The following is a 60,948-nucleotide window of genomic DNA, read 5'->3' as shown; positions in this document are numbered from 1 at the left end:
TGCTTGACAGGCAGTGTATGGAGATAAGAAGCTGGGAGTGTACAATTTCATATATATCTATATTTTTTTATGAGTTCTCATCTTCTGAGAAATAAGCATTTTGGATTTTAAGTATTTAAAGATTTGTCTCTAAAACAGGTTTATATGTATATACTGTCTTTCTATTAACAAACCAGTCTCCCCTGATACAGAAACGCTGCCTCTTTCTTCTTTGACTGTTTGACAGAAAGACAGTTGCCTTTGGTTTCACAACCAAAATTCATAATAAAGCACAGACTCTTGCATCGTATTGCTTAATTATACTGTATACTAACACTGGCCTATAGGCTGGCATAAAATAGATTAATAAATGTTATTCTTAGAAAAAAAAAAAACATGAACATACATGAGGAAAAATGAGTGATTGAGTGAGTGAGTGAGAGATCTTCACAGGTCTGTTTTATGAAACAGATTTTCTCTTGTCAATCTTGCTTAGAGTAACAAGGTGCTAATTACGCCAGATAGATTTCCAGGGCGCCAAAACATATTGGATCTAAAAAGTGTAATTCCTTGTGTGGGAGGGGATGGTGTCACATTGTGCATTTGTTTCCTTGTTTCAATTTATTTATTCATTTCTTTCTTTCTTTCTTTCTTTAATCCTAATTTCATGGTGAGATAAACCTGTTCTTTTGTGCTAGAATGAATTAAACCTTTGGTTTCCCAATAAATAAATAAATGTAAAAAGTAGTCAAGCAGCTCTAAGTCCCCAGAGAAAAACATGAACATAGTTATTATCTTTATTTGCCCCTCTAACTCTAGCACTCTCTACTCTCTAATTCTGTTCTTCAAAAAAACTTGCCCATTTTATAGTTGAACTCTTCATTTATTAACTGCATGTTACAATTAACAAAAGCTAAAAAGGCCTCTTACACTGGAATGCTCTATTCTTTTTCTGTTCCATCTGTTTTCTTTTTATTTATTATATAATAAAAAACACCTTGCTACGTGTAATGCGTTAAGCTAACTGAGTCTTGTCATAGCACTTGTGTATCATTGCTCTCTTGTTGATTTAGATTTCTTCCATTGTCTTCATTTGTAATTCACTTTAAAAGCATCTACTAGATGCCTAAATGTAAATGTAAATATATATAGATTGACTGATCTGACTAGATCGCTCATTGCGTCCTAAACTACCATCAGGCCGTGAAGCCTCCAAAAGTGTTCTTTCTTTCTTATTCCCTACCGACAGACAGCCAAACACTGACCTATAATAACCCGATTTGAAGCTTATCTGTTACACAGGATAAGTTTTTAAGATGTATCTATGTAAATGAAATGCCAAAAATTTTATCAATTTTTACTTCAGATGTTATCTGCAATTTGTATGGTCTTTTTGGACAGGGTAAGCAATATATTGAAATCGTTAAGATGGATGTGTCAGCTACACACTACTGACATAGGTAAATGAACCAACACAAAAAATATTCTTATACTGCGGAAAACCTATATGGTGGTGCATTGGCTTTTATGCTCAAGTTAAAATAAGTTCAGCTTTAATAAACAAACGTGTTTTTACACCTTGCGCTTTTTCTCTCTCCTTTTATTCAGTCCCCTATCTTATGTCTTGAGTTTTTTACAAAGAAAAGACATGTTTTGTGTGAACTGCCTAAATTTAAAAAAAATATTTTTAGAAATGTGCATTCAGAGCCGGAATGTTGTGATTGGGCCTTGTGATAAAAACCCTCTCCAATATTTTGAATTTGGACTGCAATACCTAGTTCAACCACTCTGTGTCAATCCTACTGTACATTCAGCACTTTTAAGGCAAGAAGTTTCACTTCACCGACCATCTTTGAAATGCCTGTTGGGCATGCAAGTGCAGCCCCTATCTCCTTGAATGGGCTCTGACAACAACTGTCTTATTATAAGTGTTGTTTCTTTTGCTCAAGTAGCGTAAAAAATCATATTCTTAAAGCTAGAGCAGCCAGTGTTCACTTAACAGTGCGCATCTCAGAATGCCTATTGTTTCTATAGCAACTGGAACTTTTGAGAGCTGCAGTGATGCGCTTACTTTACCGATTAGCGATTGGCTCTTTTACTCAGAAGGCGGGGCTTCCTTTGATAGAGCGGCCATATTGAGTTTTGGATTTTTCCCCATTCAAAACTAGATGAGTGATGCGTTTTGGTTATTCTATTGTCTTTGACTGAACCGCAGTCAGTTGGCACACTGTACAATGCAGGGACTCGTGTCATGTGGTTTTAAAAGAGGGTTTTGTTCTGATTCACAGAAACTGGCACAGAGGTGTGTCGTTCGAAACGACTTAACTTCTCTTCACTAGGTAAAAGCAAAAATATTTAATCAAACTCTATCAGACTATCAGTGGATGTTGCCGGTAACAAAATTAGCAAAGGCACTTGATATCGATTCTTTGTTTGTAACAGTAAACCGTAAAGTAACAGCTCGAAATCAGCTATTGTAAAATTAGAAAATGAGATATTCTTTTTTTATGCTGGAATACTTGACTATAAGAACCTATATTAGTCTGGTTGTAAATTGCAAACCCTGGATTTGTCTGATCTAAACAATAAGGGTTCAAATTATGTACTTGCCCTGCCAATATTTCACTGGCACAGAATGAACAATAGGCCTTTACACTGATTGGTTTGTAGACTTGCTGCTACTGATGCTTTCAAGGCAATTACAAGTCATTTTGCATATTCAGCTAGAAACAATATTGTATATTATAACTTCATAAGGTTTTCTTTGGCAACACAATGCTGGCACTACAGGGCAAACTGAAGGTGGGCTGTTATTACTTGGGCTAGAATGAAACCAAAATACTGTAAAAACAACTTAGCAACCTTCTAGAATATTTGAGCAGGAGTTTTTCACAGGAAACACCGATGTGAGATTACAGTTAAAATCACTGTCTAAATAAAGAGTTTAAGGCAAGTCACTACAGACCATTCCATTGTTTTTCATGCATTATTTATGTGCAACTGTAGATTTCAATTTCATACATTAAAAAAAAAAAAAATCTCATGCACTGAGACCAAACTTTCCAGTTTTATTCAATTTATCCATAGCCACCTGTTTTATCGTTTTTATTCCTAATTTTATTTTTATTTTTTTTTATCTAAAACTAGCTGTTTGACTTTCTGATTTATGGTGGCTATATAATATAAAAAGATATCCAAAATTCCCTCTGTACAAACCTTTAATATGTTAAGAGTTTTGAACCTGGCTTCATCTTATGTTCACATTTTTCTTCAGGAATCATATGCAAATTAGTGCATATTTAATTAGATAATGTTTGATTTGCATATTTAAATATGACATTTCTGAAAACTTGTAATACAAAACAACTGTCTTGATGTACTTTGATTAATCAGCCGAAAGAGTGAGGTGATGTCTATTAGTCTTCTTCACCTGGGATGTCTCACCTTATGACAGGAACTGATTCCGTCCAGGGTCATTCATTTGTCGTAGAAATGTGAACCTGGTTTTATTATTTATGCATTTGAATGGCCTCTTTGTGCTTTGCAAACAAACTTATAGGCTCATGGAAGCAAGGGCATATGGTTTTAGATGCATAAAAAACCAATCACATTTGCACATAAGAGTGCCCATCCACGCATACACTCTCCAATGTTAATGTATAGGTAGTTTGATGATCGCAATGGCGGCAGTTGATCCGCTCTCGGCTCAGAGAGCTCAGATATCCTCGGGCACCGCTGCCAAGCTGCCAGTCGGTATCGTCACACCTTACTGCCTTTAAAGATTGCCCTGCAGAGACAGCAGGGAACGCTGAACAGCCGGGCAGCCCTGGAGAGTTACGAGGTGGGAGCCATGCCAAGACGTGCCCACCAGAGAGAGAGAGAAAGAGGGGGTGAGGGAGGTACCCATCCACAGCTATCATGAAGGACAGAGAGGGGGGATTTGAACAGAACCGACACGGATCCTACATGTACCTGCACAGCCAATCAATTCTCCGAATCTTTGCGACGATGCTGCATGAGATATATGCGCAAACATGCAGGTCTGCACCGGCGTAATCCACAGAAATGGCAATGGAAGACAGAATGTAAATGAGGCTGTTATTGCACAGCCGCGTTCATCAAACTGAGCTGGAGAGACTTCAATGGCCCTGATGAATATGCATGCAAATTTGTTAATTAAGTTAATTATTCTGCTGAAAATTCATTTGTCTTCCCAAGGACATTTCTGCGATGATTTTAACATGTTTCTACCATTAGTCATGCACAGTGCAGTTTAAAATCACTTTGTCCACTCTATTTATTTATTTATTTCTCCAAAAGTTTCGCTCCCAGTGGGGGGACGGTGTGCAAAACCGTCGAGGTCGGCAGAGGTTAGGCATATGTGTGTGCATGTGTTTAAGCAAAGCAAGTCGATGCTAGATTATGTCTACGAGGTCACTGGATGGCCAGTGTTATTTTAAAACACATGCCGGAAAGGAAACCTTATGTATGAACAAGAACAAGAAGAAATAACTTTAAAGGAATAGTTAACCCAGATTGAAAATTAGTTTTACATTTTTTAACCCTTGGGCCATCCTGATGTAGATGAGTGTGTTTCTTCATCAGAACAGATTTGGAGAAATTTAGCATTCCATCACTTGCTCACCATTGGATCCTCTGAAGTGAATGGGTGCCGTCAGAATGAGAGTCCAAACAGCTGATAAAAACATCACAATAATCCACAAGTAATCCACCTGAATCCAGACCATCATTTAATGTCTTGTGAAGTGAAAAGCTGCGTGTTTGGAAGAAACAAATGCATTTTTAATTTCAAAACCAGAGGAGACAGTTTAAAGACGTTAAATAATGGGCTGGAGCGGTGGATACTTTTGGATTATTGTGATGTTTTTATCAGCTGTTTGTACTCTTATTCGGATGGCACCCATTCACTGCAGAGGATCCACTGGTGAGCAAGTGATGTCATATGTCTGCTACTCAAAAATCACAAACATTTGAACGTTTAGAAAAATAAAAGCATTTGAGGTGTGGTATATTTTTTCTCTGTAGCACAAGTGGTTGAGGACGGATTTTGCGTGGCGAAGCTTCAGGGTGTGCACAAATCCCTAACTCCAAGTACACCTTAGCAAGCGCTAATAAATTAGACAGTTCTGGTTATAATGAGGAAGAGATTAGTATAAAAATCCTTCAGAGAACAGATGTCTATCAGCTCTGATCAATGCCACACCTGGTTATTAAAATGCATCGTTTCATAAGCAAGACCTTTGAGTGAGCAGAGAATAATTCCTTTGATATTTAGAAGAGAGAAGAGTTTTGTTTTAGTAAGATGAGACTCTGATTCTCTGTTCCAGGAGTTAAATTAATATCATGCAAATAAAGAGATGCTGTTGTTGTTGTGCCGAACATCACAAGGGTAAAAAACTCAACCGGACGGGAGATTGAGAATGGACGGCTGGTTTATGAACACATGAATGTAGTGTGGGACTGTATTTCATCATTCTACTCTCTAACCCTGTAGAGGAGCTGTGCAGTGTGACTCATGGTTTTGGGTTGATCCTGGATGATTTGAACACTGTGTTTCATTGCAATCTGCTCACAATTAACCCTGATGTCCTCCGAGGTTTGCCTGAGGCATATGCATCTCTTCCCCTCTCATATACAATAAGCACTCTGTATCTGCAAATACATTTTAAAATCTATTCATAATTGAGCTTTTTACATTTTTTTTGGTGAAATGTTTATTGTGTGTGTGTGTGTGTGTGTGTGTGGGTGGGTGGGTGTGTGTGTATAACTAGCCTTCTCTATTCTAATCTATCTATATCTATCATATAATTGTAACAATATAATATAATATATTAATTGCGGAGTAAAATAACAGAATAAGACTTTTAAAATGAAAGGAGAAAGCAAGTTGTCACTTTTTACTCCAGTGAACATCTCATCTAACCTAATATTGTAACATCTTGTCACCCTACATGGGGTAAGTTGTCACACTGGGACAATGCCATTAAATTGCATGCAGTGGTATTCGATCACAAGACAACAAAAATGGAAACAACAACAGCACAACCAAACTGAGGCTGTTGAATCCTTGAAAAATAATATCTACGGAGACAAGGATTTGCTTATTATCTAAACTACAGACTTCCAAAAAACTGTGACATTTAAAGGCAGCAAAATAAAATGGAAAAAAAATCACAGTACGTTAAATAAAGACAGGAGGATAGCAGGTAAGAACAGGAAGGTCTAATGAGACTCTTTTGAGCAGAAAACAACATCTGTTTGGCTCCTGGCTATAATCTGAGCACACATTTGCCAGAGAGGTACAGTATGGTAAAAGAGCGCGTCTTTCTAGAAGCTTGTAAACAGATGCTGTGGACAGGTATGTCTGTTCTCAACTTTTCCAGCGATGGACTGTTTCTGCTCAAAGCTGAGCAGATTTCCAAGGTCTTTGAAGGAATTATTTAGCTGCTGGACAAGTGAATCTCACTTTCTAAAAGACACTTTCTATTATGAGCAAGACTTCAGTCACATTGTCTCTTCTGAAACGTTGTCCGTGTTTATGTTTGATGTGGGTGAAACAGCATGAACGAGGACATTTAGCGAGGCATGTCAGTGCTATAAACAGACTGTCATTTTCACACTGCTGAAATGTCAAAGCAGACATGTCAGATTATGACAACATCCACGTCTCGTCGTATGGAGAGATTTGCTAAAAATAAAGTCATACACTAATGTCCAAAAGTTTGGGGTCGGTAAGATTTTTTAAGTGTTTTTGAAAGAAGTCTCTTTTGCTCACCAATGCTGCATTTATTCATTTAAAAAATATATATTAAAACAGTAATATTGTGAAATATTTGTAGAATCTAAAAGAACAGCTTTCTATGTGAATATATGGTAAAGTGTCATTTATTCCTGTGATGCAAAGCTGAATTTTCAGCATCATTACTCCAGTGAAACAGGATCTTCCAGAAATCATTCTAATATGCTAATTTACTGCTCAAAATACTTTTTTTATTATTATAAAATAAATGTTGAAAACAGTTCATATTCTTCCATTTTTGTGGAAACTGAGATTCTTTGATGAATAGAATCAAAATTGAAAAGAACAGCATTTATTTGAAATGCAAATTTTTATAACATGTCTTTAGTGCATCCATCCTGAATGAAAGTATTAATTGCTTTAAATAAATAAATATTACTGACCCCAAACAGTAATGCATGTTATAGTTGATGTAATTTGAAACATTAATCTTTATGCATGTTATTAAAAGCGCAGAATTATTTTTGAATGCTTTAATAACACATTTCTTCTTGATTATACATATAATATTTTGGTGCAAAATCCTCTAATCTATATTTGTGATGAATCCCACCAGAGCTGAGCTAAGTCGACGTGTTGTCTAGAAGAGAGCAATTGACTGCCGTCTGTCTGAGGTTTGTGGTTTGGGAGTTTAATGAGATCAGAACAGGACAGAGACGACGTGGGACTCTGTGCTCCACTGAGTGAGATAAATCAGCTTTTTAAGACAGATATCACACATAATTACATTAGGTGTTATATTAAAGATACCTCAGAGTGTATTTGTCAGAGGAGCATATAGTCTGATGTCTATCATGATATTCAGTAATGGTTCCATGAAGAACCTTTAACATCCATAGAATCTTTTCATTCCGCAAAAGGTGAAAAAAGGTTCTTTAAATTATTAAAATGATTTCACATGTAAAAAAAAAAAGTGGTTCTTTTAAAAACTGCTTACTTTGCGGAACCATAAATGGTTATTTCTTGCTATTTGGAGATTTTATTTTTGAGAGTGTATTTGAATGCTCATGCTTTTCAAAATCTGCTGTGACTTCTTTTATTCTATGGTACACAATGTCCAAAAACTGTGTCCAAAATGTTACATAGGCGAAGAAAAATTGTGACTATGGTGGTCAATCAGTGTTCCAAGGTGAGGTTTTCAGTAAATAACTTATGTTTGTATGAAAAACAGACAAGAATCTGTCATATGACTTCAGATTTAGTATACTAGAAGCCTAACAGGCTATTTATTATGGTGTTTTTATTTTGCTTTTTTTTTTTTTTTTGTCCAATTCTTCTAATATTTTTGCTAAATTAAATTATCAGAAGAAAAGAAAAAAAAGAATTCATGTCTAATGTCTTGTAAATCCAAATGGTCTCGGGCAAAACATCACTTTAATAATAATGTCATTTGAAGAATGTAAGTCGAAGCGCTGTGAACGTCTCACTTGTTGACCATTACTGCCACCCGCTGGACACTGGCGGAATTACACCCTCTCTGAAGCTCATTTGCATCCAAGACTGAGGCCTACTAACATTTTCTTATTATTTCTTTTTTCTTTTACTGCACAGTGGAAAATTCTTTTCCCGCATTCTTGTCACACTTGGTTTTCCCTCAGCTTTGATTATTATTATTTTTTTTTTTGTCTCTGTTCCTCTTTCATGCATTTTCGTGACGAAAATTGGACTTCTCCAAACTCAACACCCTCAAGCAAGCAAATATTACATTCAATGACGTGACACTTTTTTAAAAATCATTTTCTAGATTTATTAAGTTATTCAAATATACATCAATACATTCATACAGACAATCACTTCAAACACTTATGATAAACATGTTTTCAGTTTTTTACATCTAAGCAATTTCATATTTTGGGGGCTAAAAAACATTAATATTGAATTTAATCCTTTAGCAGACACTTTTATCCAAAGCGACTTTATTACCCCCAAAAACATTCTGATATTACTTATTGATGATATTTGTAAGAAAAATATTTGTAAACCCTTAATATTTTTTTATATACATTTTTTATAAAAATAGAATTTATTTTTATTGTAAAAATTTTTTTACATTTAGAAACAAACATTTAACCATTGTTAAACCATCAGAAATAAACATTCAGAAAACCATTGTTATTATGTGACAGGAGGAACGATAAAACCTTATGGCTTTCTCTCTCTCTCTCATTAAAAAAAAAAAAAAAAAATATATATATATATATATATATATATATATATATATATATATATATATATATATATATATATATATATATATATATATATATATATGTATATATATATATATATATATATATGTATATATATATATATATATAATAAACATATTATATATGATTAATTCATGTTTTCAGGAAAATGTATACATTTTTACTTAAAGGTTACACCACTTAAACTTTTTTTAATTTATGAAATCAACATAATATTTCTAAGAATTTGGCGCATGCTTAACATTTTTTGTCATTCTAAAATTTCTGTCCTTTCTTCTTTCACTCTTGTATGTTTTTTGGTTTTTATTGTTCATTTATAAAACTATTGTTGAAAAATCAAAACTCACTTTAAAGCCGCAACAAAAGCTTGCCCTTTGACATGATCAGAGATGAAACTGGCCCGAGAAGCTGCTCGGATTGCTGAATGTTTGCGTGCTGAACCTCTGCGAGAGCCGACGGAAACCTCTGCTCCACGGCAGGTTATTCCTGAACTTCTTCCCTCCGAAGATGTGGATGAGTGGATTCAGACAGCAGTGGGAATATGCTAGAATGTGAGTGATGCAGTAGATGATCTCCCAAACACTTTCCTTCAATGCAAAAACACCTAAAGACCTCAAGGACAAGAGGAAGAGGAAGATGTTATACGGTGCCCAGCAGATGAAGAATCCCACGGCGATGCTTAGAATGATGCATATGGCGTGATTTCTGCTTCGGATGCGACTTTGAAGGATGGCAAATCCCATCCGTGTGTGGCAGAACACAATAACCAGGAACGGCAACAGGAAAAAGAGAATTATCTGAGAGAAGTATCCAAACAACTCCATAAACATTGAGTTATAGTTGGGAACGCAAAATACACCATCAGGACCATCCACAGTCCCAGAGAAGATCATTTCAGGCAGACTGAAGCCCACAGAGATCAACCACACCACAGCGGACGAGATGTGTGTGTAAAGTCTGCTTCGGTTCCCTATAGATGAAGCGAACACCGGATACACCACCGCCACGTATCGATGGACTGTCATGACTGTGAGGAACATCATGTAGCTGTACAGGCCCAAAAAGATGCCCCAGGTGAACAGATTACAGGCCAGATTTCCAAAAATCCATCCCCAAATGTGATTAATGGTCCAGGGAACCAGCGTGAAGGAGAAGATGAGGTCGGAGACTGTCAGATGGAGGAGTAAACAGTCAGCAGAGCTGCTCAAACCCACTTTCTTCAAGACCACCCAAAGCAAAAAGCTGTTTCCAGGAAGACTGATGCAGGTGATGAGACAGTAGCAAACGGCGTTGATTATCCTAAACGCAAAATTCTCCTCCTCTAATGTAACCAAAGGATAATAATCTTCATATGTGTAGTCATATTCATAGCTGATATTGGAGGCCTCGTGTAAAATCTCTCCATGCATCATATCGTCTGTAGAAAGACAGATTGAATAATGTTAAAAATCATGCATAAAGATCATATTAGAAAAACATCATATAAAAATGTTAGCAATTAGTCAAGTCCACATTTAAAGTTCACCCAACAATATATATTCAATACTCTCTTTAAAAACAAGGGTTTCAAAATAGTGGGATTTCAAAGTGATGCAATAGAAGAATTATTTTTGGAAGCTTTCAGTGAATAGTTAGTTCTCTCTTTTTTTTTTTTACATTTAAATAATTTAAAGAACAATTTTCCAATGTATAAAAAAAGAACTTTTGTAAAATGTAAATGTTCCATGGATATTAAAGTTTCTTCATGGAACCATAGATGCCAATAAATCACCTTTATTTTAATATATGTAAATATATTATGTAAATAAATGTAAAATAATATAAACATATATATGTATATATTGTTTTTAAAAAATGAAAATGTTTACATAATTGTTTCATTGCAATGATTATACACAATGAATGAAAGCACTATAAACTGACCTTTATGATGAAATTCCAAATCTTCTGAAGTTTTGTGTGACAAACGGAATTAGTAAACACAGATTTTAGGGAACTTATTCTTTATATAAAGGTTCCTTTTGACTTCAGATGATTTGGAAATTGACACATGATTCATATAGAGAAATGATATGCCGCTACCGTAAATAATGACCTTTAAATGTTTTTGAATGATTAGAAATCAGAAAGCATGCATTCATTCCCAGAGATATGCGAAAGAAACAGAAAGAGATATGAAAGAAAAAATGTAATACAAGAAATACCTTGGTTGCTGTGGTGGCTTGTTCCTTGAAATATCGCTGTTGTCTCTCATAGAGACACTGAAGAAATCATGCATGTTTCTTCCTTCAGACATACGAACGTCCAGCCCACTTATTAACACCAAACACTTTAACACATATCTCCTTTCACATACACATTCATCCTAAAGTAAATCGTTGAACAAAATAGAAAAAACTATCTCCAATAATTTCCACTATATCTTCTTAAACTTGTTATAAATAAAAGGCAAAGCTGGTGTTTTACTTCAAATATTCAAAAATATATATACGTGTGTGTGTGTGTGTGTGTGTGTGTGTGTGTGTGTGTGTGTTACAGTTTTTTTGGTGGTTATACCAATTAAAAAAATGAAGTCTTATTATTAACATAATTGACCATTTTATAGTAAAATGTTTTTTTTTGTTTTTGTTTTTTCAGAATAAATAAATGTATCATGTTTATGGTCTCCATTATTGCTACAGTGTTTTCAGTGTGTTCAGCTCTAGAGAGTTTGTTTGTTGTGCCGCACAATTTTCTCGAGCTCCTTCGGTGGTGTACGGATGAATCCTGGAGTCGCTGGGATCCGTTGTTCTTCTGTAGAGCCCCGGATGTCTGAGTTCAGGAGAGCAGAACAAGAAGCTGGACAAGAGGTTTCTGTACTTCCCTCTGAGAATATACAGCGCTGGATTTATGCAGCAATGAGAAAACGCCAGAATCCTGCAGATGATAAAGGTAACATGCAGCTGATAACTTTCACAGGGGTCAGGTTCATAGATGGACATCAGCACCATGATGATATGATACGGCCCCCAGCATATGAAGAAACCTATAACAATGCACAGCACCAGTATCACAGTCCTGTATTTATGCCTGGCTGACGTTGACATGAGAGTCATGAGGATTTTGGTGTAACAGAAAGCAATGACTGCAAATGGTATGAGGAACAGCATAATAAGCTGTGCATAATATCCAGCCTTTTCGTCATGCATACTGTTGCTTTCACAAGAGTATGTCTTGATATGCACTTTTTGTGCATTTGCAGCTATTGAATCTCTCAGACAAGCAATCAAACTTATGATCCAGGCACCAGCACAGGCAACTTTTGAACATTTGAGCCTTCGTCTCCCTGTTAGCCAGTTGCTTCTGACCACAACCACAACAAAACGGTCGAGGGTCATGGCCGTGAGGAGGATAAGGCTTCCGTAGATGCCTACAAAATAGGCCCCGGTCATGATCTTGCAGGCGAAGTCACCAAAAACCCAATGATGAAGAAGCTCCACACACCAGAAAGGCAACGTCAGCGTGAACAGAAGGTCAAAAAGAGCCAAACAGAACATAAAAAGGTTGGTAACCCTTTTCAGGTCTTCGTAGCAGGTGAGCGCACACACGAGAAAGCCATTTCCGAGGATGCTGAGGCAGAAGATTATGGCGTAGCACACACCAGTGGTCATTTTATAGTCATCGGCCTCACACATTGAGATTAGGTCTTCATATGGATATGAGTAATTATCATCATGGCTGTTGGTAAAATTTAACGCCATCATCTAGCATAAAAATAAATGCATTTTACCACAATGGAATTTCTGATACTTGCATGATGTAGAAAATGTAAAAAGCAAGCAATCACAGTCAAAAAGCCATGCAGCTGTTGCATCTTGGATCTTTGGTAGTATACACAGGATAGTAAGAATGAAAGAACGTGAAATGCCTACCTCAAGGTCTTGGTTGACTCGGTTGTATAACTGCTTAAGGAAAATAGTCTAAGTGACAATTGAAATCACACTTCTGTTACTGTTGTCATTTCCTTTTTGCTAATGCATGCAGTTTCACAATGAATAAATCGAGAGTGGCTTGGCATGGCAGCATGTGTTTTCTGAGAAATTTAAATCCTTTTGTCAAGCCGCCAAATATATTTATAGTTAGATATTTATTGCAAATTTGAGCAATTCCAGTTCCTCAGTGATTTGCAATAAATATTTGCGGGAAATGCAATTGCATTAGGCCAACTTCTTCTTCCATTTAAATAAAATATTAATTTTAATCAGTTCCTTCAAAAGTAAAGACTTTTAATTAAGTTGTCGGTCTTTTTAGAGGCAGTAAAAACAATCCATAACAGGCCTTCATTTTGCTCTAAAAGTCTATATCAAACAACAATACTAAACACATAAAAGTGAAAGTGTATTAAATTCATTCATGTTTTAAAAATGAAACCTGAACGCATTGTCATATGAAGAATTAACTCGATCATCTACATTTGAAAACTATGTGTTTGATTCACTAAAAAAGAGGTGGCTCATGACATTACATTATCTTACAGTATCACAACGGCCATTATTTTGTGATTTTGTTTGATGTTCATTGAATAGCACAGATAAACACCTTTAGTATGCAGATGGAAGACAATTTATTAACAATACTGCACTATATGAAAGCAAAATAAGTCACATGATTAAACTTTACTCGCATCCTGAGCTATTTCCAGAGCATTTGATGAACCAAAAACACATAGCAGAAGATCACACTGAATCAGCCAACCACAGACTGTTTGACTATGACTGAAGTGCCAAAGTGATGTGGTCAGTTGATCCATAGAACAGCTGCAAGTTTGAGAAATTAACAGAAGTGCTGCTGGTAAAATGTATTTTCATTTTTTTTTGTGACTCATCAAAGTATTGTCAGAACCAAATCTCAGGACCATTAGTCACCGAATAGTTCATGCACATGATTTAAAAGAATTCAAGTCACCAAGTCTGTAAATATATCAGTCAATGATCTTTGGCAAATATGATTAGTGATTATTTAATTATAAACAATTTATTATTGTTATTATGTAAAAAAAATCTTATTGGAAAAATATTTCACTTCAAGTATAGCAATGTGAAATGCATAGATGCAAAGATGTTTTGTTGATCAAAGTTTCTTGCAGGAAGCACTCATAGAAACCTCAATAAGAACATGCCAGAGCAAACAAAGAGGCATTTTATATTGTATTTATAGTTACAAAACAGAACTCATTTACTGGCATCATTTTAAGATTATGGTTGGTGTATTAAGTATCCTGACAGATGTTTCCTGAATAGATTTTTTTTACATTGTTTTTTACATTTTAAAAAAATATTTTTATCATGGTTGTACATATTGACAGGTTTTTCTCATGCAGTGTCCTTATTTTATTATAATTATTATTATTTGTTTGCTTGTATATTTAAAATTCCTGAAGTCAAAAGTCAAAAGTAAAAAGTAAAAAAAAAAAAAAGGTGAAAAACTGTCAACAGTTTAACCCCTTCAAGTGAAGACACACCTGGAGCAGTGGGCAGCTGTACCCTTTCAAAAGGTATTAATAAGGACAACTAGATAACATGTACTTGTAAATGTGACAGCGTTGTGTCTTATTTATGAGAGTGAATAAAGTTAAAGGTAAAAGCTAAGAAAGGAGAAGTTGAGACCCCAGTTGTAGATCAAAGAACCACAGTATATCAGGAAACCAGCAGCAATGTGGTTAGGTGCAATTTCTTTTTATTGTTAGTGACTCAAAAGTTACATTAATGACAGATGCTACAGGCCTAGTTTTGCAGTGCAATACTAAATGTACATGCTTTCTAAAACATTCATAAATCACTTATTGATCAATTATTAATCTATCAATAAATTGAAGGATTAACGATAATGATTCATTCAGTTTAAGTTTCACACATAAACTGCGAGATAATGTCAAATTTCATACACGCACACGCACACACACACACACACACACACACACACACACACACACACACACACACACGCACACACACGCACGCACACACACACACACACACACACATACACACACACACATTAAATATTGCATGTGTTATGCATTTTCATTTTACATTTATATATTTAAATTTTTTTTATTAAAGCTGCTATTCTAAAATAAATTAAAAATTGCTAAAAAAATGCAAAAGAAAATAGAAAAATAATGTTAAAGACATGTATACAAGCCATTATGTTGTTTAAAGTTAACAAATGCAGTAAAGAGCTTACATGTTCACCACTGTATATAAACATCAATTTATTTGTTCATTTTTTGTAGCTTCAATTATTTATGTATAAAAGAAATCAAATATATAATGCAAATAATTTGAACAGACTAAATGTATATAACAGGGGTATTCAATTAAAGTTCCAAGAGGTCTGGTCTCATTATTTCCTTTCCAGAGGACACCAGTAATGAAGTCAAAAATATCATTGGGTTGGGTCCTCAGAGCCACAGGGCAGTTACTTCTGAGAATGTTTATATATATATATATATATATATATATATATATATAAACATCAGTTGAGCCTAATATGAATATTAAAATATAAGATCAGATTTTTTTATCAAGCTATTATTATGTTTAATGTTTAGATACTGTACAAATTTAAGACAGAAGACCATGTGACAGAAAAGATACATAATTTCTCCCTTATAGTCTGGATCATTTTAATATTTTGCTTTAAACAAACATAATCAAAACACTCTCATCATGTGCAGGAAACAGTTAACCAGTCATTTTAATGTTTATGATGTTTTCCCTTGTCATCTACAAATAATTTTCCCAATTTCAATAATTCTATGTTTATTTTAACATACTGATTAATAATACATAATGTAGATGTCACGTTTTGAAAGGTCATATACTTATATATGATAGGTAAAATAACTGTATTTGCACTACTGTTGTTTTCTGCAGTGCTTTAGCAAAAGTATCGATATATATTTGCTGCTCACTGTGTTTCTGTTTCTGTTAATGTCGCTTGAGTGTCTTAATAGAGAAGCAATGCACACGGAAAGGGCTTGAATGAATCACAACTGGCTCTGGGTAAAAATTTTTATAAAAAGGTGAAAGTTCATTACAATAAATGGCCCTGAGAGCTGCGGTGTGAACAGCTTTGTTGTTTTGATGCACTGCTCACTTAATTTAGAAATGGTAAAATGGTGGTGCATGCCATTGCAATTATGTCTTTCGGTCCGATTAGAACACATCTGAGCAAGCAATATGAATATGCCTGGAATATAACAACTTCTTGTAAGATTGAATCACAGATTTTTTTTTTTAGCTTTTTACATGCAATTGTAGTATTCGAATCAGTTTATTGTACAGACACTTTAAATTGCATTCATTTTGTTGCCGGAAATCAGTACATGCATTGTTCAAACCCACTGAGAGTTTGTTTAAGCATAGAAAGCTAAAACATAGATATTTCTTCACCATTGGAGAAATCAAGCATGCTGTGTCGATTCTGAACCTCTGTGTTGTTCTTACAGAAAATAGTTAAGATTTTCTTCAAGCGGTTTCTGAATTTTGTCCCCATAAAAACATAAAACACAGGATTCAGGCAGCAGTGGGAGAAAGCCATCACCTGAGAGATGTGCTTCTAATAGTCTATAGATTTAATCAGCTCACAATCACTAAAAGGAGAGATATTCCATGAAATCAGAGAGTCCAGAAATATGGCCATGTTGTACAGCCCCCATCCCAAGAAAAAAAAACACCACTATGAAGAGGATGAGCTGCACTGTCTTTCTACGAGTGTGAGATGTTGGTCGAAGTAGCCGTCCCAAGATCACAGTGTAGCAAAAAGCAATGATCACAAAAGCGATAACGAAAAAACACAAACACAAAGTTAACTGCTTTGCAAGCAGGGTCTCCAAGAGTCCAGCCATACATGTAGTAGTGGGCTCAGAAGGGCAGGCCAAAGGTGAAAATGAGATCAGAGAGAGCCAGATTTAACAGAAGCGTGTTGGTGAGGGATTTCAGATTTTCATACTTCACAAGGACCCACAAAAACCACTGTGTTTCCCACACAGCTGAACAGACCGACGATGAGGAAAATGACTAGGGTGATGGCTTTCCCAAACTGGATAACATTTGTCTTGATACAAATGTCAAAAGGATAGTAACAGTAATACATGTAAGATGTTTCATACAGATTTTCAGTCACTGATTGGGCTGTCATCTCGATGCATAAATATACACTGAAAAAATAATTGGGGACAAATTCGCTCAGAAATTCCTGATACATTTCACAAATGATTTAAAAAAATCTATCTATCTATCTATCTATCTATCTATCTATCTATCTATCTATCTATCTATCTATCTATCTATCTATCTGTCTGTCTGTCTGTCTGTCTGTCTGTCTGTCTGTCTGTCTGTCTGTCTGTCTGTCTGTCTGTCTATCTGTCTATTTGATCTTACTAACTCAAATATTAAATATTAACCAACTGGAGAAATAACCAGTGATTGCATTGATAATTGCACATATTTTTTTTTTCACATGCACTTCAGAGATATTGAGAACATAATATTAATGCAAATCTAATATTTCTAATATTATTTAAAAAAAAATGTATCTCAGTGGAATTCATTCTGCATGCTGAGCTATCTCTTACCTTTATGAAATTATCCAAAGAATATATTAATAGTTGATTGCAGACTGAATGAGAGTTAAATCTAAAAAGGATGAAACTTTCAAGATGACTGTTCCTATTAGAGTATCAGTGTAAACAGTACAACCCACAATAATGATGCCAGAGCTCCCATTCTTCAAAATAAAGAACCAATATCCCCATGTCCTATTTTCTGTTCCTTTATACTGTAGCATGCATTTATTTTGAAGATCTGGAGGGACCTTGCCCTTAGTCAAAAAGGACTTGAATAAAGAAATATTAATAAAATCACATTGAATTGACGTACGTAGCCTATATTTTAAATATGGATTGGGATAAATTCATTATTAAAATAAAACTTAAAATAAGACTGTATGCATCAGCCCTGATTTGATCTCTTTTTGAAAGCACATGCTTCGTAAAATGACTCTACAGAAGCAATTGATAAAACTAATTATTGATCGTTACTGGTTTTGATCTTCTTTTAAGTTATACAGTAACACTTATAGCACGTTAAATCATAACATATATATGTGAACACCTGAAATGTGTTTGTGTTAGTAGTGATGCGGCACTTGATCATCACATGACATATTTACTGCGTTTCTTTTGCTTTCGTGCAACCAAACTTGGTGCGCTCCGAAAGAATCTGCTCCTTCGCTTTCCTCTGATTGGATGAGCTTGCTGTCAGTCCATCTTAGTACTGCCCCCTCTAATGACAGCATGGTTGTATCTGCAGTAAATAATCGATGAGGAAGATCGTCTTTCTGTATGAAGTATGTCTTCATTTACATCTATTTATCATTATTTACATATGTTTATCAAATATACATATATTTATACTGACGATAGTTTGAAGTTCTGTCAGAAATGTTACTGAAGCGCTAAACGCAAAAGTTGCAAAGTTCAGCAGGTGCCTGCCTAGCCTCATTTTAATATTTAAATATATGAAAAATATGAATTATAATTTTAATCTATAACCATGGAAATCACAATATATATTTTTTAAAGGAATTGTAATTTCCGGCCTTACGTTTAAAAACAAAAGTAAAACTGTACATCAAGATTACATCAGTACATTATTCTGTTTTTTGTTTATTATTATTATTTTTTTAATGATACAAATAAGTTCAGTAATAAAATGGTAAAATTATGGGATGTTTTATTTTGTCACATTGTTAAACCTTTTAAAGTTTACTGTTTTATTGTTGTTTTAATTATTTTAGTACCAGCCTTTTTCTTTTCCCTTTGATTTTACAGGCACTTTATAAACTATCCACACTAACAGATTCAACCTACCATGAGTACAGTGGGAGAGAATCAGCTGCAGAGAATAATCAGAGATTTGCATGGTAAAATCACGCATGTTTAGCTTTTTCTAGAGACACTGCAAAATTTCAGTACATTTTCTGTATCTCTGAAATATAGTCATAGCTTAGTGTTCAGCAAACTTGTACAGTGTTACTTGTTGTAATCATCTACACAGTATTTTCACAACTGTCATGTGCATTTAATTGCGCAAGTTCCCTCTGTCAGAGAAAACTTGAATTTGTGATTTCCAGACCTGTTTAAGTCTTTGAAATCCCTAGATGTTATAAAAATTAGCAGAATTGCTGTTCCTTGCTTTAAAATGTTCACGCAACCTCCTATGAAATTAAATGAGGCGAGCTGTTTTAAAGGAGATTAAAACAAATAACTTCACATTTTCAGTCTATATTCTGCTAAAACCCAACTGTTTCTGCAGAAGCAGTTTCTGAGTTGAGCAAAGAACATTATGATTCTGGAGAGCCCATTACAGATGACAGCTCCAGCCTTCACAAGTTCTGTTATAAGCTGGAGTACCTCCTGCAGGTACGGCACAGTCTTTAAACTCGTTTGACATTTAATGCTTGAGTTTTCTTTCATCATCAGGAGCTCTTTCTTGAAGTTATTGTATCCAGCGTGAAATCTGCAACTACAGTATTCAGCAGAAATTTCCACAGAATTCAGACAAAGTTATACATCCTTGCCTTTTGTGTCTTCTCTGATTTCATTTTAATATTATCTATCAATAAAAGTGAAGTATTTAGTGCAAATTTGACCATGATTTCATAAGGGTCCAATTATTTGCGGGAAAAAAACAAAACAAAACAAATTCTACTTATTATGAGCCCGGAGACATAATTAATTTAGTTCTTCTTATTATTATTTTTTAAAATAATTGGTTAAGTACATATTCATTTCATCTTAATTTGACATTTAATTTGACTTAAGTTTAATTTTAGTATTATTTATATGCTGTTGTAGTATTTATTAATATTTTAAATACGCTTTTTTATATTTTCTGTTTTCATTTTAATTTTAGTTGAAGTTTTAGAAATGTTTATATTTGCATATCATTTAATCGTATAGCGCTAATTAATTTTTTTTTCAGTTTTAGTTTAATAAACTTCATTTATTTAATTTAGTTCTGTTTCAGAGTTAGTTTACCTAACTACGTTTAGTAGTTACCAAAATTAGTTATAGTACAACTGCTGTATATATCAATTCTGTAGATTTTTTTGCCAACAATAAAAAAAAAAAGATACGTTGAAAAAGTTTCTGGTGGAACTAGTTGTAACTTTACAAAAAGTAGAATATCCTGTGAAATTCAGTTGTTACCAGTGAACTAGTTTCTTGTTTTTTGATATAAAATTGATGGTGACCTGGATGACTGGGGATCTCCACATTCATATTTAACAAAACATCATGTTAAGAGTGATTGCATTGAGATTAACCTGTTGAACGCTGTGTCCAGTTTGACCAGAAAGAGAGGACCACATTTCTGGGCAGCAGGAAAGACTACTGGGACTATTTCTGTGACTGCTTGTCCAAGAATAAAGGAGCTAATGATGGCATTCGCTTCGTCAAATCAATCCCTGAGGTAATTTACTGCACGAGCCCAAAACTGTCTTCAGCAAGTGTGTGTTTGGCAGCAACCTGCCTTTTCACTTCTCTTTCACACTTTCATATTGCTTGTGTTCTGACATTTTTTACATCCGTTTTTTATTTGCACCTCTCTGGAGGGTTCAAAGCAACAAGCAGTGACATTCAGCTTCAGGTTGGTCATGTGATTTATAGGTATTCGACTGGCAGTAGTGACTCAAGGATCATTGTAAAGTTCACAGACAAAAGAACTGTACATTATACTGTACACCCAGGCATTTTATTCCTTTACCAAAACAGGTGGTTTTAATGATCATATTGTGGGAGACGAACCTCTATGTTAAAATAAACTTTTTAAACTACAAAGTATTAAATATACGTACTATGCTTAAGTATTAAACTTTAAATATATATATTTTTTTACATTTAGCATGCATTCCATCCCACATCATTTGTGCCACTGACAAATTGTGTAGCTTGTTGAAAGTAGGTGTGTGCGATTACTTTTTTAAGTGACAAGACTCATAGACGGAGGGACCTGAGCCTTATTAGGACTAGAATATTATAGAGGAGAGCCGTTTTGACTTCTTTTTGGATTTTAGTCAGTAAGAAACCACCTGAACCACCCTAAAAACCACCTAGGCATCACCCACAACATGCTGATTTATCTCAGACCAACCTACCTGTAAATAGATTAAAGCTGATCATTCTTTTTGTGTACTGTTCCCAACACAATCAGTTTTAGACATTAACTGGTATTACTCACGGATTATATTTTAATTAATTATTAGGGCATCCTTTTTTCCTTATTTAAAGAACAACTGTTAATGCATACAAAAATTCTTCAGAATTCATTTGTCACTAAAATGCAGTTTTCGAATCCAGAACAGATGCAGATCTAGTGTAACGTTTCCACCTGGTGCTCTTTGGTCACCCACTGTAATCTTCCATCTACAGACAGAGGACATTGTTTGTTTAGTTTGGCATATTACCATGCTACCTTTTCTGTATGCACTGTGTACAACACTAGTTGCAGTATTCAAATTTAGTGTGCACATTGAATGCAGAAATGTCCTATTTTTGCATTTGCCAAAATGTGCAGCATAAAACCAGATCACACTGCACTGAATACTGTATCCCACTATCAGTTCTGGGAAGTTTACTTTGGAAATTTAATAGGTTGCAGGTTACAAGTTACTCTATTTAAAATGTAGTAGTAGTGTCACTTTTTCAATTACTTTATTTAAGTTTTTTTTATTACTAAAGTTAACACCATGCAGGGTTAACCGTACAGTAGTGCTCAACACTGTCAGACTTTCACAACCCTTCATCACATGATTTAAGATGATCAAAGTTGAACACATCCACCACAAAATCAGACTTTAGTACCGCCTTTTACTTTGACATCGATCTGAAGTTCAGTGCAGATTTAAAATCATAAGAAATTGTTTACTGATGCTGTTTTTGAAACCAAATCTTTGCATAACTACAGGAAACACTGCATCTAACAATGGTTTGGGGAAAAAAATTTAAATTAAAAAATCATAATAAATGAAAGCATATAAATCAGCTCAAATATGGTTATCTAATAAGCATACGTTCAAATCTGTCTCTTTGTATATGATATGACGATAGTTTTCTCAAAACAAGTAAACTGAAGTGACTCAGAGCAGTTCTAGAGATTATGTTTATGTGTTCATGTACTCATATATTGAACACACCGCAAGCTTCAGTAGGCCTATGTGAGTAAAAGAAACTGCATGTCTGCGCCGTTAATTTCCACGAGTGGCGGACTGGGAAAAAAAAAAAAATCAGAAGGAGAAATCTCATACAAACAAATTGTGCAACATGTACAACTCTATTTTTTGTATGGACCTGACATATAAAAGGTTTAAATCTTTAGGTTGGAGACATGCAAAATAATTCAAAGTTCTGTCTTGAACTGCATCTTCACTTCCATTTTTCTTTTCAGTCTCTTTATTTTGGCCTGATATCTCTCTCTCGTAATTTTAATACTTAAGATCGAACAAAACTATACTTTCTATTGCCTACATGTCAAAATTAGTACATCACTACAATATCTTTATAGAAAAATCCTAGTCAAGGTTTTCCCCTTATACAAATTAACCATGCTTTTATTATAGTAAAAGTATAGTAACCATATTATTATTTTATTTTATTTTTTGACAAAGGGATTACCATTTGTTTTTATTTTGAAATAAATTGATTTGTATATAATTCTTTAATTTGTGGCTAGCATGGGTAATACAATAACCATTGTCTTTGGATTTATAGTAAAATCATGTTCATTTTCGCAAGGGTTGTGTTGTTGTCTGCCCTAGCTCCTCCTAACCCTATTATAAAATAGGATTATCTTTCTGCCAAATTACTACATTAACATTAAAATAGATAAAAATTATGTGCTTTATACATTATGCTGAGTTATGACTGATGAGCAATGTGCTGCTGCTCATTGACTAAGTTAAGAAAGACAAAACTACAATAGCATCTTTACAGATGAAACTGAGCTGCACTTGAAACCCTGAACAGTAGTTTTGCTTCACCTGTCCGCTTCCACAGTCCACTCCGGTCTCTCTTTCACATTGATAACTCTGATAAGTGGAAATAATCGCTTTAGTACATTCGGCAGGCAATTATACAACAATAATATTAAAATAGCGGGCCAAATCAGCTGCCAGGCCACTGTTGTCCCGATGTCCAGTCCACGCATGATTTCCACAGACACGCAGAACGTGCAGGATTTATATATTGTATTTTTTATGAATACGGCTTAGTATTCACAGACACTAGTCCATATCATGTTTTGATTCAAGTGTACTGACCTGCTTTTGATTTATTCGACTGTGTTTCTACATTGTGGAAATTATACGGCCGTACTGCACTTTGGGAAAGAAATCAATTACATTTGTATGTGGATGTGTGTGTAAATATTAAAATGTAATCCCCTTTGTAATATTTAACATTTTCTTAAGTAACTTTAATTTAATTACACATTTTTTCCGTTACATGTAACTAGTTACTCCCCAACACTGCCCACTATGCAGTGCACTCAGCTTGACCTTTCATTTCCAGGTGTGCCTGGATCAACAGAACAGAATCAATATCTTTTTCTTGATTCATTATTTGCTTGAAATGGCCAAAGTTTGATGTGTCTTATACTAAAAAGGAATAAAAGTGCAAAATAAGGAATTGTATATTTTAAGCATGAACTGTTTATGTTTAAGCAGATTATCTGCACATTGACCTTTGAATCAAGTTAGTGCTTCCTTTCAAAACTAAAAAAACAATTGTCAGTTGTTGTTAGCTCTATTATGATGTTCACAATGTGCATTGTTATTGTTTCTCATTCCATTACCATAAGAATCTTGTGGGTTTTTTGGATGTGATCAACAGATAAGAAGCTGTTGTGTTGTGGTCAGACAGAAACTTGTGTAATTTATAAGAGTGTAAGTTATCCAGAACATATTTCATGCTCAGGTCTCATTTCAAAACATACATATATTCCGTATTTAATGCATGGCCTTTGTGTTTACCCTGTGTGATTTAGTTGAAGACTTCATTAGGGAAAGGACGGGCTTTCATCCGCTACTGTCTGGTGCACCAAAGGCTGGCAGACACTCTTCAGCAATGTCTTATCAATTACAAAACCACATGGTAATGTATTCAACAAAAATGTAAACTTTACTTAGTGGGAACTTGTACAGGATGATTGATTGATTACTCCAAATGCATACTGTAGCTTTATTAAAGTAAACAAATCATTTGTATTTCCACTAAATGTCTAGTAAAATGTGTATTATTTGATATGAACAAAAAATTAACATGAGAAGTTATAATGATGATAGAATGTAGAAGTATGATATTCTAGTATAAACAATAGCAGTAGTACATCATGTGACCCAGGTTAATAAAAACATACAAAAAGCATAAAAAAGCATTAGTTACTTGCAATAAACGTTAAAATATATATATGTAAAATATAGCAAATCACAAACATATTTTATTTCAGCTAGTTGCCAAGGCAACATTTCTTATTTTGATGTTCCAAAACAAAGAAAACTGAAAGCAAAAAATTTATAAAAACTACAGTATGTAGTCATGTTTTAAAAAGCAGAACTAAACAAATAAAAATGAAAAAAACTGCAAACGAATGAAAATATGAATAAAAACTATGATAGTATCTCCATTATAGTAAAATAACACTGATGTGATGCACATATGCCTGAGACTTAGAATAAAACATGTAAACAACCATTTTGGTGGAAAGTGCAACCACATTTGGCTTTAAAGTGTGGTCAAAATATTCACACGAAAACAAAGTGCTTGCACGAAAAGAGTTGCATGCTCTGCTACCAATCTTTAGCAGGTTAGAAGATTTCAGCAAATAAGTCTACAGTAAATTGCCAATAATTATTTTTTTTTAATTTTTTTTTTTTGCACATGGCACAACATAGTCATTTGAATAGAGAATGTTAATGCATTAGTGCAAAGCTGCTCTTTATTTAAAAGACCTGAAAATGTTTATTCAGAACAAACTCATTCACACATTAATTTCTCTTCCTTCACCCACTTTCACTTCTCTGAAACAAGAAACTTCTTGTCTCAAAGTAGCATAGATACATGTCAGCTATTTTAATTGTAATACTGACAACACAGTTGTCCAAATTCCTGTGTTTTTTTTTATGGTACAAAAGGAAAGCTAAATTTGCGGAGCTGCCCAGGGTGTAACATCTCTGAGAAACAAGCATTCTGAGAACTCCACTCTTGTTTACGAGTGGTAATGATTTTTGTGTGTCATTCACAGTGAGTGGTATTATGAACGCAGTCCCTTCCTGAAGTCCCATCTGAACACTGATATCATTAACCACCTTTATGAACTTAATGAGGTCCAGTTTGATGTAGCGTCCCGAGGTCAGGACCTTGACTCTGACTGGCCCACTTTTGCAAGGTAATTCATGAGGATTTATCACATGCATTTCACAATAATAAAGTCACTATTTCAACACATTAAGACTCTAAGAAATTACATGATTTTTATGTGCATTTCACACATACAGAAAGACTGTGGGATCAGCTATCTCAGCCGCCCATGTGTGGAAACCACCCAGTCGCTGCTCTAGTGTGAACAGTCTGGTTAGCAGTTACTCACAGGTTTCATAACATTAGAAACACCTTTGACTTTAGAAAATTCATTGTGATCACTTCATATACTCATAATCTCTGGTCTCTGTACCTAATATTTAATATCCATAAATAGAGATTGGCAGTATCAATTCATTTATACATTTTGTGTTAATATGTATTTATTATTATTTATTTTTTTACTTTTTTATTTATTTATATGATTTTAATTACTAGAAATAAAAACAAGTTGTACTTTAAGTTGTAGTATATTTAACGATAACAACACTGTTGCATATTCACATTGTTGGCATACATGCCTACAATATGGGAAAGGGTTAGATTTTCAAGTGTGTCTTTCAGAAGTAAAAAAAAAAAAGAAAAGAAAAAAGGCAATTATTATAAAGTATTATAAGTACCTTGGCTATTATGGTATAAACTCAGTACTTTTAAAAAGTATTTAATCTTATGTAAATCTTATCGCATAAAACATGGCATTCTGAATGCTTTTTATATTAAATTGATTTGTGTTTATTTTTCTTTGTTTGTACAACCAATTTAATTTAGATTTAATACCACATTAACAATATTTTTATATCTCTCAGTATCAACAATAGACCAATGTGAGTGAAAGCATTTTGTTTTCTTTTATGGTTTAGATTTTGTTTTCCTAATGGAATGCAGTCACATATTCACTTTCGATTCATTTCAACCATTTTTCTCTCATGCAGCAAGCTCAGGAGTTTCTTCCAGGCCAAAATATCGGCTCCAGTCTTCTAGGTGATCTGGGGGAATTAGGTGAGTTGTCCTGTAGTGCTTCTGAGGACCTGCGTATTGAGCTTGACCAGTCAGAGTTAAAACAACAAGAGCTCCAAGAGAAGATCAAGCAACTCACTAGTGAAGCAGCTGATCTGAGGGCCGTGGTCAAAGACCAGCAGGAACTCTTGGCTAAAGGTCCTAATCAAGAGAAAGAAGAAGAGCAGCAGGTGGTGAAAGCTGTTAGAGAGTGCACAGATCGCCTCCATACCACCACACAGGGGCTGGAGGCTCTACAGAATTCAGAACGCAACCTAGAAGCCAAACTGAGCATTGCAGAGAACAGGAACATGGAGTTGTTGTCAAAGCTTGATGGAGCTCTGAACGAAAAAGGACAGCAGGCTTCCAACTACTGCGACTCGGCCTTGAAGATCCAAGAGCTCCTGACTAAGCTAAAGGAGGCAGAGGAAGAAAGGATTGAGTGTAAACGAGAAAGCGAAGACCGGGCAAGACTAGCTGAGAGACTTGCCCGGGAGCTGAAGCTTCAGGAGGAGAAACTTAAGGAGATGGAAGGAAAGCTAGACACATGTAGAGTGTCTGCCGACAAAGAACGAACAACTGCAATGCAGCAGGCTGATGAGCTGCAGATGAACATCAACCGCCTTCAGGGAGCACTATCTCTAAAGGAGCGGGAAACAGGGAACCTACGGACTCAGCTGCAGGATGTACAGAGAGCTCTGGAGGCCAAGGAAGGTCAACTGGAGGAGCACAAGAAAAGGATAGAAGAGGAGCTACAACACAAAAGTGTACTTGAGGAACAACTGAATGGAAAGATGACTGAGTTGTCCAGCGTAAACCAGAAGATCCTGCAACTGGAGAATCTCAACCAGCGGTTGACTGCGGAGAGTCAGTGCCTCCAAAAGCAAGCCAAGACACTGGAAGAGTACAAGAACCAGTGCACAAGTTTGATGGAGATCAATGGCAAGCTGATCCAGACTGTGAAAAGAAATGAGGAGAGCGGCAAGGAGTTGGTGCAAACCAAAAACGCCCTAGAGAGGGAACTGATTGCCACACAGGCCTCTGAGAGACAATTAAGAACCAGATTGGAGTTGTCTGGACTGACAATGGAGAACCAAAATCTTGAGGAGTGCATCCAGAATGGCCAGATGAACAGCGAGGAAACTGAAATTGAACAACTTGGGGAGAAGAGTATATCTATGTTGGAAAAATTCAATGAGAGTGGCAAGACAACAACTTCTAGACACCTACAAGAAGACAGTAAATCATCAAGATCTGATAATGGAGAATCCACTTCCAGGTTGGCTCTGGCTGAGGCCCAACTTCAGCTCAACATGAAGGAAGTTTCCAGACTCCAGGAAGAAGTCAAGGAGCTCCGGGCGCAGCTATTGGTGAGCTCGGAGGAGAGGATGAAGATCCAGGCTCTGCAGGAAGTGACAGAAGCCTCCAGAGAGGATCTCCAGGCTCAGACGGAGCAACTAAAGTCCCAGGTGGAACAGCTAAACCATAGGCATGTGGAGGAACTGCTTCGTTGTCGGGAAAGAGAGGACGCTCTGGTAAAGGAGAGGGATATGGAGGCTCTTGTGCAGATAGATATCCAAACAAACCTGACTGAAATGAGGGAAGAGCTTCACGAGTTGAAGAAGCAGAACAGCACGCTTGCGCTTGAGAATGGAGAGCCTAATGAGGTCTTACCCAGTACCAACACTGAGACCGCCGAGCTTGGAGTTCACGTTTGCATGCTGACGGGGCAGAACCAGGAGGCTCAGTTGAGACGGGAAGAGCTTTCTACCAAACTGCCGGAGCTACAGATGGAGGCACAGGAGGAGGTGGAAACTCTAAGTGATATGATGGAGGCCTTGAGAAAAGATAATTTAAGACTCCAAGAGCAGCTGAAGCAGACTGATGGGCTCCCAGAAGCCATGCAGAAGTTGCAGGGGAGGCTTGAACAGGTGGAAGAGGAAGCCAAAAGCGTCCAAGGGACACGACAGAGAGAAGTGGACACACTGAGGTCCCAGTTGAGCGATGAGGCTGCGCACCATCAAAATCAAGTGCAGGTAATTAAAGTAAAAATTCTCAAAGATGTAGATTTTTTTTCTGTTTTGTTCAGGCTGTTTTTAAATGTCTTTCTGAAGAGTCTGAATGAGCAACTTGATGCATTACGGAAGAGGCTGGACAACGAAGTCGAGAAAGTCTCAAGTCTTGATTCCAAAGTTTTGGAGCTTGAGGTTGGTATCTGTATCGTATTATCGTTCACATTACTTGCTGTTTCATTACCTTACTGTTTTCACTTTCCACTGCAGTGCTTTTTAATTGTTTTTCTATGTAAATATGATATTGACATTGTTCTATATCAAGTATTTGGCATGTTGAGGTAGCTAAATATTTCCAACCCTAATTATTGAGATTAGAAGTCTTTTAAATGCAAGAAAAATGTTTTGTTTAAAAGTCTGCCAACAGCAATTACAGTCAGCTGATTGAACAGAAAGATGCCCTCATTGGTGATTCTGAAATTATTATAAATCAGAAAGAGGAACAGATAAAATTTCTCAGAGTGGACTTAACAAGGTAAGAGATTTCTGTACTGCTTTTGAGGTAGTCAATACATTAAAATATATATATGAAGAAAAATAGCCTATAACACTTTCTACTAGTTGTTTTGAATGTCTGCTGGCCGGATTCTTTTTTTTTTTTTTTTGTCAGAGCGGAGGAGGAACTGGCTCTTGCAAAGCAGTCTTGTAATGAACTGGGCGTGAACTTAAGCAGAAGTGCGATGGAGAAGCAAGCCATTGAACTGAAGTTGTCTGCTGAGATAGATGACCTTTATCGTACCAAAAAGAATCTGGAGGAGAGGCTCATTGAGCTCATAAGGTGACCTATATACTGTAGTTACCTACCATATTTTTTTCCACTTAAATGTTTATCTAGAACATCAGGATAGATGTTCCCTACAAGCCAAAGAAATGCATTTGAAAATTCCTTTACTGTATCTGCTGAGTTGTTGCAAGCTGTTCTTCATAGAACTCTGCCACCCCCTGTAGGGACAAAGATGCTTTATGGCAGAAGTCTGATGCACTGGAGTTTGAACAGAAACAGAGGACTGAGGAACAAACCGACAGAGATGTCACATACTGTCTGAGCTGCCACAACCACTTCAGCTGGATGCTGCGCAAACATAGTTGCAGGTCAGGGGTAAAGCTTTAAGGGGAAATGGCATTTTTGGCAAATGTTGTTCTTCTGGCTTTCAGTTGCTAGATGCATTGAAATACAATTTTGGCATATTGAGACCTTATTTTAACCTAGAAATTGCCAGTGACAGCCAGGTAATTCTGTGCAAGCTGTGTTTGACACAGAATGTCACAGTTTCTTATATAAGAGAGATAAGAGTGTCCTCTGATTTTGTAGTTGCTATTGTAAACCTTCATTATACTTGTACAACCCCTTACTTGCTATGACTGGTAAATCATCAACTTGTTTTTAATTGCGAAACATTTCATGTAACATAATATTTAAAATGTAATATAATATTTTTGAATGATTTTTGTTCAAATTACAATATTTCCTTTAATTGTTGTAGTATGTAGGCATTAAACCATAATAATCGTCATTGTATCATTAAAAAATTGTATCTACAGTATCCAAATGTGAAAGTGAAAGTAACATGGCATGTGGCCAAGTATGGTGACCGATACTCAGAATTAGTGCCTTTGCATTTTTCTCATCCAAAGTGCACAGACACAGCAGTGAACACACACTGATTAGGCCATGACTTCCCTAGTTTGGGGTTATTAAGAAGATTTTGAAAGAAGACTGCATTTATTTAGTCAGAAATACAGTAAATACTGTAATAAATGTTTTTATTGAGTTTTCAGCATCATTACTCCAGTCTTCAGTGTCACATGATTCTTCAGAAATCATTCTTGCTGCTCAAGAAACATTTCTGATTATTATCAGTGTTGGAAACAGTTTGTATTTTTTGTGAAAACGGTGCTGTTTTCTTTGATGAATAGAAAGTTCAAAATAATAACTTTTGTATTTTCCATATTTTTGAACAGGTCCTGTGGTCGCCCTTTCTGTTACAACTGCCTCAGTCATGATGCAGGTGTCCACCAGGGCAGTAGCAGTGTGCGCTGTTGTAAGGACTGCTTCGGTCAGCGCCGTCCTGGACATGCGGATCTGGGTAGTCCTGTTCGTTCAGCCCAAAGCCCAAAATCAAGCCCTACACGGACCAGCACGCCTGGTGTCCCAGGTAAGATGGTATCCATCAAGGAGTTTTTAGGTGATTTGATATGTGCTGTGAATTGATTGTTTAATGCCTTAAATGTAAAAGTGCGATCTTTCTTTCTTATAATGGGTTGTAATTCTGTATGTAATATGAATGTTGTCCTCACAGGGGCACTGAAGTCCCCTCGACCAGATGACACAGCATATGACATCATCACAGAAGAGGAGGTGAACTGTGTCCAGGACAGCCACACCACTGTGCTGCCCACAGAGACACAACAGCTGTGAGACACACACATACACACACACACAACTGTCTTGTTAGCCCAGATTCTCTGCACTAAACACAATGCATTGAATTCGTGCAAAATTGAATTTGCTCCTGCTGAGCTGAACTCAGTTTCATTATTGGATTTATTTCATTCATCAGAGCAAATTTGACAGGAACACATGGTGCCTGCCAGTGTGTCTTAATGTACCACTAAGTAAACATAATAGTGAAACTTGCTAGTTTTGTTCCAGTTTCATTTTATCACTTGCAATGAAGTGTGCTATTTTTTAGATGGTGGTTAGATAAGTTTATCACAGGAAATGACATGTACGTGCATATACTCTATGTCTCGCAGAAGCAGCAGTGACATCACCAGCACAGAAGATTCAGATGAGCTGATTGGCTCAGTTCAGGACGCTGAGATTTGTCTGCTGAAATCTGGAGAGATGATGTGAGTCAGATACACATCGCTTATGATGGGTCCTGATTCCGTTTTGATCTTTGCACAATTATTGTCATTATATATTATTATTTAAATTCAATTCAAGTTTATTTGTATAGCGCTTTTTACAAAATAAATCGTTACAAAGCAACTTTACAGAAAATTATGTTTCTACAATATTTAGTAGTAGCTAGTAGTTTGTGCACATTTGACAGGATTTTAGAAAAAATAATAAAAATAATACAAGACGTAGTCAGCTAGACGATGAACTATCAATATTATTAATTAAGTTATTATATGATTCAGTCACACATTTAGCAATAATTGTTAGTTCTGTTTGTTGATTCAAGGTTAGCATCATCTGGGGTCCTCTGAGGGTCAGCATCATCTCTTCTCAGGTGTTCTGGATCTGGACTGGACTGGAGCTTGTTTAAATCCTAGTTACCACGGGATGTAAATCCCGTGGCGAAAAATAGAAACAAAATACAGACATCATTAGCATAGCTGCTGATCCAACAAAGTAAAATTAGTTTAACCCAAGCTAATGAATAAAAATGCAACTTTGAACAGATGCAACTACACTCACAATTAAAAAGATACATTATTTGAATGCTTGGCGAAAGAGATGTGTTTTTAATCTAGATTTAAACAGAGAGAGTGTGTCTGAACCCCGAACATTATCAGGAAGGCTATTCCAGAGTTTGGGAGCCAAATGTGAGAAAGCTCTACCTCCTTTAGTGGACTTTGCTATCCTAGGAACGACCAAAAGTCCAGCGTTTTGTGACCTTAGGGTGCGTGATGGATTGTAACGTGGTAGAAGGCTAGTTAGGTACGCTGGAGCTAAATCATTTAGGGCCTTATAGGTAAGTAATGATAATTTGTAACTGATACGGAACTTAATAGGTAGCCAGTGCAGAGACTTTAAAATTGGGGTAATATGATCATATTTTCTTGACCTCATAAGGACTCTAGCTGCTGCATTTTGGACTACCTGTAGCTTGTTTATTGAAGAAGCAGGACAACCACCTAGAAGTGCATTACAATAGTCCAGTCTAGAGGTCATGAATGCATGAACTAGCTTTTCTGCATCAGAAACAGATAACATGTTTCGTAGCTTGGCAATGTTTCTAAGATGGAAGAATGCAGTTTTTGTAACATTGGAAATATGATTTTCAAAAGACAAATTGCTGTCTAATATAACACCCAGATTTCTGACTGTAGAGGAAGTAACAGTACATCCGTCTAGTTGCAGATTGTAATCTACAAGATTCTGTGTAGTGTTTTTTAGTCCAATAATTAGTATCTCTGTCTTATCCGAATTTAATTGGAGAAAATTGTGTGTCATCCAATCTTTTACATTTTTAACACACTCTGTTAGCTTAGATAATTGGGAAGTTTCATCTGGTCTCGTTGAGATATATAGCTGAGTATCATCAGCATAACAGTGGAAGCTAATTCCGTATTTTCTAATAATATTACCAAGGGGCAACATATATATTGAAAATAGAAGGGGACCTAGGACGGATCCTTGTGGCACTCCATATTTTACTGATGATAAATGAGATGACTCCCCATTTAAGTAAACAAAATGGTAGCAATCGGACAGGTAGGATCTAAACCATCTTAGAGCCTGCCCTTGAATACCTGTATAGTTTTGTAATCGATCTATGAGTATGTCATGATCTATGGTGTCGAACGCAGCACTAAGATCAAGTAAGACTAGAAATGAGATGCAGCCTTGGTCTGACGCAAGGAGCAGGTCATTTGTAATTTTAACAAGTGCAGTTTTCTATGCTATGGTGGGGCCTAAAACCTGACTGAAATTCTTCATACATATCATTTTTATGCAGGAAGGTGCTCAATTGAGCAGACACAACTTTCTCAAAAATTTTAGACATAAATGGAAGATTTGAGATAGGCCTATAATTTGCCAGTACACTAGGATCTAGTTTTGGTTTCTTAATAAGAGGCTTGATAACCGCCAGCTTGAATGGTTTTGGGACGTGTCCTAAAGTTAACGACGAGTTTATGATATTGAGAAGCGTTTCTTCTGCTACAGGTAACAGCTCTTTCAGTAATTTTGAGGGTACAGGATCTAATAAACATGTTGTTGGTTTAGATACAGTGATAAGTTTATTTAGCTCTTCCTGTCCTATGGTTGTAAAGCACTGCAGTTTATCTTTGGGTGCGATGGATGAAACTGAAGTGTTAGACGCTGTAGAATCTACATTCGCTATTGTATTTCTAATGTTATCTATTTTATCAGTGAAGAAATTCATAAAGTCATTACTATTTAACGTTGGTGGAATATTTGAATCAGGTGGCATCTGGTAATTTGTTAACTTAGCCACTGTGCTAAATAAAAACCTAGGATTGTTTTGGTTATTTTCAATGAGTTTGTGTATATGCTCTGCCCTAGCAGTTTTTAGAGCCTGTCTATAGCTGGACATACTGTTTTTCCATGCAATTCTAAAAACTTCTTAGTTAGTTTTTCTCCATTTGCGTTCAAGACTACAAGTTAATTTCTTGAGAGAGTGAGTATTACTGTTATACCATGGTACAGTACGTTTTTCTCTAACTTTTTTCAATTTGATTGGGGCAACAGCTTCTAATGTATTAGAGAAAATAGTGCCCATGTTGTCAGTAATTTCGTCTAATTCGTGTGTATTTTTGGGTACAATTAGCAGTTGAGATAGATCAGGCAGGTTATTTGCGAATCTTTCTTTGGTGGCTGGAACAATAGTTCTGCCCAGACGGTAACGCTGCGACATATAGTTAATATCAGTTATACGCAGCATGCACGATACAAGGAAATGGTCTGTAATATCATCACTTTGAGGTACAATATCTATAGCAGTAAGATCGATTCCATGCGATATAATTAAATCTAGTGTATGATTAAAACGATGAGTGGGCCCGGTGACATTTTGCTTGACTCCAAAGGAGTTTATTAGGTCAGTAAACGCAAGTCCTAATGTATCATTTGCATTATCAACGTGAATATTAAAATCTCCCATGATTAGCGCCTTATCAACTGTAACTAGAAGGTCTGAGAGGAAATCTGCAAATTCTTTCAGGAATTCTGTATACGGCCCTGGTGGTCTATACACAGTAGCCAGAGCAAGAGATACATTAGATTTCTTTTGCATGTCTGACAGAGTAACATTTAGCAGAAGTATTTCAAAAGAGTTAAACCTGTATCCTGTTTTCTGGGTAACATTGAGAATATCACTATATATTGTTGCAACACCCCCGCCACGACCAGTCTGACGGGGCTCATGCTTATAACAGTAGTTTGGTGGAGTAGACTCATTTAGACCAAAATAATCATTTGGTTTTAGCCAGGTTTCAGTCAAGCAGAGTAAATCAAAACTATTATCTGTGATCATTTCATTTACAATAACTGCTTTTGGTGCGAGTGATCTAATATTTATGAGCCCAAACTTTAAAAATTGTTTTTGTTCATTTACTTTAAATTTTTCTGGTTTAATTACGATAAGATTTTTTCTAGATCCTACATTATATTTATATTTTGACCTCACTATTCGGGGAACAGACACAGTCTTAATAGGTTTTATTATATGTATATAATAACACCTATTAAGACACAGTCTTAATAGGTTTTACAGCGCAAGTACCTTTAGCATTTAAGCGGTTAGAACAAAACTCATCATAATGGTTATTTGAGAATTGTCAATATGATTAGTATTGGTGCAAAATTAATAAATCTAGTGTTTTTATTCATTCCCATGACAGTGAGTGAAACACATAATGCATATATTCATATATACACTCATGTACATGTAATTATTATTATTAGTAGTAGTATTAATGTTAGTGTTCCTGTGGCTCAATTGGTAGAGCATTGCATTATCAAGCGCAAGGTTGTGGGTTCGATTCCCCAGGAACACATGATAGGTAAAAATTTATAGCCTGAATGCACTGTAAGTCACTTTGGATAAAAGCGTCTGCTAAATGCATAAATTTAATTTAATGTTGCTGTTGTTAAAAATAAATAAATCTAGTATTGCAATATCATTCAAATGATTGTGCATGAAAAAAAAACACTCTTGATTGATCCTGATGTGCTAATGATTTTTGATTATAATAATAAGCATTAGTATTGCTGCAAAATAAATTAAAATAAATTCAGGTTTTACAATATTTATTAATTCCCATGACTATTAGTTAGACACACAACGCTCATGATGGATCCTGACGGCCTTAAGATTTTTTTTGTATAAACTGTTATTATTTATAATAATAAAAATAATAATTATGGTTGTTGTTAATAATATTGTTGAATGGTAATATTTATTCATGTCCATGACCAGCTCTGTGTTTTGTTTCACAGGCTGTCTGTGCCGTTCAGTGTGGAGGACTTGGTTCAGTTTGGCGATAAGTCCAGAGAACTCTTCATCAGGTCCAGCTGCTACAGTCTCATTCTCATAACCGCTGCACATCCGGGTCCTACGATCAGCTGGGTCTTCTCTTCTGAGCCCAAGAGCATTGCCTTCAGTGTGGTGTTCAGAGAGAACCTAGATACTCCTCTAGAACAGGCCAAGGTAACATACGCATGACATGTGGTGCTGTCACGCTTGCAGCTTTTGCCATAAATTCATCAGCATTTCTCAGTTTATTGGCCCATGTGCCAGAGTGCCAGCTTATGTCATACCGCTGCTATCCAGCCAATTTAAACCTGCTTACATTTAAATTGACTATGCTAGCTCTCTATTAGTAGTATTCTAATCAAATATTTAGTTTGTTGATGTTTTAACTATGTATATTTATACAAATATAATGCATAAATAGTGTGATGTCTGCGAGGACACAGGTCCGGTAATTCTGCAAACAGCAGCGTACTCGATAACTTCAGTCAGCTCGCCTTGACTACTGCAATTTTCCTCACTGTATATTTACAATAAAACAAAAAAGGATATGAAATACCACTGCCTCCTTTCATTTTTCATTTAGACATAATAATAGCAGCAGAAATGTACTTAGTTCAGGGAAATATGTATATATACAGTCATTACAAATGAAACTAAATATTATATTTCCGTCGACTGTGAGTGACGTCACTTCCCAATGCAAACATGCCCAATAAAATGGCCCCACCCCTGTCACTTGATTGACAGGTTTCCGTGTAGACGTTGGAAATTCAAATGCAAAAGGAATTGCGATTCCATTTGAGTTTTGGCAGTTTACATGCACAGTGCAGAGAGAGTGAAAAGGCAATGTGGTAATTAATATTGCTATTTAAATATGACAGGCTCATAGCTCGTAAGATATGGGAAACACAATTGCAAACGGACTTTGCATTTCCATTTTAAATTTGGCAGACACTGTGCGTTCGCTTAAACGAAAATGCAAACGGTAATTCGCGATTTGCATTTGCGTTTGGATTATGTCACATTGTATGCGTCCACAAATTGAAAACGCAATTGCAAATACAACGTGCAATTCCTTTTGAATAATGTCCGGAATATCATTCCATACTTTGCGTCACAGGAATAAATTACAATTTAAAATATTCAAATAGAAAACACTTACTTTTTCAATTATTATATTTCAGAATTTTAAGTTTTCTTTTTTTCTGTCATTTCATGTTTCACACACGAAACAAAATTTGTCCTCAGGACCAGCAGTGTGTTAGGTTTCTGTACGCTGCTGGTCCTGAGGATAAATTTGGTTTCATGTGTGAAACATGAAATGACAATAAAGGACCTTGAACTTTGAAACTTGACCCTTGAAATGAATGCAGCTCTTGCTATATAACCTGTTAACGTGTTTAGAAGATGGTGATGATGTCTGGACAGCTTTAGTGTAATAACGAATGGATCCTCAAACCTGGTTCTTCTTTTTCATTCAGGTTGTGATCCCTCTGACGAGATGTAACTCACATAAGGAAACAATTCAGGGTCAGTTGAAGATCAGAAACCCTGGAGAATATACTCTCATATTTGACAACTCCTTCTCCAGGTTGGTATTGAGATCTGTTAATTCCTCCAGCAGATCCTCTGTCGATCTCTCTTAAACTCGGTTCATGTTTTACTGTTCTTCCTGTTTGTAGGTTCCTCTCAAAGAAAGTGCTGTACAAGCTGAATATAGAGAAGCCAGAGGTCAGCAGTGGAAGTGATTGTTCTTCTTAGGAAAACGAATCATGCAAAATTCTGTCTCAGCCAAAAAAAAAAAGACTTAATGCTCCCAAGCTAAAAATGTTTTATGCAAAATAATAACTCTCTTTTGAATTTGGGGTGAAATACAACCTGGACATATTGTGAGATTCACCCTCTATGTAATTCATAATTTTAACACCCTCTTGGCAAACTAATAGCCAGAATGGTACAATAACTCTGACATACTTATCAAAGGAATGGACGGCAGAAAAAAACTCAATGAAATTTGACGTGATCAGTAGTAAAACAGATGAAAAAAGATGGTTTTTATAACAGATTATGCACTACAGAATGTGTTTTGAAATGGAATTATTGATGTAGAAATGAAAGAAATGCTTATTCGTCAGATTACTCACATACAGGGACGATCAGTTTCTTGAACGTTTTAGTTATTGCATATATATATATAATATCCATAAAAGTCTAAAAGATGCAAAAAATCTAAAAACTGATATAAATGGATAATAATTATAATATGGGCATTATAATATGGGCATCGTAGGTCTTTTTCAAAGCTTTATAAGTCAACTATGACTTCTATGCAGACATATAATCTGTATTCTGAAGGGACGAGTGCACAGTAATAAGAGGAAACTCCATTTCCTGGCCATCTTATTTTCAACCAAAAAATTAAATGAAATGCATTTTCATTCAGCTGACGCCAGGGAAAAATTTTAAAGCAATAACTCAGTGACTGTGTTTTTTGCATAAATGAGATTGGTGCAGTAACAGATAACTCCAGCCTGAAGAAGGTGGACATTGTAAGTTACACTTTTTGTAATGGCTGAACTTTAATAATAATCTTTGATTCTTCACTGTTGCACTTTCTGAATGTGTTTCCGAGGCTGTTGGCAGAACTGGATCAGAGTACTGTAAGCATATCAGAGTGAATAGCAGTAATTTTTATGTTCAGTTACTGTAAAGAGTTGTGATACAACAGTTATATTAAATTACAGCTAGTTTGAAAAGGAGCGGAATTAAAAGTGGCTCTACTTTGGACCCCCCCCCCCCCCCACACACACACACACACACACACACTCTGTACTGTATATATATCCACGAATGTTACATACATAATTGTTACTTACATTCATATACACACGCATATATATTTCTATTTAGCCGTATTTTACTTAACATTATATTTTTTTATTTAGTTGCCAATAAGCGTTAACTCTATAGAATTATTGTGTCATTGAGCTACTATAGTAATTTATTCATATTTTGAATTAGTTTTTATTTTTCTGTTTACATTTTAATTTGAGTTCAAGTCTTAGTAATTTTTTTTTTTTTTTTTTTTATAAGTTTTAATATAATTTTACTTTTTGTAAAAAATTAATTTAATTAACATTTTTTAGTTTAAAGTTTTGAAATAGATAAATGTTATTTTGGAGTTTATCTGAAATAAGCTTTATATACTGTATAAATACATACATATATATATATATATATATATATATATATATATATATGTGTGTGTGTGTGTGTGTGTGTGTGTGTGTGTGTGTGTAATTATATATAAACATATTAAGATTTTTTTTTTTTGATAATGTTTTATGGTTTTAGTTAAGTGTTTCATCTAATATTTACATTTTATTTTCTTTAAACTTTATTCTAACGGAAAAAAAAAAACAGTTGTAAATTTAGTTCACATTAACAATGCTCATTTTGTGTAATATTTTAGAACAAAGCACTGAAGCCACAGACCACCAGCACCCCTTAAGCATAGTAAAATAACACTCTCTCGTGGCATTGCCATCTGCTCCAGGAACTGTGATGAGCTCGGTCTCTGTGCATGCGTCCACTAAGGATATTGATTATTCCCTGCCAGGGCTGCATGCAGTCATGCTCAGATGCCGGTTGCCCGTGGTTACGGCTGCGCTGCAGAGGGCGAGCGCCGCTGAGATCACCGTGAAGTCCATCTGAGCACAGCGTGTTTGTGCTGCAGAGTCCAGACCGTTTCCCAAGGTTAATGAACCCATTGTAAATCAGATCACATCCTGTGACCGGCCTGAAATGATCAGAGATTTACTCACATACAGAGAGAGCGAGAGAGAGAGAGAGAGAGAGAGAGAGAGAGCTGGGGGAGGGGGTGTACAGAAATGTGAGTGGAATATAAAATCCTAGATCACACACACATACACCCACCAGCCTGCAATTACACATTCAGGGTTCGGGGGAAACAGATGTGATTATTTAAGAAACTACCTTTAAGAAAATGCATATTGGTTTACAACAAGTAATCTGAATCAGTGGCAGTGTTCATAATGAATTTTTGCCATCCTACTCACACTATTGCTGCAGTATTTAGTAGCTATGTATATTACATATCCCAGCTGGCATTTCAGCATTTATTCATGGATAAATCACTGTGGAACTGTTTCAGCTTTGCTAATTGATTCAATTTTGATCTATTTTTTATTGTTGGTAGAGTTGGGTTTAAAATGCTGATTTCTTGGTTTTAATCGATTCTCATTTTGATAAACCAATTTTGATTCTTAAATCCGAAAAATCAATCCTTTAGTTCATGCTGTTTTTAGTTCACTTGACTTTATTTGCAGCATGCATCCCATTCAATTAATCGCAGTTATGCTTTGTACTTTGCTAATTTTGATGTAAAATTATGCAAAGAATGCATTTTAAACTAAGCCGGCTGCTAGCCGCATTATCGAATTGCATAGACATTGGTATCAAATCACAAGCTTATGAATCAAAATAACCATAATCAGCCCAAGCTGTTTCTATATTTTTCATAGTAATCTTCTTAAAATGTCAATGTTAATTCTTAAGTCTTCTGTTAACTTTCATACAAGCATTTGGCATTAAACTACGTTCAGGATCAGTCAGGTGCCTACTGGGATAATATGCAAATGTTCTGCATGCAGAGAGATGACTGGCAACATTTGCAAAAATGTTGTACTGTTTTACCATTTCCCACAATGCAATGCATGTAATTTATTAAATGGTTCCTAAATGATCGCTATACATTTGGGCACATCTTGTGTAGGCCTACTTCAAGTCCTGTCCATCCAGTGTTTCCTGGAATGGAATACTGCACATTATGAATATTATACATTTAGTAGTAGGCCTATGCAATGTTGTCACGTGACCTCCATTCAACTCTGATGTACATTTTTATTTTTATTTTTTGTCAAATCTGGAAGTCCAATCAAATGAGTCAAGAAAGATTTCCGCCAGAGCAGAGTTCATTATGGGATATATGCTATTTATTTCAAGTTAGCTAATGTGTTCCCAGTCATATTGGTCTTATATTCAGTGGACGGCATTCTTGTGCACTCGTTGTTGGCTGACTGAAGTGGCTCACACTCCTCAAGCGTGTCCACAATGGCTCTGAAATATAAATAACATTATATCTTACATTTTAAGATTTATCGTTTGTTTACAGTATTTTTGGGGTTAATACAAGTTCAGCTCTTGCAAACCCCATATGCATTTAAAACTGCACGGAATGAGCGTTGTTTTGAAAGCGTAATGTTTCTCGAAAATTGCTTCCTGCAGTTCCTGTGACGCATGAACATGACGCAAAATGCAGAACATATGTTTAATGTGTGATTTGTCAGAGTGGTTTGGGCAAAGGACATTCTCTATTAGTTAGACTGTGTACTGCACGCACGTTTATGAGCACTAGGTGGCAGTCTCAGATTCACTTTTACTATTAAAATCACACCCATGAAGGGCACTGATGTGATTTATTATATCCGATTCTTGTAACTGCATTCATAAAAAGTCAAACGCTGACGAAGCATGACTTGAAAGACAATACATTGGCGATTTTTCTCTGAAAGCTGACTGTAAGAAAACAGATGAAACAGCACGTAAGTATCCAGACACCAGAATCTTTTTCCTATATTTGTTCACATTCTGTATCATATTTCTATTTAAGGTATATTTATACAGTTACATTACCCATCAGATTCACCCTCAGCTTCATTTAGCCAACTGTTAATAGTGGCATTTCACTTTAGCAAGTTGAACAAAAAATGGGATACACAAATCACTATTTCTCTCAGAAAAAGGTAAAAAAATAAAGTACATTATTAAAGCTAGTGTCCTGTGTCATGATTTCCTTCAGACATTGCTAACAATGTTCTTAATAACCTCTGCAAAAGGACAGATGACGAGCAACAGGCATTATTCATAATATGTAAATAAGGGCCACAGTTACTGCTGGCCTCTGAATCTGTTTACGTTTCAGTGTGTGAATTTTATTAGCATAATGAACAACCGCAGAAAGCTTTTATTCTCCTGAGCACTGTCTGTAAACTTATTCAGATTCTCTCCTGCTAATATGCCAGTGTTGCTAATCAATATCAAAGTGAATTTATGTGTGTGTGTGTGTGTTGTGTGTGTGTGTGAAAGAGAGAGAGAGAGCTGAAGACTAACAGCATTTGTGTCCCGTTTCTCACAGTGTTTGTTGATGTCAAGCACAGTTTCATCAGAGCGGTTTCTTTTCGTCCTCAGAGGCCGTTCATCACCATCAGGTAGCAACCGAGACCTATTTGTTTATTTCAGCTCCCTGCGACTCATCTCATTTCACTTCACTCTTACCTAATTTTCTGTTTTCTTCACCACCATGAATGTGAACATTCATGTCTCTAGATATTTCTTGGTTCCCTTCTTCAGAGTAAGTCTGTAAGATTTTTTCAGCTGTTTTAACAACACCCTGGAAAGCCGAAAAACCCTATAGCAACAGCATAGAAATGTATTAAAACCCACTCAGATTACAACCACATGACAACACCTGGGCAACCGATTGTCTCCTGTTAAAATCTGTACAAATATTATTTCATTAATTGATTGCAAAAAAAAATTTCCATTCCCTTTCCCCCCTTTCCTAGCTCATTTAGCTTTCCAATTGATAGCCTTTTTATCCGTTGTTTCCATGACAACATTTGCTGTAGCTCAAAACCTCTCAATAAAATGTCTTAATATGAGCAGAGTTTGAGAGACAGCCCTGTCGGTTCATCTGGGTTGAGATAACAGGCAGCCAACATCATGAATCAGAATATATTTTTAGTGATATAAAATTGATAATAATAGTTAGTGGTGCTTGCTTTGAATAAACACATACCCAGCCAAAAGAAGTAAACATATGTGTGCAGTCCATCCCATCATGCAGCTCATTGAGGAGAGGTGTGCTGTTACAATTGCACTTTTTGCTTTACTACCAGTAAGTAATGTCTCAGCAAGCAATTACTCAGAAAATACATCATACTGTTGCAATTGGCTAGTATCGATCAGTATGATGTATTCGGTTGCACTTGGAAGAGGTTCGACACATGAAATACCAGAGGAAGACACTGAGTGTTCATGGCCGAAGACAAAGCGATAAATTAGATTTGCTTACACACAGAGGTTGCGGCCCACCACATGTACTGCCATGTAGCAGGTTATTCTGACAAGTCCGCATGACGGCACACATGATATCACGTGTCACTTCACAGACAAGATGTTCTCACAGGCCAGAAGGACTTGATTTAGTTGGAATTTTAATCAGGTCATGCGTAGGCTGCCGTACTTACACGCGGATCCTTCAGACGGCCGTGATTACGACCATCACTGAGGGCTTTTTTTTTTCAGGAGCAGAATAAATGGCTCTGTAATTACAATATATCGCTGCAGGCACTGGGACGGACATGCTCTCCAGCGCAGGTTCCCATGGATACTCTGTCTGTTCTGGAACCTTTCTAATGCGAGTCATTGACTTCCATTAGACAGCCGAGCGTCAGCCAGCGAGAGCATGCTTCAGCAGAGCTGCTGCTGCACCCAGCGTACCTCTCTGCATCCTCCTTACTTACAGAAATGGAAATCCAAATATACGTCACTAGCTTTAAATTAGTGGCAAAAATGTAGCGTATAGTGATCAACACCCTGCAGTGAGCAGCTAATTGAATGTCATTTTTAAAAGGAAGTAGATCTTTGAATGCTTGATGAGAAGAAGATCAAAGAGTTCAATGGTTGTATATCATGATTAACAGTTAGCACAAGCCATCTTATTTTCTAAAACACTGTATCTGCATTGCTGGCATTAGTGTTAGTTTATGTGGGCATGTTCAGAATAACAATTGACTGTAATGCAAGTACAAATTCTGCAGTATGTATACTGTGGGCAGATTTAGCATTTTATGCATATAATACTCAATGGCTTGCTACAGTGTTTTCAAATGTTATTTATTCCTGATAATAATTTATTCCTGTTTTGTTTTTTGTTTTTTTTTTGTAGCAGGCCTGATTTGCAATAAATAATGCGTCCCAAAATGCTTGACTTGACTCCTATTTTCCAATGTGAAGAATGAACCAGAAGCTGAACAATCTCATTAATAGTGTTTACATGCATGCAAACATGCCGAAGAAAGTAATTTCTAAAAGACTGATAATGCAAGAAAACCTCAAATTTGAAATTATTTAAATTAAAAAAAAAATTCTCTCTGCTGCCAGAATGCTGCCAAGAGTGTTTGCAGGCAAAAAGAAATCTGGGTAATTTGGACTTTTTAATTTTTAACTTTCACCTAACATGATAACATTTTAAGATTGTGCATGCAAACATTCTTTTATTGGACAACAAAAATGCCTTTATTACTAAATCAGATTAAAAAAATATTTAAATAACAGTTTTCTATTTGAATATATTTGAGTATATCTGAAAGTGTAATTTATCCTTGTGAGGCAAAAGCTGAATTTTCAGCATGATTACTCAGTGTCACATTTTCCTTCAGAGATCATTCTAATATGCTAATCTGCTGCGGAAGTAATATTTCTTATTATTATCACTGCTGAAAACTTTGAAATACTGCTTAATATTTTTGTATTTTGTACAATATTATTGTTTTTATCAAATAAACAAAGCCTGGGTGAGCATAAGAGACCTTTTTCAAAAACAAAAAAATCCTAATTAATCCAAACTTTTGACCAGAACTGGCAATTTTTTTATTTGTATTTTTACCACTATATAGTTCACAATATCTAGTGAGCACTAGATCACCTTTTTGAACATTCTAATGAGTCTAATTTTGACATCTCGCCTCCTCACTCCTACATTCAATTATTGTGAACAGGTGCAGCACTCTCCACCTGCTCTCAGTAGAGTTAAAATATCTAATTGAGAAATTACCGTAGACATTAACCCAGCTAATTAGTTGGATTTAAACCTTACAGACGCAGCACACGTTATAATCATTTAATTTGTCAGACATACTGACTTAAAAGGAAAGCCGTTTTACATTCTCTGAACACCGTCACCAGTTTTAATATGCTTTGATGCATCAGATATTACAGTGCATGCTGGTATTTTATGCTTGTTTGTAAACTCAGGTGCTTACGAACTCATCTCAGAGAAATGTGGAGGTGGCTGTACTGTGACTTTCTCAAAGGGTTTCCTTCTGGATCTGTGCTGTAGACTGGAATAGAAAAGAGCTGGTTGAAACATTTAAAGTGATTCACAGTTATCTGGGAAACAGATCTCAGGAAACCACAGATTATAAAAAAATTGGACACAGCCATTTTTGCTTAATTAAATTTCTAATTACAAATGCTTCTTATTCTATAATTAACAAAGTATCATTAAAATGCAGATCGTTTAACTTTTTCATGCTATTTTTGCCTGTATTGGCATATTCCATTATGAAAAATATTAAAAAAGATTCTTTACATCATATTTTTTTTATCTCATTACCACAAGTGTTCTGGATGGTTGCCAGTACGTTGCAAGACATAAAGACAGAATTCTGAGATAAAAAGTCAAAATTGTGATAAAAAATGTCAGAACTTTAGATAAAAAGTCACAATAACCCTTTTTTTTATTATTATTATTATCATTCTGTTTAACCAGCAGAATACTGTAAACTCAGTATTTTATAGAAAAAATTGAATTGTAAGATGTAAACTGCATTCAGAGAAAAAAAACAATTTGAGATTCAAGCTCAGAAAAATTGTGGGATATAAACTTTGAACTGCGGGAAAAGTCTGAATTCTAAGTTTATATCTTAGAATTCTGTTTATATTTCAGAACTGCAATAAAAAAAAAAATAATTCTGTACTGTTGGATAAGTCGCAATCATGAGACAAAATGTAACAATTAATAATAAACTTTATGAGAAAAATTTATGAAAAGTCAGAATTCTTTGTTGCAATTATGACTTTCTTCTCAAAATTGTGAGAAACAAAGTCTGAATTGTGAGATAAAAAAATACTTTCATAAGTAGTAATAATGATGCCTGCCTTGGTGCCTTTTACTGTGTTGTCTGTAAACTACTGGGAATCTGACAAGACAGAGACATGTTCTCACACAGACAGGTGTGTTTTGGATGAAGGGTCATGAATCTCTTCACACTTTTCTGGTGTTAAGGGTCCTTACAGATCTCACCCTCACAGCAGGACAACGACTTCTGCTGCTCTCTTCCACTCATCTTGACTGTACGTCTGAATCTGACTGTAGAGGACAAAAGAGTTTATAACAGAAGGACTCTCAGCAGACAGAACAGTGTCTCTTTTTGACTGGTTTTCTCACAATTGTTTAACATGCCACTCACAGCTCACTGTTAGAAGTGCAGGAACATGATGTTCATTATGCATGTTTTATTTAGTAAATGTAGTAAAAGTTTGTTTCTAATATCATTAATATCATTCTAATATCTATTTTTTTTATTTTATTATAATAAAGCTCTACAACAGAGTAAATAGACAAGTAACATACAAATATAACATTCCATGCACAGCTTTATAAGTTAAAATAAATGTTTAAACTCAATATGTGATTGAAACGGAAGCCAGTGCGGATTACAAAGGACACCACTGATGTGCTGATTTGAGGATGTGTGGGTAAAAAAATGCGTGCTACTGAATTCTGGATGTATTTCTACATTTAATAGATTTTGCCGGTAGATCTAAAGTGAATTGTAGTTATCAATTCTTGAAGTAATAAGTGTGTGGATGAGCCTTTCTGCAGCAAAAAGTTGTGATGCATCCATTATTTTATGTCCTGTAAACATTCAGAAAGGTTTGTGGAACTGACTGTAAAATCAGACTTTGAGCTAATGTAAATTTTTGAATATCGTCAGCATAGAAATGATACCCAAGACAGTGTTTGCTAATGATTTGCCCAATTGGAAGCACTTAAATACTAAAAAGTATTGGACCCAAAACAGACCCTTGAGGAACACCGTATTGGACCAAGCTAATGTCAGATTTGTTTCTTCCCAGAACAACAAACTGGGATCTATTTGTAAGGTACGATCTGAACCATTCAAGCACAGTTCTAGAAATAATGAGACAACTCTTTATAGTCTATCAAGCAATAAAGAGTGACACACTATGTCTAATGCTGCAGTCGGATCTAACAAAACCAAAATGGTTGAGGCACCAGAGTCAGCTGAGACAAAGAGGTAATTCATGTTGTTGGGACAGGGTCAAGAATACAAATGATTGAGTTCAGTGTCGCACTAGTTTTGAGATGTAATCAGTGGTAACTGTTACAAAACTAGAAAACAAAGCCACGTGAATAATAGGTGGAAGAACCTCAGGGAGGACAGTAGACTTTCTTGTAGAAGGGACAGGTAAATTAAAAGTAAAAAACTTATGGTTACTACATATGTCATAGCTCTCAAGCTGGTTGATTTCAATACCAACAGAACACACCAAATCAAGTTTGTGAGCTTTGTTATGGGTAGTGAAATTAACATGCTGGGTCAAATTAAAACAATCAAGGGTCTCCAAGAAATGAACAGTATGATAGCAAGTTAATTATCCACATGAATAATGTCAACAGTGAGAATCATAGCTGGACAGATAGAACTTATCATTGCAAGAAGTTCTGTGTGTTCATCAATAAACAGATGATTTGATTTACTACGACTCATGAACTGTCAGTGCTGGAGAGTCTCAGGTTTGCTCTGATCTCCATGAAGCTCTTTGGGTTTTCATCTGATGAATAGATGACCTGGTCATAGTTACCATGGAAATTGTAACCATGAGACATGTGTGATCTGTTGCTGAGACACAGAGGGCAGGTAAAGCTTGTTTTGGTAAAATCTGAAGAACACTCAAGTGTTGACGTCTGGATGTGAAAACCCACATAAATCTATATTTTGCCTGTAGATTGTGGATCCGTGTTCCTTCCTCGCCTGCACACTGGAAACAGATGGTTTCTCTGAAATGACACATATCTGAGTTTGAAGACAATATTGGCTGGCAGAATGAGGCTGAAATGCATGTGTGTTTGTAATTACTGTGATGTTTGTAACTACAAACACACAGCAGAAGCAGCAGGATCCGTGATACAGGAAAGGATCTTTCCAATTGAAATGGGCACAGTACATCAGTGAGGTGTACAGTAGTAGCATTTACTTATTCAAAGAGGAAATATTAGAAACCACCATTTCTGCACTATATTCCAGAAGACTTTTGAATAGCATTTTGTGAGCTTATTTATGTTTTTATATAAAAAAAATGACATTAGATATGTGAGAACCAGTGTATTTGATTTATGTTAATCGAGGTATAAAGCATCTTGAGTCAAATGGTTTGAAAGTGAAGAAGGACAAATTAACTTTGAGAGTTACGGTGAAAAGGAAGATTGTCAGTTTTAATGCAGAGCTGAAGTTGTATGGACTACCTTTATGGTTTTGTAGTATTTCTCCTTTTGTTTTTCTAGAAAAAAAAGTCATACAGGGTTTTGGAGCAAACATAATTCTTAATTGATGACTGAATTGATTTGGCATGAAATATTTCTTTTTTTAAAGATATTGCCATTACCAAAATATTAGACCAGATATTCCACACACACATTCATGTTCAAAAGTTCAATGAAAAACATATATATATATGTGATTTTTAATAATAATTTATGTTTAATTTTGCATTAATCAGTTTTTCCACTTGACTGACTCAAGAATTGTAGTTAACCCTTGTAATAATACCAATAAGAACCAGTACAACATAAATAAGACATCTTTAGAAGATAGTTTAAGCTTTTGCTATTAATTTCTGCTAAATAATGTGTATTCTAGTCTTGCAATCTGATGCCAAAATCATAGCTTACACATTCTACAGTGTTGTAATATTTAAAAATTAAATACACAAAATATGTATACTCAATACACAAAATATGTATACTTTTGAAATTAATTTGTCACTGCTACATTAATAAATTAAAAAATTAAAGTAAAAAAAAATAAATAATTGAAAATAGTGACCAGTTACAGCACCTAAAATATAAATATAAACTTCACCTTCTACATTTCTATCAATTTTAACATTAAAGCAGTGAATTTGTTCTAATATTTCAGCTCAGTGGATCCAGTTTGCATGACTCCAGGGAAATGTCGGATTAAACGGAAGGAGAATTGAGGTTGCAGTCAGGTCATATCCTGGAATGAGCTTGTTTTCTGTCATGATACAGTACATTAATAATGCATACTTGTCTGAGAGGACAATCTGTGAAGGGTGACATGCATTTTGCTGCTGACAGACTATAGAGAGAGTATTACCCTCTTTATCTGAATAGTGACAAGCTGGTTTACACAACGAAACAGGCTTTCTGATTTTATTGTGCAATGCATCGTCAATGTATTTTCCAATTGAGCAATTCTCTCTCTCTCTCTCTCTCTCTCTCTCTCTCTCTCTCTCTCCTGCTCAGCATGGTCAGGAAATGACAGGGAACATGCAGAACACCCACTTGACTCCAAACTCTTCCCGGCAACACTGTACATCACTCTGTTTTATTTTGACATGAAGAAGTGAATAGTGTTTATCACAATCATAACCATGAAACGAACATGTACTGTGTTGTGCTTATCATGTGACTCATGCATTTGAGTGTGGCGTAACCATGACTACCACAAGACATGCTGCAGGTTTTAGTGAGTGTCGATTCGAATTTTAGGAGGTGAACGTGTAAATATAAAAACTGATAAATATCTGAGGAAGAGTATTAGAAACATTTGTACATATGGAGTCTGTTAAAGCCATTATAGTGATTGTGACATGAAACAGAGTGCTTAAAACCCTTTTAACCAGCCGTAAGTGTTTTTGTGGTTTTATAAAATGACAACAACTGCAAAATGTTAAAGTACAAACTACCATTTAAAAGTTTGGAGTCAGTACAATTTTTTAGGAGGAAATTACTTTTACTCAGCAAGGATGGATTAAATTGATTGAAAAAAGACATTTATAATGTTGCAATAGATTTCTGTTTCAAATGAACACTATTCTTTTGAACTTTCTATTCATCAAAGAATCCTGAAAAAAAAATGTTTTCTACGATGTATGTAGAATGTACATTTCCATTTCCAAAAATTAAAGGAATAGTCCAACCAAAATATAAATACATTTATTGAAAATTGTAACACAAGTACAGGACACTGGAGCAATGATGCTGAGAATTCAGCTTTGCCTCAAATAAATAAATAACATTTAAAAAAATTATCAAATAAAATTTTTTCATTGTTATAAATTTTTTATGTTTTACCGGGTTTTTTTTTTTTTTTTTTTTTTTTTTATAAAATAAATGCAGCCTTGGTAAGCAGAAGACTTCATTCAAAAACATAAAAAAGTCATCCCAACCCTAAAACATTCTGGCCGCATCTGCTTTTTGATGGTGTAAGTCAGTATTTATGTGTGCATGTATTCACATCACACACTGTAATTGGTAACACAAAGTTCACTTAAGAACCATTCATTTTTAATTGACTATTAACCTCTGCTAGTGAGGTTTGTAACATGGAATTTAATATTTGTTGTGAGAATGGACTCAATCTGTCCCATATGAATACAGGCTTTTGATAAACAAACCCTAAGCCACATGCGACTAAAACTTGGATCCAGACAGTAAGCTGAAAATCTGACCTTGATTAGCGTCAAAGAAACATTTGTTAGGATCCCTGCCAGACCACAGCAACAAGGGAGATCACCACCAGCTGCTTAGGGTTTGTGCTTTTTTGTAAATAGTTTTTCACATTAGAACAATTATTTACATGTTTGCTATTTTTTGAGGTACAGTAATATCTGGGGACCTTTGCATTTTTAAGAATGTTTTACAGAAACATCCAGACAATGTGTGAATACTGCTTTGTGGAATTATATGTTAAAGTTTCTATTCAGAGTTTTAGAGCCTCTCAGAATCTCGCAATCATCTCAGCTGGATGCCATCAAAATGCTCTTCCCACACAAAACATCTTACTTTTTTTTTCGGACTAAAGTACTTTCATCCTGAAAGACTGGACATCTGCGCACAATGTTCGCAAAGATAAACCTGCTTTCGCAGTCTATTTTCTAGAAGTAATGTGATATTTCCCAGAAATAAGGAATAAGGGAAACAATAAGAAAATTAGGAAAATTTTCCCAGTGAGATAAAAATGTAGAGACTTGATTTTTATTAGTCAGGAATTGACTGCATGGTGAAAAATGTGGGGATGGATTGAAGAATTTGAGAAATTGAATATTATTAGCTTAAAATACTCACTTTGGACACCATTGACCTGCACTGTATTAGCAAAAATCACAGACATTTTCACAAGAGTTTCAAGTTTCACAGAGAAAAGAAAGTCAAACACCCTTGTGTGGAACGACATGATCACCTTATATGTGTGTGTGTGTGTGTGTGTGTGTGTATGTATACACAGTATATATATATATATATATATATATATATATATATATATATATATATATATATATAGCTATAGGTATACACACATATATGCATATGTAAATCACTTTCATTCTCTCTTTGACACACACACACGCATATATATATATATATATATATATTGTATGTATATATAGTGATTTAAATATGCATAGTACTGCATATGTATGTACAGTATATATATGTACATATATACATAAATACATATGCATTTAAATACATGCATATATTAATTTTCAGTTTGTATCCTTGTATTCAGTCTCTCTTCTAAGTACAGAAAAGAGTGAAAACACAATGACACATGTCAATCATGTGCCTATATGTGTCACTCATTCTAGGCATGCTATAATTATATGAGAAAAGCTTTTCACAAAGTTATTCTTCCACACATCAGTCAGCTTGCTCTGCCAGACAGCTGTGGATAGGGCCTGTCATCGACAAATGAAACAAACTGAAATAGACAAATTGCTGTGAGCCTGAATTGCAAAAAGATTCACAGTCTGGACACGAGTCTGGACAAAATCTAGAGAGCGGTCTCGCCGACTACAAACCTCCATGCACCCTGTTGCAGACATGATACATCATCAGTGTGTTCCATTAGACTGTTGCAGACTGAGTGAGAATTAAATTATTATTGTAATATTATGTGCTTTGTGCTGTTATTCTTTCTCACCGATGAAAGAGACATTAGGTAATCTGACAGCACTGCATTCAATCCTCCACCAACTCCATCTCTCAGCGTGTTGCTGGTTAGCTTCTGTTCTGCCTGTGTGTGTTCATGTGTTTAGGTTAAGAGGAGGAGGAGTGGCTTTGGAGAGTGATTTGCAGTGAGGGTGAGATCTTATGCTTTCAAAGCTAGCTTCCTATTTCTAGCCTCTCCAAAATCGCCTAGCCTACTTTTAAACAGTTAACAACAGTTTGTTTGGAGCTAATTACCTCAATGTATCTGGTTTAATGGCACAGAAACTGAACAGAACAACATATGCCAGTCTGTATAACCACACACTTACTTAAGTAATCAAATATTTAATAAAAACTGTATTTTGACTCTAAATAGCGAATTGGTACAGTATTTACATCAACATAATTCATGTAATTTACACTAAGTAATATTATTTCAGTTTTAAATAAATGAATTCTATTTCAATATATTGTAAAAATCGAATTTATTCCGGTGATTTCAGCATCATTACTCCAGTCTTCAGTGTCTCATTATCCTTCAGAAACTGTGCTGCGCGTATTTTTCTGAAACCCTGTTACATTAATTAATCTACAGAAAGTTCAAAAGAAAACCATTGAATTCATTTTTTTTTTTACATTATTTCTTAATATTATTATGTCACTTTTGATCAATTTAATGCATCCCCATTGAATAAAATGATTCATTTATTGAACAAATATACAATACTCCACATGTGAATGTAAATTTTCACTCTTTTAAGGATGAAGCTGTATTGTGTTTCCGGAGTACACTGACAGGCTTTATTGCAGTGAAGTTTTTTTGTGATTGGCATCATCTCACATGTGTGAGTGCCAGTGCTCTCCTCCTCTTAATGAGAGTGGATGTTGATGGCCGTTATCGAGTCCTTCCGTTCACCTCCCAACGGCGCGCTCTTCACAGGGGTCCGCAGCGTTCAACCCCTCAAGTATCTATCTGCTCTGCGTCACCGCCAAATCACCATGGAGATAGCGGCGCTCAGGGCACCAGCTCTGTTTGAGACGTCTGCAAATATAACGATGATTTGTACAGCGAAGAGGCCGTGGAACAATACAGGGAAATTAGACATAAAAAAAAAACATTCAATTTAAAATTCTGATGCATTCTTCTAAATAACGAGAGTGCTGTTTTTGATGCTGATCAAACCATATAGTGCTCTGATGGTGAAGGACATCTAAATCTGGTCAAGTCTTCAATTAAGAGACATCTCTCTCATCCGGCTTATGTGAAACTGGAAATGGAGTGTTTTGTCTTTTTCCTCCTTTTTGTCATGGAAACACATCAGCAGCTATTGATTTTGAGATGTTTTCCCATCTGTTGAGAGTATTCATATATATATAAATAGCATTTTCCAGAAATATACTACACTTTGATGCCAAATTTTTTATCATTAAACACCAAATGCCATGTTTTTTAGGGATGCACCGAAATGAAAATTCTTGGCCGAAACCGAAAACCGAAAAAGAGAAAACCAAGGCCGAAAACCGAAACCGAAACACCGAAAGAAATTATGCCAATTATTAGTACCATTGCATTTATTGCTATGACAGTGTACTAACTTTACTAAAATTAAGACATTGCAATTGCATAAATTAATATTAAAGTTTCAAAGATAATTACAATTACATAACTTATTTAAAAAAACATTAAAAAAAATTAATTACAAATGATGCAAATATTTATTAAGCACATTGCAACAATGCACAGTATAAAATAAAATTCAAACAAAAAATGTATCCCACTCATGTGTATATTTAATAATAATGTACAGGCCTACTGGCCTGCAGAAAGGTTTTAAAATGAACAGTTCTCTCATAAAAACAAAGTGCATTTAGGTGAAGTGCATTTGAAATTTTTCTATGTAGGACTAGAAAGTGCATTACTTCTCCAGTTGGCAAGACTGTTATCACTTCTGAGGATGGGGACTTCAGACAGATAACCATCTAGCTGTTGAGCAGTTGAGCTTGTCATCTGCCTGACATTTGAGAAATATTTGAGAGAGTGTATTTAAATAGGGCCAGGGCATAAATAAACATTTTTATCAAATTAAAGCAGAAATCTAGCAGAAAATCTAGCATAAATATGGCTACAATCTGATATTATGTATGTATATATGTTTGTGTGTGTGTGTGTGTGTGTGTGTGTGTGTGTGTGTGTGTGTGTGTGTGTGTGTGTGTAGTAGCCTAAGAATAAAATAGCCAACGTATTATTATTATTTGAGGCACTTTCTTGCAGAATTCCACTGAACATATCAGACCACGATGGTGCATGCCACTCATCTGGTGCAAAGACCAGTCTTTTTTCTGCGCTCTGATCTGTCTCCTGCACTTGGCGCTTCTCCGTCTCCACGCGGGTTCTCCGCATCTAGCGCGGCCTGGATCATTTCTCGTGCGCGCTGCCCTATTTCCGCATACAAGTAATGGTCTTTATAACGCGGATCAACCACATTCGCGATAAAGTGCAGAGGATCCGACAAGATCTCAGTGAGACGTGTGCTAACAGACTCTATAAGACTGTACTTTTCTTTGTTTTCACTTCGTGGTCCGTCTTAATCTCTTTGTTAGGAGACGCTTTAGTGCTGCGAATAAAGGAATACGAAGAAAGAGAATGTTCTCACTGGTGTTAAGTGAATGTCGCATGGAGCTCGTGGTCTGCGCTATGCTGGTGCACGTGCAGGTCGCGGTTTCTGTTTGCGTCATCACAACATTTCGGCCGTGTTGTTTCGGTGATAAAAGTCGATCGGCCGAAAACCGAAAAGGCCATCTTCGGCCGAAAATTTTCGGTGGCCGAAATTTCGGTGCATCCCTAATGTTTTTATTTGATTTGTTTGCGTGTTTTGCGTGTTTAGAGAGAACCATTAGATCTGTTAGATATATCAACATAGCATGAAAAGCCTTTGTTTTGTTTTTAACTCCACCTCAGAGTAAAATAATAATTATAGTAATAATAATAATAATAATAATTATTATTATTATATTGTTTGTGTGTACTGTATATATACTGTAGAAGACACTTTTTCGATATTAAAGATTTACAAATTTTCTTTCCTGCATGTTTCACAGTCACAACATCTAAAAGTCTGGAGTTGATATATGATTTTAAAAATGTTTTTGAAAGTCTCTTATTCTCACAAAGTCTTTATTAATTTGAACAAAAAAATTGAATAGCGTGAAATAATATTACTATAAATGATTTTAATTTGAATATTTTTCGAAATTTAATTTATTCCTGTGATCAAAGCTGAATTTTCGGCATAAAGAATCCAGTCTTCAGTGCCACATAATCTTCAGAATTCATTCCAATATGCTGATTTGCTGCTCAATAAACATTTCTTATTATAAATGTTCATATTTCTGTTGAAAATTATTAAATTTTATATATTTAATAAAAGAAAATCATTTGTTTAAGAATATACATTTTCATAACATCATAAATTTTACTAGTTTAATTCGTTTACTAGTTTAATTTTTATCCGTTTAATGCATCCTTGGTAAATAAAGGTTGTTTTGAAGTCTTACTAACCTCAAACTTTTTAACAGTAGTTTCTGCTGAATGTTTTGCCACAGTTAGAGAGAGGATCTCTGACACCAGCACAGCTGGACAGAACTTAAAGAAGACAACACTCTCTTATGACTGATCAGAGACAGTAAAGCCCAACCGGACAGCTGTGATCTGCTCCGCTTCTCTCCACATGATGGATTCCTGCTTGTCCAGATTGTTCAGCTTCTGCATTCATGACCTCAGTGGTGGAACAAATTCCTGCTCATACATCAGCCACTTTCAAAAGAAACCTCAAAACTCCCTATAACTAGACCTCACACATATACACACTCAAACCTACACTGCAACCAGCTGTATTTGGTGTAGTATATACAGTAGGCCCTTGTATTGGTAGGAAAACATATTTAACATATATAACATATCATTCATAATAAGAACATTGTGTTGAATGATTGTGTAATGGTGAGTGATGTAAGTGATTTTAAGTAATGATGAATAATGGTGAGTGATGGTTCATTGATTTGGATGAGAGAGAAATAGTTTATGTGATAGTTACATTTGGAAAGTGGTAAATAACATTGTTAATGGTGTGAGCAATGGTGAATCATGTTTATTGCTGGTTATAGATTGTGCGTTGATGGTAAATGATGGTAAGTAATGGTGTGTGGTGGTTTATTTATATGAGTGTTTTTCAGTGTTTGAGTGATATTAGTGATGGTAACTAATGATGAATAATGACTGATAGTAACCAAACTGCAGACCACAATTAGAATTGGACAAAACAGTTTTTAAAGAAACTGCATTGAATGCATAATGCAGACTGGTGAAAAATTGTAGATAGTGTACACTAAATAATGGGTGAGTGATGGTTTATTTATACAGTAAATGATGTTTGTTTTTGTAGAGCGATATTAGTGATTATGAACAATGCCAGGATTGTTAACTAGTAAATGGACCACCAACCACATTTATAAACTCATAACATAAACAAAGGCAATGCAAAGCATAAATGGTGAAAAAATTGAAATGTTGGTGAATTACGTTTCAGTGATAAGGTTGTGAAAGATGTGCAGTGATGCAGTGTTTCTCAGTGCAGGTGGATTGTCAGCAGCAGTGAGGGAATCACCGAGCGCACACACACGCACGCGCGCGCGCTTCCCTCTCACGCTCCTCTCGTGCTCCACAGATCTTCATTGCTCCACTGTGTCGATGTGAGACGCGGATGACAAAGTTGAACGAGCAGGTGTGCACGAATCGAACCGTCCATTTGCAGACGTTATAACAAAGAAGAGGGGTCATATCGTGAGTCATTCTGTGATGGTGAGTTTGCGCTTCTTCTTGGCGTTTCTTCAGTCATTGATCGCAGTAATACATTGAATGCAAGCGACCTCAGTTCACGATAATGCACGACTGTCAACGGTCTGTTTCTACAGACGGATTAATTATTAATGTAAGAAGACTAAATATTCAGAGACCGCATAGATCATTGGGCTTTGCTTTGTTCAGTTCAATAATTGAAAGATGATTTGTGGGTACCGATACATCCACATCATGATTTTAAAAGGATGCATTTTAATGCATCCAAAAGATGTTTATTGCAAACCGTTGTTCAGCGTGAGCAATTCATGAATCTCCTGATGCTCGTGTAGAATGTCACATTCCACCCTAAAAAAAAAAAAAAAAAAAAAAAAAAAAAAAAAAGAAATTATATTTGCCTACTGTAAATATATTAATTCATCACGTATACTTTGACTGTAATGCAGAAAATAGGCATAATAATGTTATTCAAGCATTAATATTATTCATTATTAATATTTTAATGCATTTGTTGTACTACCTTTAAAATCGACAGATTTTAATAAAAATAAACTGACCAGACAGGATGATTTCCTTACTCTGTTACAGTAATGATAATCTGATGCGAACCATCATTACAAATAATGAGAATCACAGCCAAAGCTCAAAAGTTAAACATCTTGAGACTTAACAATGAAAACTAGTGAGCACATGAGTTGAATTGTATGGAAAATAATGTAGATATATATTGTGTCTTAAAAAGCCAATAACATTATGCATTTTAATTTATTTTGGGGTGAAATACAATCCAATGCACTGATATGCCCTGCATGAAGCAGACTTGTGTTTCTTGCGCCAGAAAAATGTTGCTAGTGTCATTTACAGCAAATCACCTGTGTAAAGCCAATTATCAGCCAATTCTGATGGTGTATTAGGTCTGATGTCTCTCTCTAACGCCTCCCACCATCATCAGTAAATCAATCCAGATTTCTGCAGTGAATATGAAGGCACGCAGTGAGTCACACATAGAACACATTAATGCTGCCTTCACATTCATGCAAAACAAACCCACACTGCATATTCCCATTCAGATTATTGTCTCAAAATTTTTTTCTTTATTTTTTCTTTTTTATGGTCATGTATAGGAACAACCTCCATTTTATTTAGAAGCCTTTCACACTTTTGACCTTGTAATGTTTTGACATTATGAACCAAATTAATCATTTCAAATCATTGGGTAGTGAAAATGTGATGTTTTTCTCTTTTGTGTTACAGTGTGTTATTTGTGTCATGGAAAAGAGGCATCAATGTTACTGGAATTAATGAAGCAATACAGTAGGATACAATAGCATTAGCCGTATAAAAATATACTAGAACTTACAATGTTAAATGACCGTTATTATTATTGCCAGATGCTGTTTTGCCTTCAAGAGCACAGAGCCCAAACAGAGCTGCATTCAGCCCTGTGCTTCCATGATGATGGCTATCAGAGCCGCTGTGTGTGTGTGTCGTTTGCATCCATAAAAAAATCCTTCTGTTTGACTGACACTCAACTGTCTTTCTCTCCTTTGAAGTGCCTGTTGTTTGCATGCATTTAACAAGGGTTACAAAAATAGCACGGAGAAGGGAGAAATGTGCAAGAAATCAGTATTAGTGTAACATCTGACTCTTTTCGGCATCAAATCATCTTGTTTTTCTGATCATGCAAGTTAGGAGTTTTGCAGTTGCCGGTAATTGAATCACTACTCATTAATGTCTATGTGTGTGTTTGAGTGTGTGTTTTATTCGCTATGATTCATCCAGTTATTCCTTTTTGGGGGGATCTAATAAAGATGAGTAAGACGGCGGGGGCTCGGAGACCGTTCTCTATGCTCGCACAGGTCTCATCTTAAGGGATTTATACCTCCTTAGATTCGCTGTGGATCAGTAAATCTGGCTGACACACATTTCCTGTAAACTCCTGCCCACTCGCCCCTCCCTCCACATTGACCTTGCACACTTCAGCGATCCGAGATTTGATTATTTTGGATGGGGTTGTATATAATAAAGAATGTAAGGGTGATTCTGTGTTATTGTGGATCCAGACTGAGCCACTGTGCTGCAGTGTATTGTGATGTGGCCAGGAGCACTGAAGCAGCTCTGTGTCCAGGTGTGTGTGTTTTAAAACAATGTTCTTTCTCTTTTAGGCTTTATAAGGTTGTGTGTGAACAATCTCTGGGAACAATCGTGAGCAGAATGCATAGACACATGACTAGAGGGTCCTTCCTCGTCCTCTTCCTCATCATCAGCCTGGTAAGAACAGAGACGGCCACATATTTTTCAGTGGCCTGTGTTGGGCCATAGATTTAAATGATTATATTTCACAAATGTGACCATTATTGAAGTTTAATGAATTATAATACAATTGCAAAACGTTAATGTTTTGAACAAACCCCTAACCCTCATTATTAAACATTGCGTGTCATGATTTTTTCTGGTAGGCTATAAAATAGCCATATTTATAGACCAAAAACTTTAAGCAGCGATCCAGAAAACCCTAGAAAGCAGCTACCAGTGCCCAAGCAACCATGCAGAACAATCACAAATATTATTAAGGTATTATTTACTGTTATAGTTAATATTAATGTTCTGAATAAGCTTTTATTTATTTATTTTTAATTTTAATTTTAGTTTGATTTATAACAAATATGTCTGTGCTTTTGTCAGTTTTTTTAGGACTTTTATGTTGGTTTGATTTATTTTTATTTCAGTTTTAGTTTTTATTCATGTCCATTTTCTAGTATATTTTCAATAATTTTAGTGCTTATTTCAGTTAGTCAGTTGTTGTTTTTTTGTTTTGATGTTTTTTGGTAACACTTTACACTTTACCTTCCTGAGTTAAACTCCATTAATTAGCAATAACTAATAATGAGCAATACATTTTTATGTTCAAATTAACATGAACATGTTGGAACACCTTGGAAACAGGTAGTAGCACTAAAACAGAACTAGTTTTTGTATTTTCTTCTACAGTGTTCACAATGCTAGTGAGTGTTATTACTCTCTCGAAACACACTAGCATTGTGAACAGGCCAGCAGAAAATACAAAAACTAGTTCTCCTTTAGTTCCTCAGTTATAAAGCATATCTGAAAGGTTGACTTTTAAAAGAAGAAGAAAAACACCTTCTGAGGTTTTGTGATAACTGTGGTATGATAAAAGTCTTCTTGGTAATTTCCCTACAAACAAGAGCATGTTATCTTTAATCAAAATAAAGAGAAAGGGATGTTTGAATGAATGGAGGGTTTTGTTGAAAATGTCCATTGAAAAATATTTCTAAGATGTTGCTCTTATGAAAGTGACGTGACATACAGCCAAGTAGGGTGAACCATGCTCAGATTTTAACCCATCCAAAGTGCACACACAAAGCAGTGAACACACACCCGGAGCAGTGGGCACCCAGTTATGCTGCGGCGCACGGGGAGCAGTTAGGGGTTCGATGCCTTGCTCAAGGGCACCTCATTCGTGGTATTGAAAGTGGAGAGAGTACTGTACATGCACTCCCCCCACCTACAATTCCTGCCGGCCCGAGACTCGAACTCACAATCCTTCGATTGCAAGTCTGACACTATAACCGTTAGGCCACAACTTCCCATTATATAGTTAAAGTAAAAACAATGTATGTAATTTGACAGAAATATCAATGTTGTCTCAGATGTTTTTCCTAAAGTAGACACAAATGAGCCATTTATTGATATACAGTAAGAGTATAGAGCTATTAAATGAATATGGATAGATTAGATCAATTGGTGTCGGAAGAGTTTGATATTTTTATATTGAGATCTGTGATTTCATTTCACCTCTATAAAAAAATCACATTTAAAATTAAGGTTCTTTATTGGTTCACCTTTAAAATCCATGGAGCATTTCAATTGCACAAATGAGTCTTTATAGTGGAGAAAGGGTTGTTTAGATTTTTTAAAATGTTCTTCACACTAAGAAAAAATGGTTATGTATGTGTATTTTTTTTCTCTCTCCTTTTTTAAAGGCAAAAGCGCAGAATTTTGCATGCGTGTTAATTGATATACTAAATAATGATAAACTGTATTAATTCTAATTAAAATCTAGTATTTGAGTCTGTAAATGCAGTAGAATACAAAATCCAGATGGCACAGTGTGTTCAGTAGCCGTCATTCATTACATTATTTGTGTTCCTGGGAAGGTTTTATTT

At 35.5% G+C, this 60,948-nt stretch overlaps 4 protein-coding genes across 5 annotated transcripts in view; 2 read left to right on the top strand and 2 right to left on the bottom strand.

Moving 5' to 3' along the window:
- Positions 1 to 9,376: 9,376 nt before the first annotated feature.
- Positions 9,377 to 11,525, bottom strand: xcr1b.3 (chemokine (C motif) receptor 1b, duplicate 3). The gene is made up of 2 exons (XM_026279321.1): positions 11,214 to 11,525; positions 9,377 to 10,426 (listed from the first exon to the last, which is right to left on the bottom strand). Exon 2 carries the CDS (start codon positions 10,419 to 10,421, stop codon positions 9,393 to 9,395), a length of 1,029 nt encoding a protein of 342 aa, XP_026135106.1. The 5' UTR covers positions 10,422 to 10,426; positions 11,214 to 11,525; the 3' UTR covers positions 9,377 to 9,392.
- Positions 11,526 to 11,609: 84 nt separating this feature from the next.
- LOC113110406 (chemokine XC receptor 1) lies at positions 11,610 to 13,048 on the bottom strand. Its single transcript, XM_026274604.1, has 2 exons — positions 12,921 to 13,048; positions 11,610 to 12,752 (listed from the first exon to the last, which is right to left on the bottom strand). Exon 2 carries the CDS (start codon positions 12,750 to 12,752, stop codon positions 11,685 to 11,687), a length of 1,068 nt encoding a protein of 355 aa, XP_026130389.1. The 5' UTR covers positions 12,921 to 13,048; the 3' UTR covers positions 11,610 to 11,684.
- Positions 13,049 to 18,321: 5,273 nt separating this feature from the next.
- LOC113113127 (FYVE and coiled-coil domain-containing protein 1-like) lies at positions 18,322 to 38,533 on the top strand. 2 transcript variants are annotated; one of them, XM_026279314.1, is made up of 18 exons: positions 18,322 to 18,402; positions 18,887 to 18,978; positions 19,371 to 19,477; positions 20,403 to 20,528; positions 24,099 to 24,205; positions 25,356 to 25,499; positions 25,609 to 25,684; positions 26,404 to 28,503; positions 28,582 to 28,674; positions 28,896 to 29,014; positions 29,150 to 29,317; positions 29,488 to 29,631; positions 30,502 to 30,695; positions 30,840 to 30,954; positions 31,297 to 31,392; positions 35,738 to 35,948; positions 37,256 to 37,365; positions 37,457 to 38,533. In XM_026279314.1, the coding sequence occupies exons 2-18, from the start codon at positions 18,927 to 18,929 to the stop codon at positions 37,533 to 37,535; spliced, it is 4,041 nt and encodes a 1,346-aa protein (XP_026135099.1). In that variant the 5' UTR covers positions 18,322 to 18,402; positions 18,887 to 18,926; the 3' UTR covers positions 37,536 to 38,533. The 2 variants fall into 2 exon arrangements, with proteins under 2 accessions (XP_026135099.1, XP_026135095.1); XM_026279310.1 differs by having other exon boundaries at positions 25,609 to 25,702.
- Positions 38,534 to 56,536: 18,003 nt separating this feature from the next.
- Positions 56,537 to 60,948, top strand: part of LOC113040159 (uncharacterized) — a 20,632-nt gene continuing 16,220 nt past the window's right edge. Inside the window, exons 1-2 of the mRNA XM_026198449.1 lie at positions 56,537 to 56,764; positions 58,927 to 59,032. Coding sequence (XP_026054234.1) covers positions 58,976 to 59,032 — 57 coding nt within the window. The 5' untranslated portion in view covers positions 56,537 to 56,764; positions 58,927 to 58,975. The remainder of the gene's footprint in view (positions 56,765 to 58,926; positions 59,033 to 60,948) is intronic.

Source organism: Carassius auratus, chromosome 2, assembly GCF_003368295.1.
Source record: "Carassius auratus strain Wakin chromosome 2, ASM336829v1, whole genome shotgun sequence".
Classification (NCBI taxonomy): Eukaryota; Metazoa; Chordata; class Actinopteri; order Cypriniformes; family Cyprinidae; genus Carassius; species Carassius auratus.
Note: the sequence above shows the minus strand (reverse complement) of the source record. Positions and strands in the feature narration are given on the sequence as shown.

Bases quoted from the DNA above. Each gene is read 5' to 3' on its own strand.
- xcr1b.3 (XM_026279321.1), bottom strand. From the start codon at position 10,421: ATGATGCATGGAGAGATTTTACACGAGGCCTCCAATATCAGCTATGAA.
- LOC113113127 (XM_026279310.1), top strand. From the start codon at position 18,927: ATGAGTACAGTGGGAGAGAATCAGCTGCAGAGAATAATCAGAGATTTG. The intron at 20,529-24,098 runs GTAATTTACTGC...TGTGTGATTTAG, and splicing joins TCGTCAAATCAATCCCTGAG to TTGAAGACTTCATTAGGGAA. The intron at 30,955-31,296 runs GTGAGACACACA...TATGTCTCGCAG, and splicing joins CCCACAGAGACACAACAGCT to AAGCAGCAGTGACATCACCA.
- LOC113110406 (XM_026274604.1), bottom strand. From the start codon at position 12,752: ATGATGGCGTTAAATTTTACCAACAGCCATGATGATAATTACTCATAT.